At 38.3% G+C, this 72,089-nt stretch overlaps 1 pseudogene; it reads left to right on the top strand.

Annotated features, from left to right (window-relative positions):
• The first annotated feature begins 28,226 nt into the window (after positions 1–28,226).
• LOC129550242 (tumor susceptibility gene 101 protein pseudogene) lies at positions 28,227–60,710 on the top strand (annotated as a pseudogene).
• Positions 60,711–72,089: the final 11,379 nt, after the last annotated feature.

Genomic DNA, 72,089 nt, shown 5'->3' with positions numbered 1-72,089 from the left:
TGGATATTCAGGGTTGATTTCCTTTAGGATTGATTGGTTTGATCTCTTTGCCATCCAAAGGACTCTCAAGAGTCTTCTCCAGTACCACAGTTTGAAAGTATCAATTCTTTGGTCTCAGTCCTCCTTATGGTCCAACTCTCACATCCATACATGATTACTGGAAAAACCATAACTTTGACTATATGGACCTTCATCAGCAAACTAATGTCTCCCCTTTTTAATATGCTGTCTAGGTTTGTCATAGGTTTTCTTCCAAGAAGCAAGCATCTTTTTATTTTATGGCTGCAGTCACCATTCACAGTGATTTTGGAACCTAAGAAAATAAAGTCTGTCATTGTACATTTTTTCTTCATTTATTTACCATGAAATGATTGGACCAGTTGCCATGATCTTAGCTTTCCGAATGTTGAATTTTAACCCAGCTTTTTCATTCTTCTCTTTCACCTTCATCAAGAGGCTCTTTAGTTCCTCTTTGCTTTCTGCCATTAGGTTTGTGCTATCTGTATATCTGAGACTGTAGCTTTAAAAACAACTACAATTTAACCTTTAATTGTATTACCTTCAAATAAAGGGCTATTTATTTTAATTATTTAATATATCAATTACAAAAGACTGAATTAGCTGATTTTTTTTCAATTTTAATTGATATTAATGTCCCAAGATCAATATCTAAATCTTTTGCTGATTGTTTCAGCCACTTTAGAGGACAAATCTATCATCAATAAAACTCATATATATACAAAAATATTATTTTAAAAATTGAAACACATTATAAGCAATAAACACTTATAGTAGGATACTTTTCTATATTATAAGCCATTTCAGTTTACAATGTCAAGGAAAAATCATAATCATATCGTGGGAAAATTTAAGTTGTATGAATTCAGCATATGCTTATCATTATTTAATGGTAATTAATTCTATAAGCAATATTTATATTAGAATGTAGGCTATAGTTTTAACATTTAGTTAGACAAAGATCTATAATTACTAGGTCAATTGAGTAAGTAGAGTATTTGATCATGTAGACTGTTGACTGAAAGAATTTGTGCTACATCAAAAACTAATCAATTTTGTGGAAAAAAGATTGGCTATTTTTTCAAGAAATTTTAAAGTAATAGTAGAGATAACAAAATCACATTCTGACCTTGTTTTTCTGAAAACCATGAAATATATGGCATTGTTGGTTTCAGTTTCTTATTTGAGCCGTATGCAGTTTATTAATTTATTTTTATAATCTCTTTGTTTTAATTTCTCTGTTTCACAGTTTTCAAGATAGTGATCTATCTGCAGGGCAGCAGTGGAGTTGCAGACATGGAGAGTGGACTTGTGGACACAGCAGGGGAGGAGAGGATGGGAAGAACTGAGAGAAGCACTGAGACATATGCAACACCATGTGTAAAATTATTAGGGTGGTGCAAACGTAATTTCAGTTTTGCATTGAATTTTGCCATTTGATAATGGAACGCAGTCTTAAATGTGGTTATTTGTTTTAAATTAAAGCAAACTGAACATGTGTTATACATAAATATTGTTTAATATAACTATTCCATATAAGTTTACAGTTTATAATATAAATGGTCTTATAAATAAATTCTTTTCCACTGTCACATAATAGAGAAATGTTTAGAACATTTTTCACTAAAGTCAAAGATAATGTTTTGCGAGATCTACTGTTACTCAGTACTGAATTCATATTTCATACACTTGCCCTAGAGTGAGTGAACAGTTAATCTTGAAGCACATAGTTAATGAAGCTTCTTCCAGAGTAAACACAGTATGACTGAATGCACACAACACTAATTAATGATTCCCTAAAGCAGGGCGAACATGGGCCAAATCATGCCTGCCACCTGTTTTTATAACTAACATTTTACTGGAACACAATCACACCCATTTGTTTACCAATTGTCTAAGATGTCTTTCTTTCTAGAGTGAGAGAGTTGACTCCAGATTGCCTGAAAGCCCTGAAGAGAGAAAAATTGCCAACACCTCCTTTCAGAACAATAAAAAATTAAAAATTATAAAAGAACAACACTGAACAAAAAAAGCAAAACATTAGAGAGAACATGAAAAACAAATGAAACTTGTAAAATATATATTTTATACAAAGGAATTTTGTGAATTAAGTTGTGTAAATTTCAATTGTAGAGTTTCAAGCTGTGTGTGTGCTGAGTCACTCAGTCATGTCTGACTTTTTGCAAACCCATGCACTATACCCCCCAGGCTTCTCTGTCTATGGGATAATCCTGGCAAGAATACCTGAGCAGATTGCCATTGCCTACTCCAGGGGATCTTCCTGATCTAGGGATTGCATCCACATCTCCTGCATTACAGGTGGATTCTTTACAGCTGAGCCACCAGGGGAGTCTCTGTGTCTGACCTGGTATCTCTGAAATCAGTAAGTTGTTTGAGTGAGTGAAAGTTACTCGGTCATGTCACTCTTTGTGACCCCATGGACTGTAGCCCACCAGGCTCCTCTGTCCATGGAATTCTCCAGGCAAGAATACTGGAGTGGGTAGCCGTTCCCTTCTCCATGGGATCTTCCCAACATTGTTTAATAGGCCATAATTGCCAAGGACTATATAACTATAAATGTCAAGAGAAGTTCATATTGACAGTCATTGGTTCTGGAGGACTTCTCACCACTTTACATAAAGTAGCCCAAACTCAAAAAGTAAGGCCTTTGTTAAACAGTGCTTTGTGTTTTAATAACCGTTTAATTGAGGGGTTGTACAAGGTCATATACATGAGGACCTGGCATCTGCACTACAGTCTTTATTTTGTAATTAAGTGTAAGAAATTTGAAGCTGATGCAAGCCAATGAAATTTGCTGTGAATCCATTCTTTGGTCCGTTGGTTCTATTTTAATGCCATCTTTGCTTCTATGTCAAAACCTTAATAATGAATGATATCCAAATATGCATACCATAAGATCATGTTGGTTTAGTTTTATAAAACTTTTAAATGTGACTAATACACCAATTTTATTTGTAAAGTTTGCAGCTATAATCAAAGAAGTGAAAATCCAATTATGTAAAAGAGAACGGGTTTTATTTCCTTCCAATATCTATCTATCCTACAGATATTGCGACCTAGTGGACACTTTTTGTTAAAAATTTAGTGATTCTACTACATGTGACAACATTGTTTATATCATGACTTTCAAAATATTCTAGAGCCTTTACCATCTGTGCTATCCAAAGAGAGAGAAAATCATAAGGAAAGGAAAAAGGTTAAGGGGTGGAGATGGAAAACTATTTGCTTTTCAGTGAAATTGACATATTATTTTTATGCAAATGTGTCTTCCCTCTTCCTATTCTGTGAGTTATTTCTTGCACAAAAAGATTTTTAGACTAATTGTATCTGCCATTGCTAAATCTGTTTTCTAAATTACAAATTCAGCCTTCACTGCAGGTGTACTGCCAGCCACTTCTTTCACAAAAGATCTTTGTACTAATTGTTTTATCTGCTGCTTGCTAAATCTGTTTGCTAAATTATACCTTTCATTGAAATAATACCACAACCTAGTCAGGAAGCAATTAGTAGGTATTGACATTTTTTTTTTAAGCAGAGTATATATGCTTTAGATAACAGGAGATGACCCGAAGGATAGATTTATAAATAGCGTATCCATCAAGGGAATATAGGGCTTTTAGGAGGTCTTAATTTAATTCACAAATGCATTTTCTAAGATATCTGTCAAAAGAAAGTTTCTTGATGCTCAATATGCCTAAAAACATGTAAGTATCACATGAGAATTTATGTACTGTTATGAAAAGAAATATTATAGGTATCTGATCTGAACTTAAAATAGTGAAGCTGTTACCCAGATTTTAAGTTTCCTTATATTTGCTTCTCTAAATCTCAATTAAGATTTTCTAAATATATTATGGGGCTTCCCTGGTGGCTCAGAAGTTAAAGCGTCTGCCTCCAATGCAGGACACCTGGGTTCCATCCCTGGGTCGGGAAGATCCCCTGGAGAAGGAAATTGTAACCCACTCCAGTATTCTAGCCTGGAGAATCCCATGGATGGAGAAGCCTGGTAGGTTACAGTCCACGGGGTCGCAAAGAGTCGGACACGACTGAGCGACAGAATGGAATGGAATGGAAATATATTATAGGGCTTCCCTCATAGCTCAGTTCATCCAGAATCTGCCTGAAATGCAGGAGACCCCGGTTCCATTGCTGGGTAGGGAAGATCCCCTGGAGAGGGGATAGGCTACCCACTCCAGTATTCTGGCCTGGAGAATTCCATGGACTAAATAGTCCACGGGGTTGCAAAGAGTAGGACACAACTGAGCCACTTTCACTTTCAAATATATTATAGTTTTGCTACAGGAACAGAAAATCTAAGTATTAGTCTTATAGTGGTTAAAAAAGCATAACAAAATGAACAGTACAAATAAAAAAGTAAACATATTACTGTTATAAATCATTGCCATGCTAAATTTTATCCTTCATGAATTAATATCCATCTGTTACTGTTTAACAATAATACTTATGAAATTATTTTATATGAAACATATTTAAATGTATATGTTTTAAAATCTCAAGAAATGATACCAACAAAGAAAAAAAAGTTAAGGAAATTGGTGAATAGATGCCAAATGAGTTCTAACACAGAGTGAAAATGAAGTATTTATTGGTGCCATAGCACAAAGTTGAGAGTCTGTATTAATTTTATGACTTATTCCACTTTGATACTTCTCCAGTGTTTTCTATGATAAAGTATATGAATTATGTGAATTTTCTCAGTCCAATTGCACTTTATTAATAGCAGAAAAATTTTGGGAGGAGAGGGTGAGATGTATGGAAAGAGTAACATGGAAACTTACATTACCATATGTAAAATAGATGGCCAACAGGAATTTGTTGTATGGCTCAGGAAACTCAAACAGGTGCTTTGTATCAACCTAGAGGGGTGGGATGGGGAGGAACATGGGGGGAGCTTCAAAAGGGAGGGGATATATGTATACCTATGGCTGATTCATGTTGAAGTTTGAAAGAAAACAGCAAAATTCTGTAAAGCAATTATCCTTCAATTAAAAAGAAATTAATTAAAAAATCAATATTTATGCTTTAAATTTCCTTTCCAATGGAAATTTGTTTAAAATTAATGTTACAATGGATCCAACATCTGTTGGATCATAGAAAAAGCAAGGGAATTCCAGAAAAGGATCTACTTCTGCTTCATTGAGTACATTAAAGCTTTCAAATGTATGGATCACAGCAAACTGTGGAAAATTCTTCAAGAGATGTGAATACCAGACCACCTTATCTGTCTCCTGAGAAATCTGCACATAGGTCAAGAAGCTACAGTTAGAACTGGACATAGGATAATGAGATTGTTCCAAACTGGGAAATGAGTACAAGACTGTATATTGTCACCCTGATTATTTAACTTGTATACAGATTATATCATATGAAATGCTGGACTGGATGAAGCTCAACTAAACAGCCTCTTGATGAAAAGTGAAAGAAGAGAGCAAAAAGTTAGGTTAAAACTCAGCATTCAAAAAACTAAGATCATGGCATTCAGTCCATCACTTCATGGGAAATTGATGGGAACACAACAGAAACAGTGACAGACTTGATTTTCGTGGGCTCCAAAATCACCTAGGATGCCGACTGTAACCATGAAATTAAAGGTCCCTGCTCCTTGGAAGAAAATCTATGACCAACCTAGGCAGCATATTAAAAAAAGAGAGAGAGAGAGAGAGACATCAATTTCCTATAAAGGTCCATATAGTCAAAGCTACAGTTTTTCAAGTAGTCATGAACAGATGTGAGAGCTGGATCATAAAGAAGGCTGAGTACTGAAGAACTGATGCTTTCAAACTGTGGTGCTGGAGAAGACTCTTGAGGATCCCTTGGACAGCAAGGAGATCAAGCCAGTCAATCCTAAAGGAAACCAACACATTGATTGGACTGATACTGAAGCCGAAGCTCCAATACTTTTTCCACCTGAACTGACTCACTGGAAAAGACCCTATGTTGACAAAGATAGAAGGCAGGAGGAGCAGGGAAAGACAGAGTATAAGATGGTTGGATGGCATCGCTGACACAAGGGACATGAGTCTGAGCAAACTTCAGGAGATAGTGAAGGAAAGGGAAGCCTGGCTGAGTGACTGAATGACAACAACAAATGTTACATAGTTCCAACTCACATATGCAATGATCTTAAACTTGTAATTTTAAGCAATATAATTCTGTCATAGATTCCCAACATAAGTTAAAAGTGTTTTAGGCACAAAATATTATATATCTAAATGTGCTCTGCTTGTGCTTAGTCACTCAGTCTTGTCAAGTTCTTTGTGACCACATAGACTGTATAGCCTGCCAGGCTCCTCTGTCCATGGGAATTCTTCAGACAAGAATACAGGAGTGAGTCACCATGCCCTTCTCCAGGGCACCTTCCCAACCCAGGGATGAAACCCAGGTCTCCTTCACTACACATGGATTCTTTACTGACTGAGCGACCAGGGAAGCCAAAGAACACTGGAGTCGGAGGCCTGTCTCTTTTCCAGGGAATCTTTCTGACCCAAGAATCAAAATGGGGTCGCCTGCATTGCAGGTGGATTTTTTTTTACCAGCTGAGCTAATGGAAACCAACAAAAACAAAACAAAAATTTCCCTATTAGAGTATGTCTACTTGGAGAATGTTTAACAGCATAAATGAGATATTTATCAATTAATCAGTGAACATTAATTTGGAAGTATTTCTTATGAATCACTTTCTGTCAGTTTTATAAGAAGGAAGAAATAAATGTGCTATTTAGAAAAATGTGCATTGTTATTGGCAGGCCACTCCAGTACTCTTGCCTAGAAAATCCCATGGATGGAGGAGCCTGGTGGGCTGCAGTCCGTGGGGTCGCTAAGGGTCGGACCCGACTGAGCGACTTCACTTTCACTTTTCACTTTCACACATTGGAGAAGGAAATGGCAACCCACTCCAGTGTTCTTGCCTGGAGAATCCCAGGGATGCGGGAGCCTGGTGGGCTTCCGTCTATGGGGTCACAGAGAGTCGGTTACGACTGAAGTGACTTAGCAGCAGCAGCAGCAGCATTGTTATTACTAGTGGACAGATGAACTATCAATCTGGTCTTGAATGATACTGGAAATGTGCACAATTTATTGATGCTCAAAAACAAACCAAAAAAATAGTAAATTAACAGTTTTTTAATGTTACTTCTGATAAAAATCTCTGGAAATAATAATAATTGAGAGAAATCAGGAAAAAAGTAGTGTTTTTAATTTTTATTGTGATTAAAGACTCTGATGCTGGGAGGGATTGGGGGCAGGAGGAGAAGGGGATGTCAGAGAATGAGATGGCTTAATGGCATCACGATGGACAAGAGTTTGAGTGAACTTCGGGAGTTGGTGATGGACAGGGAGGCCTGGTGTGCTGTGATTCATGGGGTCGCAAAGAGTCAGACACGACTGAGCGACTGAAATGAACTGAACTGAACTGAGAAACAGAGTAACCATACATTTATATACTGATATGTATGTAATTCCCCACTTATTTTGCCACTGTTTTTAATAAAATGTAAACAACAATTTTAAAGATGAGGTTTGCAACAAAAATTCTGATTAAACATGGAATTCAGGGGTCACACTGAATTATAACAAACATGCAAATCAAAATTTAAACAGCTAAATATTATTAGTAAAGTGTTATATTTCCTATTTTTTACTTAGCTTTATATTATTACTTTGATATTTTATTTACATATCTTATTTTTATTCATATAGCTTAGAAAGACACTTCTTTTTTCCATAATTTGATAATACAGGAGTTTCAGAATTTAATTTGTTAGTTTTTTTTTTCTACAGTTCATAACTTTTATAAATAAAATAAATTAAATGTACAGTGAATAAGTTCTCTGAAATATTTCAATATTTCTGCAGGTTTAGTAACATCATAAAATACATTTCAACTAAAATTCACAAATCTAAAAACCTGTTAGGCATTTTTAGGCATTTTAACTTGGAAATGAAGACCAATGTTACATCGTAATTTGCCAATTACAAATAGTACTTCAAATAGCAAATACTACAGTTTGTCCCAAACTTTAAAAACTATTCATGAACTCAACACTGAACTATTGATGGCTATGAGAATTGTTTCCTAGACTTTTTGAAAATTTCAACCCATTTACTTTTAAGGTAATTATTGATAAGTACGATCCCGTAGCCATTTTCTTTATTGCTTTGAGTTCAAGTTTATACACTCTTTCTGTGTTTCCTGTCTATAGAAGATCCTTTAGCATTTGTTGGAGAGCTGGTTTGGTGATGCTGAATTCCCTCAGCTTTTGCTTGTCTGTAAAGCTTTTGATTTCTCCTTCGTATTTGAATGAGATCCTTGCTGGGTATAGTAATCTGGGCTGTAGGGTATTTGCTTTCATCACTTTAAGTATGTCTTGCCACTCCCTTCTGGCCTGAAGAGTTTCTGTTGAAAGATCAGCTGTTATCCTTATGGGAATCCCCTTATGTGTTATTTGCTGCTTTTCCCTTGCTGCTTTTAATATTTGTTCTTTGTGTTTGATCTTTGTTAATTTGATTAATATGTGTCTTAGAGTATTTCGCCTTGGGTTTATCCTGTTGGGGACTCTCTGGGTTTCTTGGACTTGGGTGATTATTTCTTTCCCTATTTTAGGGAAGTTTTCAACTATTATCTCCTCAAGTATTCTCTCATGGTCTTTCTTTTTGTCTTCTTCTTCTGGGACTCCTATGATTCGAATGTTGGAGCGTTTAACATTGTCCCAGAGGTCTCTAATATTGTCCTCATTTCTTTTAATTCATTTTTCTTTTTTCCTCTCTGTTTCATTTATTTCTACAATTCTATCTTCTAGTTCGCTTATCCTGTCTTCTGCCTCCATTATTCTACTGTTTGTTCCCTCCAGAGCGTTTCTGATCTCATCTATTGCATTATTCATTGTATATTGACTCTTTTTTATTTCTTCTAAGTCCTTATTAAATCTTTCTTCCATCTTCTCAATCCTTTACTCCAGGTTATTCATCTGTAACTCCATTTTGCTTTCAAGATTTTGAATCATTTTCACCATCAAAATTCGAAATTCTTTATCAGGTAAATTCCCTATATCTTCTTCTTTTGTTTGCGTTGGTGGGCAATTATCTTGTTCCTTTACTTGCTGGGAATTTCTCTGCCTCTTCATCTTGCTTATATTGCTTTGCTTGGGGTGGCCTTTCCCTCTTCTTGCAGTTTGTGGAGTTCTCTTTATTATGTAGTTTCCTCTCTGTGTGTGGGGTTGGACGGGTGACTTGTCCGGGTTCCCTGGTTAGGGAAGCATGTGTCGGTGTTCTGGTGGGTGGAGCTGGATTTCTTCTCTCTCCTTTAGAAGACAATGGGCTGCTTTTCTGGGAGCCTGATGTCCTCTGCCAGTATTCAGAAGTTGTTTTGTGGACTTTACTCCGCGTTCAAGTGTTCTTTTGATGAATTTGTGGGGGAGAAAGTGGTCTTGCCGTCTTATCCCTCCGCCATCTTGTTCCTTCCTCCCCAGAACACTGGATTCTTATATTCCACTTGGTCGTGGAGTATCTCTTCCCAGCTGCTCCAGCAAGGTGCAGCTGCTGTACCTTACCTTGGACGAGGGGTATCTCCTCAAGGCCGCCCCTCCTGCTCCGAATGTGGATCAGCTCCTCTCGGCCCTCCGGTGCCCAAGCAGCCACCGCCTCCTGGACGTGGCACAGCTCCTCTCGGCCACCGCCCTAACCCTGGGCGCGGGGCAGCTCCTCTCAGCCACGACTCTGCACGTGGTCGGTTGCGCCGGAGCCGGGCATCTCTCGCGTCTGCACCGCCGGAGCCGGGCGTCTCTCGCATCTGCGCCGCCGGAGCCGGGCGTCTCTCGCGTCTGCGCCGCCGGAATTTGTTAGTTTTTTATACATTGTAAAAGTTTATCCCAGATATGTGCTCCTTACGTTTATTGATACAAAATTTTATATTTATGTCATGAAATTGAAGCAAATTCAACTATAAAAGTTATATAATTATGCAAATACTTCAGTAAATTTCTTAGATTTTTATAACCTATTAAACTATTCAAAAATAACATCTTTTAAGAATCCATTTATCTCAACGTTTTACTATGAAACCTGTTTTACTTTTGACTTTGTCAAAGTCGTTTTACTAAAACTACTATCTAGAATGCAGAGTTCCAAAGAAGAGCAAGGAGAGAGAAGAAAGCCTTCCTCAGTGGTCATTGCAAAGAATTAGAGGAAAACAACAGAGTGGGAAAAACTAGAGATCTCTTCAAGAAAATTAAAGCTACCAAGGGAACATTGCATGCAAAGATGGGCTCAATAAAGGACAGAAGTGGTATGGACCTAACAAGACCAGGAGATATTAAGAGGTGGCAAGAATACACAGAACTATACAACAAAAGATCTTAATGAGCCAGATAACTACAATGGTGTGATCACTCACCTGAGCCAGACATCCTGGACTGTGAAGTCAAGTGGACCTTAGGAAGCATATCTACAAACAAAACTGGTGGAGGTGGTGGAATTCCCGCTAATCTATTTCAAGTCCTAAGAGATGATGTTATTAAAATGCTGCACTCAATAAGCCAGCAAATTTGCACTATCAGCAATCAGCAGTGTCCATAGGACTAGAAAAGGTAAGTTTTCATCCTAATACCAAAGAAAGACAATGCCAAAAATATTTCCAAATATCGCACAATTGCACTCTCATCTCACACACTAGCAAAGTAATGTTCAAAATTCTCCAAGTGACGTTTCAACAGTACCTGAACTGAGAGATTCCAGATGTTCAAGTTGGATTGAGAAAAAGCAGAGGAACCAGAGATCAAATTGCTAACATTTGTTGGATCATCGAAAAAGCAAGAGAGTTCCAGAAAAGCATCTACTTCTGCTTTACTAGGTCAAAGCATTTGACTGTGTGGATCACAACAAAATGTGTCCTCTTTATGCTGAAAATTGTGGAAAATTCTTCAAGAGATGGGAATACTAGATCACCTGACTTGCCTCTTGAGAAACCTGTACACAGGTCAAGAAACAACATTTAGAACCAGACATGGAACAACGGACTGCTTCCAAATTGGGAAAGGAGTATGTCAAAACTGTATACTGTCACTCTGCTTATTTAACTTATATGCAGAGTACATCAAATGTGAAATGCCAAGCTGGATGAAGCACAAGCTGGAATCAAGATTGCCAGGAGAAATATTAATATCTTCAGTTACACAGATGACACTACCTTTATGGCAGAAAGCAAAGAACTAAAGAGCCTCTTAATGAACATGAAAGAGGAGAGTGGAAAAGTTGGCTTAAAAATTAATATTCAGAAAACTAAGATCATGGCATCAGGTTCCATCACTTCACGGCAAATAGATGGGGAAACAATGGAAACAGTGACAGACTTTATTTTCTCGGTCCCCAAAATCACTATAGATGGTGATTGCAGCTTTTAGTATGGAACTAAAAGATGTTTGCTCCTTGGAAGAAAAGCTATGCCTAATCTAGACAGCATATTAAAAAGAAGAGACGTTGCTTTGCCTACAAAAACCCATCTAGCCAAAGCCATGTTTTGTCATTTATTGATGTGAGATGTATGGATGGATACATCCATAGTCATGTTTGGTTGAATATGAGAATTGGACCATAAAGAAGGCTGAACACTGAAGAATTGATGCTTTTGAACTGTGGTGTTGGAGAACTTGAGAGTACTTTGGACTGCAAGGAGATCAAACCAGTCAATCCTAAAGGAAATCAGTCCTGAATATTCACTGAAAGGACTGATGCTGAAGCTGAAGCTCCTTTGGCCACCTGAGGCAAAGAACTGACTCACTGGAAAAGACGCTGATGCTGGTAATGGTTGAATGCAGGAGGACAGGTGATGACAGAGGATGGGATGGTTGGATGGCATCACCGACTTAATGGACATGAGTTTGAGTAAGCTCTGGGAGATGGTGATGGACCAGGAAGACTGGTATGGTGCAGTCCATGAGGTTGCAAAGAGTTAGACACAATTGAGCAACTAAACTTAACTGAATTAAACAGATTTACATATCATTATTTCTCTGATTCTGATGATTTAAAAATTTCATTCCATTATTTTCTTTAATATTATAATTTTTATAGTTATAACTAGCCTTTTATATATTTTTTTTATTTTATTTATTTTTTATTGGAGGCAAATTACCTTACATTAATATATTGGTTGGTTTTGCCATACATTGACACAAATCCACCCCGGGTGTACATGTGTTCACTTTCTTGAACCCCCCTACAACTTCCCTCTTCCCCATATCCTCCTTCTAGGTCATCCCCATGCAAGAGCCCCAAACATCCTGTATCATGCGTTGAACCTGGACTGGTGATTCATTTCACATATGATAATATACATGCTACAATGCCATTCTCCCAAATCATCCCACCTTCACCCTCTCCCACAGAGTTCCAAAGACTGTTCTATATACCTATGTCTCTTTTGCAGTCTCGTATACAGGGTTATGCTCAAAATTCTCCAAGCTAGGATTCAGCAATATGTGAACCGTGAACTTCCAGATGTTCAAGCAGGTTAGAGAAAAGGCAGAGGCACCAGAGATCAAATTGCCAACATCCGCTGGATCATGGAGAAAGCAAGAGAGTTCCAGAAAAACATCGATTTCTGATTCATTGACTATGCCACAGCCTTTGACTGTGTGGATCACAATAAACTGTGGAACATTCTGAAAGAGATGGGAATACCAGACCACCTGACCTGCCTCTTGAGAAACCTGTATGCAGCTCAGGAAGCAACAGTTAGAACTGGACATGGAACAACAGACTGGTTCCAAATAGAAAAAGGAATACATCAAGGTTGTATATTGTCACCCTGCTTATTTAACTTCTATGCAGAGTACATCATGAGGAATGCTGGGCTGGAAGAAGCACAAGCTGGAATCAAGATTGCCAGGAGAAATCTCAATAACCTCAGATATGCAGATGACACCACCCTTGTGGCAGAAAGTGAAGAGGAACTCAAAGGCCTTTTGATGAAAGTGAAAGAGGAGAGTGAAAAAGTTGGCTTGAAGCTCAACATTCAGAAAATGAAGATCATGGCATCTGGTCCCATCACTTCATGGGAAATAGATGGGGAAACAGTGGAAACAGTGTCAGACTTTATGCTTTTTGACTCCAAAATCACTGCGGATGCTGATTGCAGCCAGGAAATTAAAAGACGCTTACTCCTTGGAAGGAAAGTTATGACCAGCCTAGATAGCATATTAAAAAGCAGAGACACTACTTTGCCAACCAAGGTCCATCTAGTCAAAGCTATGGTTTTTCCCGTGGTAATGTATGGATGTGAGAGTTGAACTGTGAAGAAGGCTGATCGCCAAAGAATTGATGCTTTTGAACTGTGGTGCTGGAGAAGACTCTTGAGAGTCCCTTGGACTGCAAGGAAATCCAACCAGTCCATTCTAAAGGAGATCAATCCTGGGTGTTCATTGGAAGGACTGATGCTAAAACTGGAACTGCAATACTTTGGCCACCTCATGCAAAGAGTTGACTCACTGGAAAAAAGTCTGATGCTAGGAGGGATTGGGGATAGGAAGAGACTGGGACGACAGAGAATGAGATGGCTGGATGGCATCAGCAACTCGATGGACATGAATTTGAGTGAATTCCAGGAGTTGGTGATGGACAGGGAGGCCTGGCATGCTGTGGTTCATGGGGTCACAAAGAGTGGGACACGACTAAGCGACTGAACTGAACTGAAATTATACAGGGTTAAGGTTAACGTATTACTGCTGATTCCAAATTTTTGAGAAATGCATTTAATTTTAATAAGCATATGTCAAATTTATTGTCGGTTGCACATTAGGTGCTATGGTATTAATGTTTATTTTAGTTCATTGTTTATGACGGTATTATAAAATTCTGGGAATATAGCTGGAGTCTGGTAGTAATGTACATATATCTGTTAATTTGTTGCCCCCAGAATAAAATAGAAAAAAAATCACTCTGAGCTCCATAAAGTTTGTTCAGTTCAGTTCAGTCTCTCAGTCTTATCCAACTGTTTGCGTCCCCATGAACCCCACGCAGCACGCCAGGCCTCCCTGTCCATCACCAACTCCCGGTGTCCAACACCAAACCCATGACCATTGAGTCGGCAATGCCATCCAACTGTCTCATCCTCTATTGTCCCTTTCTCCTCCTGCCCTTAATCATCCCAGCATCAGGGGCTTTTCAAATGAGTCAGCTCTTCCCATCAGGTGGCCAAAGTATTGAAGTTTCAACTTCAACATCAGTCCTTCCAATGATCACCCAGGACTCATCTCCTTTAGAGAGATCAGTTGGATCTCTGAAAATGGACTGGTTGGATCTCCTTGTAGTCCAAGGGACTCTCAAGAGTCTTCTCCAACACCACAGTTCAAAAGCATCAATTCCTTGGCACTCAGCTTTCTTTATAGTCCAACTCTCACATCCATACATGACCACTGGAAAAACAATAGCCTTGACTAGACAGACCTTTGTTGACAAAGTAATGTCTCTGGTTTTTAATTTGCTGTCTAGGTTGGTCATAACTTTCCTTCTAAGTAGCAGAATCTTTTAATTTCATAGCTGCAATCACCATCTATAGTGATTTTGGAGACCAAGAAAATAAAGTCTGACACTGTTTCCACTGTTTCCCCATCTATTTGCCATGAAGTGATGGAACCAGATGCCATGATCTTAGTTTTCTGAATGCTAAGTTTTAAGCCAACATTTTCATTCTCCTCTTTCATGTTCATCAAGAGGCTTTTTAGTTTTTCTTCATTTTCTGTCATAAGTCATCTGTCATCTGCATATCTGAGGTTATTGATATTTCTCCTGGCAATCTTGATTCCAGCTTCTGCTTCTTCCAGCCCAGCATTCCTCATGATGTACTCTGCATATAAGTTAAATAAGCAGGGTGACAATATAAAGCCTTGCCGTACTCCTTTTTCTATTTGGAACCAGTCTGCTGTTCCATGTCCTGTTCTAACTGTTGCTTCCTGACCTGCATACAGGTTTCTCAAGAGGCAGGTCAGGTGGTCTGGTATTCATTGCTTTCAGAATTTTCCACAGTTTGTAGTTCCAATTTAATCAACTCATTGTCTACTGCAATGAATAACTATGACTGGAAATGTGCAACTGGAATAATGTAGTTGGAAGAGAGGATTCTTTCTGCTGATCTTATCATAGCTTCTTTTTTTATATAACTGAAATATACTTGATTTACAATGCTGTGTCAATTTCTGATGTACAGCAAAGTGACTCAGTTATACATATATTATCTTTACAACAATCTATATTACCTTGACTGATCTCCAGGTATGATCTTTTTAAGATCAATGTAGCATAATACAGGATTTTCAGGAAGTAAGGTCATTTGTGTGATTATAAACTAATAAATTAGGAGTTATTACAGAGGATAATAGTAGATACAGTTTCAAAATCAGGAGATCAAGTGTCAGAGAGAGGTAAAGTATAATAATCCCAGAAAAGAACTACTGCAATTGTCAACACAAAGTAAAAACAAAAACAGTTTCTATGCAGTTTTTTTGGGGTGCAGGGGTTGTAGAAACATAACTAAAAGACTTCAGGAGAGAATCTGAGAAAAGTGATGAAGTAGATGCAGGTGATTTTTTTTTAAACCTGATAATGCTGAAGACAGAAATTGAGTGGTAGCTTGTTGGGGTGTTGGGGTGTTTTGGTGTTGTTTTTTGGATATTTCGTTTGGGAAATCTAGAGCATGTTCATACTCTAATAGGAAATTTCCAGTGAAACCATACTGTGTTGCAAATAAATGAAAGGTATAGATGCTTTAGTTAAGTTCTTGCAAAGACTATAGGGTAATGTGGACTACAGAAATGTCTGATGAGGTGGTTGTCTTTACATAGGAACAGGAAGACCATAATGGGCTTTCCAGGTGGTGCTAGTGGTAAAGAACCCACCTGCCAGTGCAGGAGACAGAAGAGAATTGGGCTGGATCTTTGGTTTGGGAAGATCCTCTGGAGGAGGGTAAGGCAACCCACTCCAGTATTCTTGCTTGGAGAATCCACATGGACAGAGGAACCTGGCATGTTACAGTCACCGGATCATGAAGAGTCAGGCACAACTGAAGTGACTGAGCACAGCATAGGAAGACCACAATAGTTGAGGTACAGTTTCTATTTTCTCCATGAATTCAGTGGCACTGGGAGTAAAGATGTGTAGGAGTATTAGCATATTCAAAATATTTTTAAAGTAAAACATTATATTTTATGTACTAGTTCTATATATATAATCATAGCTTTAAAGAAGGTAAATATTTAGCTAAATAATATTAATTTCAACCCTCTGAAATAATTTCCTATAAACTCTAAAACATATAATTATGTCCTAATACAAAAGTCTTTGATCTCATAAAAATATGAACAAGATGATTTCTAGGGCTTTCATGTATTCCTTATTTTTCCTTAATATTATAAAGATATATATAACAAATTTCCCGAGTCTTTCTACTATAGAATGGTTGCACACCCTCCACTGTAAAAGTAGAAAATTTACACTTGTAGCATACACTTGAACACAGATTCATTGCTTCTAGGCATGAACTATCCAGAATATATGCATAAAATCTAAAACAGTAAACATGTTATATCGGAAGTAAAGAAACTGAGAAAACAACAGGCAAAAAAACTGTCAGTTAAAATATCATGTAACATGATGGTTTTGAGTAATTATCAGAGACTGACACTAGGAAGTATTTTAATCAAAGAATTTTGATTAATCTAATCACCCCTTCACACTGCCTATGCAAATAGTGTCCCCATCAGAGTTTTAATTTGAAACAACAGGTTTCTTTTGTTAATGAATAATAGGAAGGTTGCAGTGCTAATTATAGCATTATGGCTAATGCTGAAATAAAAAAAAATATGATGGAAGTAAAATAGTTTATTCTTTAATAAGAAAAATAGAATTTCACTGAAAATATTTACTCTGGTAAAATTATAGTCATTACTAGCCAGGGTCATATAGGTAATGAAGAAAGACATTCTCCATAAATACACTGTTCTGGTTTTAAATCTTTTGGGTGTTAATTATTTTCATCACTTTTGTAAAAAAGTCACATGTTAGTACATAAACAAGTTAAAGAATTTAAAATCATTATTAAAAATACACCAGTATTATTGAATATATTGTCAACTTTGTAGCCCTCTGAACCATAGCTGGAATTTATCTTATTCCCATGTATACTATTAAATATAAAGCTGATCAGAAATTTTTTTAAAAGAGAATGACAGCTGTATTATTCCCATTTTAAATCTAGAGTATGTACATATATATATACATGTGTGTGTGTGTGTATATATATATATGCACTCTAGTCAGCTGCATAGTTTATATACACTAAGAATTTCAAGTGGGATCTTGAAAAGTACAGGAAAATTCAAAGAGCAACAAATTTAAAGTACTGAGATGTTCTATGCCATTTAAGAGTTTCAGGTGTTCCAACTCTTGGCCACTAGTGAGTACTGGTGTGGAAAATTAATAAATACATCAAAGGAAAGATGTAGAAATCATTCATTTTAATTAGGAGAGACGAACAGGAACCAGGAGGCAATAAAGGAGAATTTACCTCTCAGAATCACTAGATTGGCATCATCCTCACCACAACATTTAGAACCAGACATGAAACAAATGACTGTTTCAAAATTGGGAAAGAAGTAACACAAGACTTTATAGTATCATCATGCTTATTTAACTTATATGCAGAGTACATAATGCAAAATGCCAGGCTGGATGAATGACAAGATGGAATCAAGATTGCCAGGAGAGATGACAACAACCACAGATATGCAGATGATAGCACACTAAAGTGAAGAGGAACTAAAGAGCCTCTTGTTGAAGGAGAAAGAGGAGAGTGAAAAAGCTGCTTTAAAACTCAACATTCAAAAAGTTAAATCATGGCATCCAGTCCCATTAAGTTCAGTTGTTCAGTCGTGTCCGACTCTCCGCGACCCCATGAATCACAGCACGCCAGGCCTCCCTATCCATCACCAACTCCCGGAGTTCACACAAACTTATGTCCATCGAGTCAGTGATGCCATCCAGACAGCTCATTCTCTGTCGTCCCCTTCTCTTTCTGCCCCCAATCCCTCCCAGCATTAGATTTTTTCCAGTGAGTCAACTCTTCACAAGAGGTGGCCAAAGTATTGGATTTTCAGCTTCAGCATCAGTCCTTCCAATGAACACCCAGGATTAATCTCCTTTAGAATGGACTGGTTAGATTTCCTTGCAGTCCAAGGGACTCTCAAGAGTTTTCTCCAGCAACACAGTTCGAAAGTATCAATTATTTGGTGATCAGCTTTCTTCACAGTCCAACTCTCACATCCAAACATGACCACGGGAAAAACCAGCGCCTTGACAATACGGACCTTGGTTGGCAAAATAATGTCTCTGCTTTTTAATATGCTGTCTCAGTTCAGTTCAGTTCAGTCGCTCAGCCGTGTCCGACTCTTTGTGACCCCATGAACCACAGCGTGCCAGGCCTCCCTGTCCATAACCAACTCCCGGAGTTCACTCAAATTCATGTCCATCGAGTTGGTGATGCCATCCAGACATCTCATTCTCTGTCGTCTCAGTCTCCTCCCACCCCCAATACCTCCCAGCATCAGACACTTTTCCAGTGGGTCAACTCATCGCATGAGGTGGCCAAAGTGTTGGAGTTTCAGCTTTAGCATAAGTCCTTCCAATGAACACCCAGGATTGATCTCCTTTAGAATGGACTGGTTGGATCTCCTTGCAGTCCAAGGGACTCTCAAGAGTCTTCTCCAGCACCACAGTTCAAAAGCATCAATTCTTTGGCGATCAGCTTTCTTCACAGTCCAACTCTCACATCCATACATGACCACAGGAAAAACCATAGCCTTGACTAGACGGACCTTTGTTGGCAAAGTAATGTCTCTGCTTTTTAATATGCTATCTAGGTTGGTCATAACTTTCCCTCAAAGGAGTAAGCGTCTTTTAATTTCCTGGATGTAATCAGCATCTGCAGTGATTTTGGAGCCCCCAAAATTAAAGTCTGACACTGTTTCCACTGTTTCCCCATCTATTTCCCATGAAGTGATGGGACCAGATGACATGATCTTCGTTTTCTGAATGTTGAGCTTCAAGCCAACCTTTTCACTCTCCTCTTTCACTTTCATCAAGAGACCTTTGAGTTCCTCTTCCCTTTCTGCCATAAGGGTGGTGTCATCTGCATAAATGAGGTTATTGACATTTCTCCAGGCAATCTTGATTCCAGCCTGTGCTTCTTCCAGCCTAGCGTTCCTCATGATGTACTCTGCATACAAGTTAAATAAGCTTGATAACAATATACAACCTTGACGTACTCCTTTTCCTATTTGGAACCAGTCTATTGTTCCATGTCCAGTTCTAACTGTTGCTTCCTGACCTGCATACAGGTTTCTCAAGAGGCAGGTCAGGTGGTCTGGTATTCCCATCTCTTTCAGAATGTTCCACAGTTTATTGTGATCCACACAGTCAAAGGCTTTGGCACAGGCAATGAAGCAGAAATAGATGTTTTTCTGGAACTCTCTTGCTTTCTTCTTGATCCAGCAGATGTTGGCAATTTGATCTCTGGTGCCTCTGCCTTTTCTAAAACCTGCTTCAACATCTGGAAGTTCATGATTCACATATTGCTGAGGCCTAGCTTGGAGAATTTTGAGCATGAATTTACTAGCATGCAAGATGAGTTCAATTGTGCGGTAGTTTGAGCATTCTTTGGCATTGCCTTTCTTTGGGATTGGAATGAAGACTGACCTTTTCCAGTCCCGTGGTCATTGCTGAGTTTTCCAAATTTGCTGGCATATTGAGTGCAGCACTTTCACAGCATCATCTTTCAGGATTTGAAATAGCTCAATTGGAATTCCATCACCTCCACTAGCTTTGTTCGTTGTGATGCTTTCTAAGGCCCAATTGACTTCACATTCCAAGATGTCTGGCTCCAGGTGAGTGATCACGCCATCGTGATTATCTTCGTTGTGAAGATCTTTTTTGTACAGTTCTTCTGTGTATTCTTGCCACCTCTTCTTAATATCTTCTGCTTCTGTTAGGTCCATACCATTTCTGTCCTTTATCGAGCCTATCTTTGCATGAAATGTTCCCTTGATATCTCTAACGTTCTTGAATGAGAGACGCTGGCTCTGGCAGCACAGACGCGAGAGATGCGGCTCCGGGGCAACTGAGCACACGCAGAATCATGGCCGAGAGGAGCTACCACACGCCCAAGGTCAGGGCGGTGGCCGAGAGGAGCTGTCTCACGTCCAAGAGGCAGTGGCTGCGCGGGCACAAGAGGGCTGAGAGGAACTACTCCACATTCAAGGCCTTGAGGAGATACCCCTCATCCAAGGTAAGGTACAGCGGCTGCACTTTCCTGGAGCAACTGTGAAGAGATACTCCACGACCAAAGTAAGAGAAACCAAAATAAGACGGTAGGTATTGGGAGGGGCATTAGAGGGCAGACACACTGAAATCATAATCACAAAAAACTAGTTGATCTGATCATATGGACCACAGCCCTGTCTAACTCAATGAAGCTAAGCCATGCCGTGTGGGGCCACCCAAGATGGACGGGTCATGGTGGAGAGGTCTGACAGAATGTGGTCAACTGGAGTAGGGAATAGCAAACCACTTTAGTATACTTGCCTTGAGAACCCAATGAACAGTATCAAAAGGCAAAATGATAGAATACTGAATGAGGAATTCCCCAGGTTGGTAGGTGCCCAGTATGCTACTGGAGATCAGTGGAGAAATAACTCCAGAAAGAAAGAAGGGATGGAGCCAAAGTGAAACAAATACCCAGTTGTGGATGTGACTGATGCTAGAAGCAAGGTCCGATGCTGTAAAGAGCAATATTGCATAGGAACCTGGAATATTAGGTCCATGAATCAAGGCAAATTGGAAGTGGTCAAACAGGAGATGGCAAGAGTGAACATCGACATTCTAGGAATCAGTGAACTAAAATGGACTGTAATGGGTGAATTTAACTCAGATGACCATTATATCTACTACTGTGGGCAGGAATCCCTTAGAAGAAATGGAGTAGCCATCATATTCAAAAAAAGAGTCCAAAATGCAGTACTTGGATGCAATCTTAAAAATGACAGAATGATTTCTGTTCGTTTCCAAGGCAAACCATTCAATATTACAGTAATCCAAGTCTATACCCCAACCAGTAATGCTGAAGAAGCCGAAGTTGAACAGTTCTATGAAGACCTACCAGACCTTTTAGAACTAACACCCAAAAAAGATGTCTTTTTCATTATAGGGGACTGGAAAGCAAAAGTAGGAAGTCAAGAAACACCTGGAGTAACAGGCATATTTGGCCTTGGAGCACAAAATGAAGCAGGGCAAAGGCTAATAGAGTTTTGCCAAGAGAACGCACTGGTCATAGCAAACACCCTCTTCCAACAACACAAGAGAAGACTCTACACATGGACATCACCAGATGGTCAACACCGAAATCAGATTGATTATATTCTTTGCAGCCAAAGATGGAGAAGCTGTATACAGTTAGCAAAAACAAGACCAGGAGCTGACTGTGGCTCAGATCATGAACTCCTCATTGCCAAATTCAGACTTAAATTGAAGAAAGTAGGGAAAACCACTAGACCATTCAGATATGACCTAAATAAAATCCCTTATGATTATACAGTGGAAGTAAAAATAGATTTAAGGGACTAGATCTGATAGATAGAGTGCCTGATGAACTCTGGACGGAGGTTCATGACATTGTAGAGGAGACAGGGACCAAGACCATCCCCATGGAAAAGAAATGCAACAAAGCAAAATGGCTGTCTGAAGAGGCCTTACAAATAGCTGTGAAAAGAAGAGAAGTGAAAAGCAAAGGAGGAAAGGAAAGATATAAGCATCTGAATGTAGAGTTCCAAAGAATAGCAAGGAGAGATAAGAAAGCCTTCCTCAGCGATCAATGCAAAGAAATAAAGGAAAACAACAGAATAGGAAAAACAAGAGATCTTTTCAAGAAAATTAGAGATATCAAGGGAACATTTCATGCAAAGATGGACTCAATAATATGCTGTCTAGATTGGTCATAACTTTCCTTCCAAGGAGTAAGCGTTTTTTAATTTCATGACTGCAATCAGCATCTGGAGTGGTTTTGGAGCCCAAAAAATAAAGTCTGACACTGTTTCCACTCTTCCCCCATCATTTCCCATGAAGTGATGGGACCAGATGCCATGATCTTAGTTTTCTGAATGTTGAGCCTCAAGCCAACTTTTTCACTCTCCTCTTTCACTTTCATCAAGAGGCTTTTGAGTTCCTCTTCACTTTCTGCCATAAGGGTGGTGTTATCTGAATATTTGAGGTTATTGATATTTCTCCGGACAATCTTGATTTCCAGCTTGTGCTTCTTCCAGCCCAGCGTTCCTCATGATGTACTCTGTACATAAGTTAGATAAGGAGGGTGACAATATACAAACTTGATATACACCTTTTCCTATTTGGAACCAGTCTGTTGTTCGATGTTCAGTTCTAACTGTTGCTTCCAGACCTGTATACAGGTTTCTCAAGAGGCAGTGACATAAATTCTTATTTTGCTTGTTTCCACTCGTTAAGACGATTCCATGCAGAACATTCTGTAATAGGTTAAACAGAAACTCAACATCCTCCTGGCATCTGTTAGTTGAGCTCAGATTCAAGTATTCAAGGCACTCAACCTCAGATATTGGTATCCATTTTTTTATCACTGTTCCTGAAAGACATGTTACCACTTCTTCTGATGATCTAATTGCAAATCTACACCTAGACATGTCCAGAGATCAATATATAATAGAATACACAAAAATCATTTTTCCTTCACAATAACTATATGGCTAAACAAAAATCATATGAAAAATTTCTTTAGTTCTTATGTTTCTTTTAATGTAATTCCCATGTTTGTTTCACTGATTACTACTGTCGCTTCTACCGAAGGGTAAGTTTTCTTGAAGCACCTACAAATGTATGTAATGAAATGTTTAAAAATGAAAACAGAGTTATTACAAATAAGAGTATCCAATAATGTTTATGTATACTTAAGCAAATATTAATAACAGATCATATATTCTTCTTTTGAGATATAGTCACTATACTGTATTTATTAGATATACATTTATCTATGTTATTACACTTTATATAGGTTTTTCTCCTTTATATTATTTTATAGTCTATAAAAACAATTTTGCTGTACATATCATTTTACAACTTGCTATTTTTTGCCTGTGGTAATTTTTTATGAATCACCTATTTTCATTCATTTAAAATTACTTCTGCCCTCTTTCTCAATTCAGCATAATACCATGAGGGTGGTATATTCATAAAATATTAACATGGCATGAATATACTACAATCTATCCATTCCTTTTCCAGCATACCTTTAGAGTGGATGTTTTCTTTCTTGGTTTTTTTGCAGTTTCTAAACTTCTATTTGGGCATGTGGTAGGAAATGAGAATTGAAAGTTATAAAGTATGCCAAGCTCTTTTCCAAAGTTGCTGTAATAATTCATAATCTCACAGTTCATGAGAATTCACACTTGCAACATGTATACTATAAAAAAGAACTATCAGATCAGTGTGAAATTGTATTTTTGTTGCATTTTGCATTTTCCTCATTTGCAATTAAGCACAAATTTTTTATAATTGGCCAAACTTTTCTTTCATTGAGTTCTTTTACTTTATATTTCATAGGCTTAATTCCGGGAGTTGGTGATGGACAGGGAGGCCTGGCGTGCTGTGATTCATGGGGTCGCAAAGAGTTGGACACAACTGAGCAACTGAACTGAACTGAACTGACTGAACATATTTATAAAATTAATAGTTTGTGAAACATTTTGTGGAAATTGATTTTTGAAGTCTTCAGTATGCCTACAAAACTGATTTGCAATTATGCTCCAACATTTATTTAAATATTTTAACATATCAGGAACTTTTATTACGTGATCTTTTTCGCTTTAATAATAAATCAATATTCTGATGCTAAAAAGACATTAGATTTTCTTATCCCAATACTTTTCTTTTTCTCATTTTAGTCTTTAATCTACTTTGAACTCATGTGACTTTTGTAGCAATTTATTACTACATAAATTTTGCAGTTGTCCTAGCAGTAGGTATTCTATTCTTTTTATGGTAGTATGTAAAGTGAAAGTGAAGTCGCTCAATCGTGTCCAACTCTTCAGCAACCCCCTGGACTGTAGCCTACCAGGCCCATCTTTTCATGGGATTTTCCAGGTAAGAGTACTGGAGTGTGTTGCCACTCCCTTCTCCAGGGTATTTTCCCAACAAAGGGAGTATAACCTCAGGCATATGTGAAGGTAATGCACTTATGTGTTTGTATCAACTTTTTCTGTTGTCTAGGTCCATTTAGTCAAGGCTATGGTTTTCCAGTGGTCATGTATGGATGTGAGAGTTAGATTGTGAAGAAGGCTGATTGCCGAAGAATGGATGCTTTTGAACTGTGGTGCTGGAGAAGACTCTTGAGAGTCCCTTGGACTGCACGGAGGTCCAACCAGTCCATTCTATAGGAGATTAATCCTGAGTGTTCATTGGAAGGACTGATGCTAAAGCTGAAACTCCAATGCTTTGGCTATCTCATGCGATGAGTTGACTCACTGGAAAAGACTCAGATGTTGGGAAGGATTGGGGGCAGGAGGAGAAGGGTACGACAGAGAATGAGATGGCTGGATGGCATCACCAACTCGATGGACATGAGTTTGAGTGAACTATGGGAGTTGGTGATGGACAGGGAGGCCTGGCGTGCTGTGATTCATGGGGTCGCAAAGAGCTGGACACAATTGAGCGACTGAACTGAACTGAATTGAGCTGAAGTGAGCTTTTTGTCTATGAAATTTTCATCACTATATCTGTATGCTGTGGGATAAGTAGTTACTACTTATAAAATTGTTTAATACTAGAGACTGTTTTAGAGAAATACATATTATTATGTATGCATATTTTTATAATATGTGCATTATTATATATGCATATTTATATAGTATAAATATACATGTATCTAAAATATATTCATGTATAAGCTTTATGTATTAATAAACACATAAAGGAATGCAAATTCTTATATACATGAATATATTTTTATTTATATTCATAATTTTATACATGCAGAATATACATATGTATATTTCCATAAGCTTAACTATGGTCTATCTATGGTTTTCTTATTTTGTTTCTTTTTCCATGTTTTTCAAGTAATTTTAAATATAATTTTATTTCAATTTTAACATTATTCTTCCTAAGTTTTCCACATTAGTCACTGATTACTTTTTTAACATTTATACTTTAAATTTCTATTATATTTTTTAATCTTTGTGGGTTTTGTCCTTTTTTCTTGGGTAAATATATCAAGATTTAGGTATTTTGTGACTCAAGACAAGGAACAAACTTTTGATATTGTGGGCCTTCTGTGTTTTCTTTGATTTCTAGTTTATTCATTTCTGCTGTTTAGTATTTTCTTAGTCTTTACTTGGTTTTGTCAACTTAACTGAGTATTTCCAGACATTTTCTTTTTTGGTACAAAATTTGTTTTATTTACTCCCCTGCTTCACCCCTGAAGAACTACTGTGTTTATACTTTTTCAGTTACAAATTGTTTATGATTTTCATTTTACTTTCATCTTTGTTCTGTTATTTAATTATGAGTATATTTTAATATTTTACAGCTTATCAGGCAATCTGAAATTGTAACAACATTTTCATCAATGTGAAAATATGAAGATTGCAATCCAGTTTCTCTGGATTACCATTAAGCTTTCATTTGCAGCTTAGTGTGTGGGCAACAATAGAAGACAATATATGATTAACAACGTGTATATTTCTGTTACTAAAGGATTTATTTTTATGTGTCCATTGTTAATATTTTACAGTGCAAGAGAAAAGGGTTCAACAACTGAATTGGCAAGATTCCCTAGAGAAGCGAATGGCTACACATTCCAGTATTTTTACTTGGATAATTGCACAGACAGAGAAGCCTGGCAATGGATTACAATCCACGGGGTTGCAAAGAATCAGACACACCTGAGTGACTAACACACACACACACACACACACACACACACACAAACTTGAAATAAATTAAAACACAGCATACCAACATTTGGGGTTACAGCTAAAATAGTGTTTAGAGAAAAATATATAGGCTTATCTTTTTCAAGTATGGTTAAAATTTATGATGATCTAAACTTAAGAACATAAAAATTGAAAATATTAACTTAAATATAAAATATGAGAGAAGAAACCAATAATATAGAGAACAGATGGGTAATATGGAAAATTAAAGAAACGAATTCCTGATTATTTAAGTAGAAGGATAAACTACCTTGAAGCTCTCCTGGAGAAGTGAATGGCTACCCACTCCAATATTTTTGCCTTAGAATGTCAAGGACAGAGGAGCTTGGCAAGCTACAGTACATGGGGTCACAAAGAGACACACAATTGAATATGGATGCACACATTCAGTTCAATTCAGTCCCACAGTCGTGTCCGAGTCTTTGTGACCCCAGGGACTGCAGCACGACAGGCCTCCCTGTCCATCACCAACTCCCGGAGTTTACTCTAATTCGTTGGTCCACTGAGTAAGTGATGCCATCAAGCCATCTCATCCTCTGTCATCCCCTTCTCCTCCTGCCTTCAAACTTTCGCAGCATCAGGATCTTTTCAACTGAGTTACCTATTTGCATCAGGTGGCCAAAGTATGGGAGTTTCAGCTTCAGCATCAGTCCTTCCAATGAAGGACTGATCTCCTTTAGAATGGACTGGTTGGATCTCCTTGCAGTCCAAGGGACTCTCAAGAGTCTTCTCTAGCACCACATTTCAAAAGCATTAGCTCTTCGGTGCTCAGCTTTCTTTATAGTCCATCTCTCACATCCATACATGACTATTAGTAAAACCATAACCTTGACTAGATGGATCTTGTTGACAAAGTAATATCTCTGCTTTTTAATACGCTAAGTTGGTCATAACTTTCCTTCCAGGGAGTAAGCGTCTTTTAATTTCATGGCTGAAATCGCCATCTCCAGTGATTTTGGAGCCCCCCAAAATAAAGTCTGTCACTGTTTCCACTGTTTCTCCATCTATTTCCCATGAAGTGATGGGACCAGATGCCATGATCTTAGGTTTCTGAATGTTGAGCTTTAAGCCAACTTTTTCACTCTCCTCTTTCACTTTAGTGAGGCTCTTTAGTTCTTCACTTTCTGCCATAAGGGTGGTGTCATCTGCATATCTGAGGTTATTGATATTTCTCCTGGCAATCTTGATTCCAGCTTGTGCTTCATCCAGCCCAGCATTTCTCATGATGTACTCTGCATATAAGTTAAATAAGCACGGTGACAATATATAGTCTTGAATTACTCTTTTTCCTATTTGCAACCAGTTTATTGTTCCATGTCCAGTTATAACTGTTGCTTCCTGACCTGAATACAGGTTTCTCAAGAGGCAGGTCAGGTGGTCTGGTATTCCCATCTCTTTCAGAATTTTCCGCAGTTTATTGTGATCCATGCAGTCAAAGTCTTTGGCATAGTCAATAAAACAGAAATAGATGTTTTTCTGGAACTCTCTTGCTTTCTCCATGATTCAGTGGATGTTGACAATTTGATCTCTGGTTCCTCTGCCTTTTCTAAAATCAGCTTGAACATCTAGAAGTTTACAGTTCACATATTGCTGAAGCCTGTCTTGGAGAATTTTGAGCATGACTTTACTAGCGTGTGAGATGAGTGCAATTGTGCAGTCGTTTGAGCAGTCTTTGGCATTGCCTTTCTTTGGGATTGGAATGAAAACTGACCTTTTTCAGTCCTGTGGCCACTGCTGAGTTTTCCAAATTAGCTGACATATTGAGTTCAGCCCTTTCACAGCATTATCTCTCAGGATTTGAAATAGCTCCACTGGAATTCCACCTGATGCCAAACTATGGTGGAGATAATGAAGATAATGGTGACCTCCCTCAAAAGATCCCAGGCATGTACTGCTACAAGTCTGTGCCCCCAACCCTGTAACGTGTTTTAGAAAATGAAAGGAAGCCATTGGGCATTAATGTGGTGAGACCAGGGAAAAGGGAAACAATTGTATTTGGAAAGGTATGGAGAGCCCAGATCAAACACAGCTACTAGCATATAGAAATGAGTTTAGATTTTATTTGAAGTTAATGAAAGCTTTCACAGAATTCTATTGAGAAGAATGACAATGGCTCAGGTAAGTTTTTAAGGATATCTGTAGATGGCAGAAAAGTTCTGAGGGTCCCAGGAATGAAATCAAGAATATTTGTGAAGATGCTTTTTGATATAGTAATAGGAAGAACAGATAAGTCTGAGTGACTAACACTTTCACTTTGTAACCCATGGATTGAACCAGGTCTCCTGCATTAACTATTAGAAAGTTTTGGCACTGTTGCAATGAAAACAATTAAATACTTAGGATTATATCTACCTAAGGAAACAAAAGACTTGTACATAGAAAACTATAAAACACTAGTGAAAGTAATCAAAGAGGACATGAATAGATGGAGAAATATACCGTGTTCGTGGATTGGAAGAATAAATATTGTAAAAATGAGTATACTACCCAAAGTAATTTATACATTCAATGCAATCCCTATCAAGCTACCAACAATATTTTTCACAGAACTAGAACAAATAATCTCACAATTTGTATGGAAATACAAAAAACCTCGAATAGCCAAAGCAATCTTGAGGAAGAAGAATGGAACTGGGGGAATTAACCTGCCGGATTTCAGGCTCTATTACAAAGCCACAGTCATCAAGACAGTATGGTACTGGCATAAAGACAGAAATATAGATCAATGGAACAAAATAGAAAGCCCAGAGATAAACCCACGCTCCTATGGACACCTTATCTTCGACAAAGGAGGCAAGAATATAAAATGGAGAAAAGACAGTCTCTTTAACAAGTGGTGCTGGGAAAACTGGTCAGCCACTTGTAAAAGAATGAAACTAGAACACTTCCTAACACCATACACCAAAATAAACTCAAAAAGGATTAAAGATCTAAATGTAAGACCAGAAACTATAAAACTCCTAGAGGAGAACGTAGGCAAAACACTCTCCGACATAAATCACAGCAGGATCCTCCAAGACCCACCTCCCAGAATATTGGAAATAAAAGCAAAAATAAACAAATGGGACCTAATTAAAATCAAAAGCTTCTGCACAGCAAAGGAAACTCTAAGCAAGGTGAGAAGACAGCCTTCAGAATGGGAGAAAATAATAGCAAATGAAGCAACTGATAAAGGATTAATCTCCAAATTATACAAGCAGCTCCTGCAGCTTAATTCCAGAAAACTAAGTGACCCAATCAAAAAATGGGCCAAAGAACTAAACAGACATTTCTCCAAAAAGACATAAAGATGGCTAACAAACACATGAAAAAATGCTCAACATCCCTCATCATCAGAGAAATGCAAATCAAAACCACAATGAGATACCATTTCACACCTGTCAGAATGGCTACTATCCAAAAGTCTACATGCAATAAGTGCTGGAGAGGGTGTGGAGAGAAGGGAACCCTCTTACACTGTTGGTGGGAATGCAAACTGGTACAGCCACTATGGAGAACAGTGTGGAGATTCCTCAGAAAACTGGAAATAGAACTGCCATATGATCCAGCGATCGCACTCCTGGGCATACACACCGAGGAAACCAGAATTGAAAGAGACACATGTACTCCAATGTTCATTGCAGCACTGTTTATAATAGCCAGGACATGGAAGCAACCTAGATGTCTATCTGCAGATGAATGGATAAGAAAGCTTTGGTACATATACACAATGGAGTATTTCTCAGCCATCAAAAAGAATGCATTTGAATCAGTTTTAATGAGGTGGATGAAATTGGAGCCAATTATACAGAGTGAAGTAAGCCAGAAAGAAGAACATCAATACTGTATATTAACGCATATATATGGAATTTAGAAAAATGGTAACCTGAACCCTGTATAAGAGACTGCAAAAGAGACATAGGCATTTAGAACAGTCTTTGGGACTCTGTGGGAGAGGGTGAAGGTGGAATGATTGGGGAGAATGGAATTGTAGCATGTATATTATCATAAGTGACCAGTCCAGGTTCGACGCATAAATTTTCCTCTGTTCATTTCTTTGCATTTGTGCTTTTTTAATAAAATTCTTTTTCAGAAATAAAAAAAAAATAGAAAGTTTTGGTAATTTTATATACTTTGTCTATTTCCTAAATGTTGTCTATTGTTCATTTTTCACATAGATGCTTAGATGTTTAAGTTAGCTTGATTTGTGCATTCCCCTTTCTCTCTTTGCTTAGTTGCTAATTCATGCCCGACCCTTTGTGACCCCTTGAACTGTAGCCCATCAGTATCCTCTGTCCATGGGATTCTCTAAGAAAGAGTACTGGAGTGGATTGCCATTTCCTTCTCAAAGGGGCCTTCCAACCCAGGTATTGAACCTGAATCTCCTGCATTGACAGGAGAATTATTTACCACTGAGACACATGGGAAGCCCACTTTTCACATAGGATCATATTTAATATATCTAGTAAAAAGACTGAATCCATAAACAAATATTTTTCCATAGATAACTCCAGACTTTAGATGATTGCACTGCTGAAAATTACCAAACAGTTAAGAAATAAATAATATAAATATTACATGAGACCTATCAGAAATGGAATAGCTTCCTTAATTTCTCTTTCTATTTTCTCGTTATTAGTGTATAGGAATGCAAGTGATTTCTGTGTGTTGATTTTATACCTGCAAGTTTACTGTATTCATTGATTAGCTCTCGTAGTTTTCTGGTAGAGTCTTTAGGGTTTTCTGTGTAGAGGATCATGTCATCAGCGAACAGTGAAAATTTTACTTCTTCTTTTCCAATTTGTATTCCTTTTATGTCTTTTTCTGCTCTGATTGCTGTGGCCAAAACTTCCAGAACTATGTTGAATAGTAGTGGTGAGAGTGGGCACCTTTGTCTTGTTCCTGACTTTAGGGGAAATGCTCAAAAAACTGGAAATAGAACTGCCATATGATCCAGCAATCGCACTCCTGGGCATCCACACCGAGGAAACCAGAATTGAGAGAGACACATGTACTCCAATGTTCATTGCAGCACTGTTTATAATAGCCAGGACATGGAAGCAACCTAGATGTCCATCTGCAGACGAATGGATGAGAAAGCTTTGGTACATATACACAATTGAGTATTACTCAGCCATTAAAAAGAATGCATTTGAACCAGTTCTAATGAGGTGGATGAAACTAGGGCCTATTATACAGAGTGAAGTAAGCCAGAAAGAAAAACACCAATACAATATATTAACACATATATATGGAATTTAGAAAGATGCAAATGATAACCCTGTATACGAGACAGCAAAAGAGACACAGAGGTATAGAACAGTCTTTGGGACTCTGTGGGAGAGGGTGAGGGTGGTATGGCTTGGGAGAATGGCATTGAAACATGTATATTATCATATGTGAAATGAATCTCCAGTTCAGGGTCAATGCATGTTACAGGATGCTCGGGGCTGGTATGCGGGGATGACCCAGAGAGGGGATAAGGGGAGGAGGGAGGTGGGAGGGGGGTTCGGGAGGGGGAACTCATGTACACCTGGGGCGGATTCATGTGAATATATGCAAAACCAACCAATATAATATTGTAAAATAATTAGCCTCCAATAAAAATAAAAATAAAAGGTCTATCAGAAAGTGAGAGAAAGAATATGACCTAGAACTTTATAAAACATTTTTATTTTGAAATATTTTGTTGTACAAAACTTGTCACAGTACCACATAGATGTCCCATAAATTCTTCATACAGTTCCCTTTTAAGTAATCAAATCTTCCTGGAAAAGGAAATTGCAAACCACACCAGTATTCTTGCCAAGGATATCCCATGGATAGAGGAGCTTGGTGGGCTAAAGTCCATGGGTTTGCAAGAGTCAAACACGACAGGGACTAAACAACCAACCACCACTCAAATCTTACATAATCATAGTACACTGTCAAAAAAAAAAGGGGGTAGGGTGAGTGTTGACATTGGTACACAGTTTAAACCAGAAAGCAATGTTTAAATTCTTGTATTTCACCAGTTTTTACAAGCACTTCTTTTTTATTTGAGAATATTTTTTTAAAGTTTTATCCAATCCCTAAGAAAGGCAATGCCAAAGAATGCTCTAACTACCGTACATTTGCACTCATCTCAGACGCTAGTAAAGTCATGCTCAAAATTCTCCAAGCCCAGCTTCAGCAATACGTGAACTGTGAACTTTCAGATGTTTAAGCTAGTTTTAGAAAAGGCAGAGGAACCAAAGATCAAATTGCCAACATCCACTGGATCATCGAAAAACCAAGAGAGTTCCAGAAAGACATCTATTTTTGCTTTATTAACTATGCCAAAGACTTTGACTGTGTGGATCACAATAAACTATGGAAAATTCTTCAAGAGATGTGAATAGCAGACCACCTGACCTGCCTCTTGAGAAACCTGTATGCAGATCAAGAAGCAACAGTTAGAACTGGACATGGAAAAACAGACTGGTTCCAAATAGGAAAAGGAGTATATCAAGGTTGTATATTATCACCCTGCTTATTTAACTTATATGCAGAGTACATCATGAGAAATGCTGGGCTGGATGAAGCACAAGCTGGAATCAAGATTGCTGGGAGAAATATCAATAACCTCAGATATGCAGATGACACCACCCTTATGGCAGAAAGTGAAGAAGAACTAAAGAGCCTCTTGATGAAAGTGAAAGAGGAGAGTGAAAATGTTTGCTTAAAGGTCAACATTCAGAAAATAAAGATCATGACATCTGGTTCCATCACTTCAAGGCAAATAGGTGGAGAAACAGTGAAAACAGAGACTTTATTTTTGGGGGACTCCAAAATCACTAGAGTTGGTGATTGCAGCCATGAAATTAAAAGATGCTTACTCCTTGGAAGGAAAGTTATGACCAAGCTAGACAGCATATTAAATAGCAGATACATTACTTTATCAACACAGTTCTGTCTAGTTGAGGCTATAGTTTTTCCAGTAGTCATGTATGGATGTGAGAGTTGGACTATGAAAAAAGCTGAGTGCCCAAGAATTGATGCTTTTGAACTGTGTTTGGAGAAGACCCTTGAGAGTCCCTTGGACTGCAAGGAGATCCAACCAGTCCTTCCTATGGGAGCTCAGTCTTGAGTGTCCACTGGAAGGACTGATGTTGAAGCTGAAACTCCAGTACTTTGACCACCTGATGCGATTAACTGACTCATTTGAAAAGACCCTGATGCTGGGAGGGATTGGGAGCAGGAGGAGAAGGGGACGACAGAGGATGAGATAGTTGGATGGCATCACCGACTTAATGGACATGAACTAGAGTAAAATTCAGGAGTTGGTGATAGATAGGGAAGCCTGGCGTGCTGTATTACCTGGAGTCACAAAGAGTCAGACACAACTGAGCAACTGAACTGAACTGACTGATTGCAAATATAACTCTGTGTAACTATCAGCATAATCACAGTACAAAACTGTTCCATCAGAATTATTCCACTAGAAATAATATATAATCCAGCAATTCCACTCCTTTCTATTTATAAGTATAACATAGACACACTAATTCAAACAGATATATGAACCTATATTCACTGCAGCACTATTTACAAGAGCCAAGATATTGAAGCAACCTAAGTAAGGGTCCAATGACAGGGGAATAGATAAAGAAGATGTGGCATATGTACAAAAGTAAATTCATTCTGTTGTGTCCCACACTTTGCGACCCCATGGACTGCCAGGCTCCTCTGTCCTTGGGATTTTCCAGGCAAGAATACTGCAGTGGGTTGCCATTTCCTTCTCCAGGGGATCTTCCCAACCCAGCGATCGAACCCTGGTCTCCTGTATTGCAGGCATCCTCCTTACCATCTGAGCCACCAGGAAAGTCATATGTATATATGTAACATAAAAGCCATAAAATAAAATCTTGCCACTTGGGGCAGTATGGTTGGACCTGAAAGGTATTATGCTAGGTGACAAAGTCTGACAGGGAAAAATAAATACACTCTGATTTCACTAATATATGGAATCTAAAATTACCAAACAAATGAAGACACAAAAGTAAACAGAAATAGACTCTTAGATACTGGTGACTGACCAAGTGGAAGTAGGTTGTGGGATGGATAAAATAGATGAAGGTGATGAAGAGGTAAAAACTTTCAACTATAAAATAAATAAGTCACAGAGATATAATAAACGCATAGGTAATAGTGTAAATAATATTTTATCAATTGTACAGTGAGTGATAATAAAACTGGTCTTAACATTGTGATAGTTTTATAATATACAAAACATTGAATCACTGTGTTGTACACTATAATGTAATACTGTATGCTGCTGCTAAGTCACTTCAGTCATGTCCAACTCTGTGTGACCCCATAGATGGAAGCCCACCAGGCTCCCCCATCCCTGGGATTCTCCAGGCAAGAACACTGGAGTGGGTTGCCGTTTCCCTCTCCAATCGCTCAATCAGAAATAAATTAAATATTTAAATCCTCCAAAGAGAAGATAGTGATTTATGTTAAAATTATTGTGGAAATTGCTACAATTTAGCATGTCTATTTAGTGGCCATAGGTATCCAATGGGTGCTTCAATGTTAGTGATTAATTCATTGAGCAGCAATTTATTGAAGTGTTCTTTTTTTCTATGCTAGGAACTATTTAAATATTACCGTAAACAGAAATAAGTGTGGCTTGGTCTTATAGAGCTTTAAGTCATTTGGAAAAATGTGAACTACATGAAAAATATATAAATAATTATGTTTATGAATAATAGGGGACTAATTTTAAGGCAGTATTTCCCAAATTTAGGCTAGATACTAGGTCAGAAGTCCTGATTTCTGGTTCATTTTTTAATTTAATCATAGAAATCTTATTTAATTTTGAGAGTTTAAATAGCAAATATAACAAAATTAAACACTAGAAACCTTTTGCAGGTAGATAACATCATCTTTATCTTTGTCATCATTATGACAATGATACTTGAAATCCTTTGTGGTAAAGTACAAATGGCAACCCGCTCCAGTGTTCTGGTCTGGAGAATCCCAGGGACGGGGGAGCCTGGTGGGCTTCTGTCTATGGGGTTGCACAGAGTCGGACACGACTGAAGCGACTTAGCAGCAGTAGCAACAGCACACTACATTTTAGGGCAAAATGAGCAAAAGTCTTGTAAGTCTAACCTTATATTGGAAAAAATTACCTGATTAAAAATGCTTTCAGAAGAAAAATAAATAAAATATATGAATTTTCTTAAGATCCTTTCATCACTGTCTGAATGTCATCTGTCTAATCTAAAAAATAAAACATATGCATTTCCCCTTTTGAAAAAAAACTAAGATCCGAGAGCCAGTTTCCTTTGACAAGGAAAAACAAGGCAGTACTTAACTGCTGCATTTTTTAAGCACACAAACATAAGACAGCTAGAGACAACTTATAACTTTGCTGGAAATTTTAATTTTTAAGAAAAGTTTTGGCTTGTCTTCTAAAGAGAAAATTGAAACTCCTATGTCAATCCAAACAATAAAAAATAAACAGCATAAAAAGAACCCAGATGTGAGAAGCAATGCAAATCACCATAATAAGAAGCTGAGAAAATTACTCAGCAGGATCCAAAAATAATTAGGAACTGAGCGAGCATATTGGTGAAATATTAAAAGTAGTTTGAAAACTTTCAAGTGACAATACAGTTAGTAGATTTTTTTTTTCTTGGACAGTATTATGAACCTTTTTTTTGAAAATAGACTATCTGCCAGTGAGTGTTGACAGTTGTTGCTATACATTTTTTTTTTTTTAAGTAAAACACTGCAGATTGTGATTGCAGACATGAAATTAAAAGACGCTTACTCCTTGGAAGGAACGTTATGACCAACCTAGACAGCATATTCGGAGAAGGCAATGGCAAGCCACTCCAGTACTCTTGCCTGGAAAATCCCATGGATGGAGGAGCCTGGTAGGCTGCCGTCTGTGGGGTCGCTAAGGGTCGGACACAACTGAGCGACTTCACTTTCACTTTTCACTTTCACACATTGGAGAAGGAAATGGCAACCCACTCCAGTGTTCTTGCCTGGAGAATCCCAGGGACGGGGGAGCCTGGTGGGCTGCCATCTTTGGGGTCACACAGAGTCGGACACGACTGAAGTGACTTGGCAGCAGCAGACAGCATATTAAAAATCAGAGACATTCCTTTGCCAAAAAATGTCCATCTAGTCAAGGCTATGGTTTTTCCAGTGGTCTTGTATGGATGTGAGAGTTGGACTATAGAGAAAACTGAGCACCGAAGAATTGATGCTTTTGAACTGTGGTGTTGGAGAAGACTCTTGAGAGTCTCTTGTACTGCAAGGAGATCCAACCAGGCCATCCTAAAAGGGATCAGTCCTGGGTGTTCATTGGAAGGACTGATGTTGAAACTGAAATTCCGATACTTTGGCCACCTGATGCGAAGAGCTGACTCATCTGAAACGACCCTGATGCTGGGAAAGATTGAGGGCCGGAGGAGAAGGGGACAACAGAGGATGAGATAGTTGGATGGCATCACCGAATGAATGGACATGGGTTTGGGTAGACTTCGGGAGTTGGTGGTGGACAGGGAGGCCTGGGGTGCTCTGGTTCATGGGGTCACAAAGAGTCAGACATGACTGAGCAACTGAACTGAAGTAAAACAGAGCCGAAAGAAAGTGAAGTCGCTCAGTCGTGTCCAACTCTTTGCGACCCCATGGACTGTAAGCTACCACACTACTCCATCCACGGGATTTTACAGTCACGAGTACTCGAGTGGGCAGCCATTTCCTTCTCCAAAGGATCTTCCCAACCCAGGAATCAAACCCAGGTCTCCTGCATTTTAGGCAGACGCTTTACCATCTGAGCCACCAGGGAAGTGTTATTTATGTGAGATACAGTCCTAATAAATAGAAATGTTTCAGTACGTTTGAGTACCACCTACACTAGAATTAGTGTACAAGGAATACATGAAATTTTATATACAAATGTGCTTGGTTTATCTAGATTTCCAAATTGAAAAACACTCACATGTGCACACAGACACACAAAACAAACAAAAAACAAGAAAGGGAAAAGCAAAACAAAACCCCTCAAAATATGAGTTCTTCTTAGTAGAGTTCTAAAAATGTGCTGCTGTCTTCATTTTAATAGAATCGTGACTCTTTTAAAAGCTCTTTTATTTGATGGATTGTAGACTCTGATGCTGGGAAAGGTTGGGGGCAGGAGAAGGGGATGACAGAGAATGAGTCGGCTGGATGGCATCACCGACTCCTATGGACATGAGTTTGAGTGAACTCCGGGAGTTGGTGTTGGACAGGGAGGCTTGGCGTGCTGTGATTCATGGGGTTGCAGAGAGTCGGACACGACTGAGCGACTGAACTGAACTGAACAACTGAACTGAAAAACAAACAACATATCTTATCCGGGTATATTAATGGCACAAAGATGTCAGCTATAATAAAGCTTTCCAGTTATAATGGAAGACTAAATTTTCAATTTTGTTGGTGGGTTAAAGTTTGAAATGATATTAGAACTCGAGTTAATATTATAAAACATGTGTCAATATGTATTTTTCATTAATGAAGATTTCAAGCCACAAGTTAATTATTTTTTCTCAATTTTGAACAGATAGAGCAAGGGGAAAACTTGTGTAATCAGAGAATAAAAAATGAATTGTATAGGGTAGAACTATGTGTTTTAAGTAATGATAACTAATAAATCATATGCAGGTAAAAATAGTTTACAGATGGTTGCTGAAGAGCCTGAGATTATCCATGGATGAACCCAGCAGACAACACAGAAGAAACAGCAACTGCAGCAAATGGAATGAATTTGCTAAATAGAAACTTTATTGCTTTTTGAATGCTGAAGTTGAGTTATTTAAATATACTATATATATATTATGTTTCTCTACCCTCCCTCCCACATTCTATCATGGTTTCCCTGCTGCTGCTGCTGCTGCTAATTCGCTTCAGTTATGTCCGACTCTGTGCCACCCCATAGACGGCAGCCCACCGGGTTCCGCCGTTCCTGGGATTCTCCAGGCAAATTACTAAATTGCACAGTCACTTGAGATAATATATTGTGTCTATTTTTCACTATTTCTTCCCCAAATATCTTTGTTGATCTTGTCAGGAAAGCCATAGATATGGTCCTTATAAATATTGTGACTTCTTGCATACTACTGACTTCTTCCCAAATAACATTTTGTCAGTGATATTTCAAATTAAATCACATTGCTAAGGTGTGGAGAATCTTTTTCCAGTATATTCATTCAAAAATGTATATGTGTTCTGTGTCTGTCTAGTTAAATAAATAAGTGATGGCCTGAAATTTCAAATATCTCTGAGTGGCTTTTTTTTTTTTTTCTATTTCTGTTTGTGCTTATTATCTAAGATGGATAGGTAGCATGCTGGGTGGTTAGTAGACCAATTCCTCAAACTCCCTCTGGTCACAAAATTGCTTTCACCTGCTGTGAGGACAGTTTGGCAGGTGGATTCCTTCCTGTCAATAAATCTCTTCTTAGCTGTCCTCATCCATCCATATACTGTGGTGTCTGGTAATTAATTTACTGACACAAAACTAGTGTTGTGTTTTGAACTTTGATTACATTGGGTTGGTCATCACTGACACTGTCTAATAGTCATTTGTATATAAAATCTAAGCTAAACAGAATTTTAAAACATCTCTTCCTTTTTTTGTTGTTACACATGTAAAACTGATAATAATGCCAGAGCTGCAATCATTAGGCCAAACAATTCAACTTCATTCAATGACTTGAAAAACCTAAAAAGTAATAATCAATTTTTTGACTTATGTGATCCCAAATCTGCAAGAAAGTAAAATAGCATTTCAGCACAAGTCAGTATGAATATTTTGAATCTTTTATACATTAAAAAAATCTGAATTAACTGTTCACTTTTTTGTAAGTACGAGTGTTTATGTATTTTTTGCTAATTCTTATATGCAATATTCTTTAGGGCAGTCATAATATAATCAATTTTCTGATTGTAGAGTCCAGGAAAACATGTCATAAGATTTCATTTTATTTGTTATTTATTTATCTTTACTGGAGGCTAACTATTTTACAATATTAATATGTCTTTTTCTGCTCTGATTGCTGTAGCCAAAACTTCCAAAACTATGTGGAATAGTAGTGGTGAGAGTGGGAACCCTTGTCTTGTTCCTGAATTTAGGGGAAACACTTTCAATTTTTCACCATTGAGGATAATGTTTGCTGTGGGTTTGTCATATATAGCTTTTATTATGTTGACGAAGGTTCCTTCTATTCCCGCCTTCTGGAGGGTTTTTATCATAAATGGATGTTGAATATTGTCAAAGGCTTTCTCTGCATCTATTGAGATAATCGTATGATTTTTATTTTTCAGTTTGTTAATGTGGTGTATTACATTGATTGATTTGCGGATATTGAAGAATCCTTGCATTCCTGGGATAAAGCCCACTTGGTCATGATGTATGATCTTCTTAATGTGTTGTTGGATTCTGATTGCTAAAATTTTGTTAAGGATTTTTGCGTCTATGTTTATCAGTGATATTGGCCTGTAGTTTTCTTTTTTTTGTGGGATCTTTACCAGGTTTTGGGATTAGGGTGATGGTGGCCTCATAGAATGAGTTTGGAAGTTTCCCTTCCTCAGCAATTTTCTGGAAGAGTTTGAGTAAATAGGTGTTAGCTCTTCTCTAAATTTTTGGTAGAATTCAGCTGTGAAGCAGTCAGGACCTGGGCTTTTGTTTGCTGAAAGATTTTTGATTACAGCTTCTATTTCCTTGCTTGTGATGGGTCTGTTCAGATTTTCTATTTCTTCCTGGTTCAATTTTGGATAGTTGTACTTTTCTAAGAATTTGTACATTTCCTCCAAGTTATCCATTTTATTGCCATATAATTGCTGATAGTATTCTCTAATGGTCTTTCTATTTCTGTGTTGTCGGTTGTGATCTCTCCATTTTCATTTCTAATTTTATTGATTTGGTTCTTCTCCCTTTGTTTCTTGATGAGTCTGGCTAGTGGTTTGTCAATTTTATTTACCCTCTCAAAGAACAAGCTTTTAGCTTTGTTGATTTTTGCTATGGTCTCTTTTGTTTCTTTTGCATTTATTTCTGCCCTAATTTTTAAGATTTCTTTCATTCTACTAACCCTGGGGTTCTTCATTTCTTCCTTTTCTAGTTTCTTTAGGTGTAGAGTTAGGTTATTTAGTTGACTTTTTTCTTGTTTCTTGAGGTGTGCCTGTATTGCTATGAACCTTCCCCTTAACACTGTCTTTACAATGTCCCAGAGGTTTTGGGTTGTTCTGTTTTCATTTTCGTTCATTTCTATGCATATTTTAATTTCTCTTTTGATTTCTTCTATGATTTGTTGGTTATTCAGCAGTGTGTTGATCAGCCTCCATATGTTGGCGTTTTTAATAGTTTTTCTCCTGTAATTGAGATCTAATCATACTGCATTGTGGTCAGAAAAGATGCTTGGAATGATTTCAATTTTTTTGAATTTACTAAGGCTAGATTTATGGCCCAAGATGTGCTCTATCCTGGAAAATGTTCCATGTGCACTTAAGAAAAAGGTGAAATTCATTGTTTTGGGGTGAAATATCCTATAGAGATCTATTAGGTCTAACTGGTCTATAGTATCATTTAAAATTTCTGTTTCCTTGTTAATTTTCTGTTTAGTTGATCTATCCATAGGTGTGAGTGGTGTATTAAAATCTCCCACTATTATTGTTTTGTTGTTAATTTCCCCTTTCATACTTGTTAGTAATTGTCTTACATATTGCGGTGCTCCTATGTTGGGTGCATAAATATTTATAAATGTTATATCTTCTTCTTGGATTGATCCTTTGATCCTTATGTAGTTTCCTTCTTTGTCTCTTTTCACAGCCTTTGTTTTAAAGTCTATTTTATCTGATATGAGTATTGCTACTCCTGCTTTCTTTTGGTCTCTGTTTGCACGGAATATCTTTTTCCAGACCTTCACTTTCAGTCTGTATGTGTCCCTCGTGTTGAGGTGGGTCTCTTGTAGAAAACATATATACGGGTCTTGTTTTTGTATCCAGTCAGCCAGCCTTTGTCTTTTGGTTGGGGCATTCATCCCATTTACGTTTAAGGTAATTATTGATAAGTACGATCCCGTTGCCACTTTCTTTATTGCTTGGGGTTCGAGTTTATACACCTTTCTGTGTTTCCTGTCTAGAGAAGATCCTTTAGCATTTGTTGGAGAGATGGTTTGGTGATGCTGAATTCTCTCAGCTTTTGCTTGTCTGTAAAGCTTTTGATTTCTCCTTCATATTTGAATGAGATCCTTGCTGGGTACAGTAATCTGGGCTGTAGGTTATTTTTTTTCATCACTTTAAGTTTGTCTTGCCATTCCCTCCTGGCCTGAAGAGTTTCTATTTAAAGATCAGCTGTTATCCTTATGAGAATCCCCTTGTGTGTTCTTTGTTGATTTTCCTTTGCTGCTTTTAATATTTGTTCTTTGTGTTTGATCTTTGTTAATTTGATTAATATGTGTTTTGGAGTATTTCGCCTTGGATTTATCCTGTTAGGGACTCTCTGGGTTTCTTGGACTTGGGTGATTATTTCTTTCCCCATTTTAGGAAAGTTTTCAACTATTATCTCCTCAAGTATTCTCTCATGGTCTTTCTGTTTGTCTTCTTCTTCTGGGACTCCTATGATTCGAATGTTGGGACGTTTAACTTTGTCCCAGAGGTTTCTAATACTGTCTTCATTTCTTTTAATTAGTTTTTCTTTTTTCCTCTCTGTTTCATTTATTTCTACAATTCTATCTTCTAGCTCACTTATCCTGTCTTCTACCTCCGTTATTCTACTGTTTGTTCCCTCCAGAGTGTTTTTGATCTCATCTATTGCATTATTCATTGCATATTGACTCTTTTTTATTTCCTCTACATTCTTATTAAACCTTTTTTGCATCTTCTCAATCCTTTTCTCCAGGTTATTTATCTGTAACTCCATTTTCTTTCAAGATTTTGAATCATTTTCACCATCAAAATTCGAAATTCTTTATCAGGTAGATTCCCTATATCTTCCTCTTTTGTTTGTGTTGGTGGGCATTTATCCTGTTCCTTTACTTGCTGGGTATTTCTCTGCCTCTTCATCTTGCTTATATTGCTGTGCTTGGGTTGGCCTTTTCGTCTTCTGGCATTTTGTGGAGTTCTCTTTATTATGTAGTTTCCTCTCTGTGTGTGGGGTTGTACGGGTGACTTGTCAGGGTTCCCTGGTTAGGGAAGCTTGTGTCGGTGTTCTGGTGGGTGGAGCTGGATTTCTTGTTTCTGGAGTTCAATGAAGTGTCCAGTAAGGAGTTATGAGATGTCAGTGGGTTTGGAGTGACTTTGGGCAGCCTGTATATTGAAGCTCAGGGCTATGTTTGTGTTGCTGGAGAATTTGCGTGGTATGTCTTGCTCTGGAACTTGTTGACCCTTGGGTGGTGCTTGGTTTCAGTGTAGGTATGGAGGAGTTTGATAAGCTCCTATTGATTAATGTCCCCTGGTGTCAGGAGTTCTCTGGTGTCCTCAGGATTCGGGCTTAAACCTCTTGCCTCTGTTTTTCGGTCTTATTCTTGGAGTAGCCTCTAGACTTCTCTGTCATTTCCAAGGTGGTTCCCTCTGTTTTAGCTTCTGTTTGCTGTTCTCTTCAGTGTCTAATTTCTGACCTGACACTAGGGGGCGGTTGCTGCTGCTACTGCTAAGTCACTTCAGTGGTGTCCGACTCTGTGTGACCCCATAGACGGAAGCCCACCAGGCTCCCCCGACCCTGGGATTCTCCAGGCAAGAACACTGGAGTGGGTTGCCATTTCCTTCTCCAATGTGTGAAAGTGAAAAGTGAAAGTGAAGTCGCTCAGTTGTGTCCGACCCTTAGCGACCCAACGGACTGCAGCCTACCAGGCTCCTCCATCCATGAGATTTTCTAGGCAAGAGTACTGGAGTGGCTTGCCATTGCCTTCTCCGAGGGGGCGGTGGTGGACACTTTTTAAGGCTCACTTGTTCAGTCCTGTTCTGGGAAGAGAGGAATGCTGCAGACAAATATCTGGCGTCTGTGGGGAGTGCTCGAAGTGTTTTGGCCACACTGGGTTTGCCCCCACTCACGGTGCTTGTGCTGTCCCAGTCTACACTGCACAGGCTCTAGGTTGCTCTGCCGGGAACTGTCCAAGGCCGGCCCTGGGTTGCATGCACTTCCCAGGTCTGAGAAGCTCAGGTTCAAGCACTCAGGTACTCCACAAAGGTGCAGACTTGGTTGGGCCTGCGTTTTGTGCCTTCCCCAGTCCTAGCAGCTCAGGTGACCAGGCGTTTGGTGAGCACGGAGTTGCAACTTATCGCCTCCCCAGTCCCACCCACTCGGTTTTCTGGGTGTATAGCCAGCGCACCTTCTCAGGCAGATGTTGACCAGTCAGAAACCCATGAAGTCTTGGTTAGCAACGAAGCGTGCCTGCAGTTTGGTATTGGATGCCTCTCTGGGGCCGTGATTGCCCGCTTCCAGCTCTGGCTGCCCTCTCCTGCCTGTGTTGTTGGGGGAATGGCCTGACCACAGCCAGCTAGCTCTGCTCAGTCCTTTGTTCTGTGAGCAGGGCTGGCAGAGTCTTAGATTAGGGCTTTTCACCTTTTCGCAGGGTAGACACCCAACAGTCTGCTTTGCTATCTCCAGTCAGCTTCCCCAGACTGCCCTTGCGGCATTCAGGCCTGGCCCTCCCTCTAAGTAGTTCAGCTGGCTCCTACCTGCCCAGTCCCTGCTTGCTAATGGCAGATGCTGGCATCTGCGCTGCTTCTCCACTGGGAGTTACCCTTTGGCAGGTAATTTGTGGGTTTTAATTATTTCTTTCTTTTTCCTCCCGGATATGTGGCTCTCTGAGGTTACAAGGCTTGCCACAGACTCTCCAGGGAGAGTGTTTCCTGGTGTTTGGAAATTTCTATCTTTTTCAAGCCTCCCTCCCCAAGACAGAGCTCTGTCCCTACCTCTTTTGTCTCTCTTTTTATCTTTTATGTTTTTTCCTACCTCCTTTCAAAGACAATGGGCTGCTTTTCTGGGTGCCTGATGTCCTCTGCCACCATTCAGAGGTTGTTTTGTGGAATTTACTCAGCGTTCAAATGTTCCTTTGATGAATTTGTGGGGGAGAAAGTGGTCTCACCATCCTATTCCTCCGCCATCTTTCTCCCTCTCCCTGTCACAAGATTTTAGACATAATATTTTAAAAACCTGAATTACTATTAGTATTGGTTTTAATAAACTCTACCAGTGAGTAGACATTAGTTTGCTGCAAATTTAAGCAAACTATGACTTGTGGACCAAATCCAGAAAATCATAGGCTGTAGATTTATTTCTCCAACATGCACAGGACTAGAAGGAATAGAATTACACAAGACTAGAAAAACATCTATTTCTGCTTCATTGACTATGCCAAAGCCTTTGACTGTGTGGATCACAATAAACTGTGGAAAATTCTGAAAGAGATGGGAATACCAGACCACCTGAACTGCCTCTTGAGAAACCTGTATGCAGGTCAGGAAGCAACAGTTAGACCTGGTCATGGAAAAACAGACTGGTTCCAAATATAAAAAGGAGTACATCAAGGTTGTATATTGTCACCCTGTTTATTTAACTTATAAGCTGAGTACATCATGAGGAATGCTGGGCTGGAAGAAGCACAAGCTGGAATCAAGACTGCAGGGAGAAATATCAATAACCTCAGATATGCAGATGACACCACCCTTATGGCAGAAAGTGAAGAGGAACTCAAAGGCCTCTTGATGAAAGTGAAAGAGGAGAGTGAAAAGGTTGGCTTGAAGCTCAACATTCAGAAAACAAAGAACATGGCATCTGGTCCCATCACTTCATGGGAAATAGATGGGGAATCAGTGGAAACAGTGTCAGACTTTATTTTGGGGGGCTCCAAAATCACTGCAAATGTTGATTGAAGCCAGGAAATTAAAAGACGCTTACTCCTTGGAAGGAAAGTTATGTTTAAGTTGCTATCTACCAACCTAGATAGCATATTAAAAAGCAGAGACATTACTTTGCCAACCAAGGTCCGTCTAGTCAAGGCTATGGTTTTTCCCGTGGTCATGTATGGATGTGAGAGTTGGACTGTGAAGAAAGCTGATTGCCGAAGAATTGATGCTTTTGAACTGTGGTGCTGGAGAAGACTCTTGAGAGTCCCTTGGACTGCAAGTAGATCCAATCAGTCCATTCTAAAGGAGATCGATCCTGGGTGTTCATTGGAAGGACTGATGCTAAAGCTGAAACTGCAATACTTTGGCCACCTCATGCGACGAGTTGACTCACTGGAAAAGACTCTGATGCTGGGAGGGATTGGGAGCAGGTGGAGACAGGGACGACAGCGAATGAGGTGGCTGGATGGCATCACCGACTCGATGGACATGAATTTGAGTGAGCTCCGGGAGTTGGTGATGGACAGGGTGGCCTGGTGTGCTGTGATTCATGGGGTTGCAAAGAGTCAGACACGACTGAGCGACTGAACTGCACTGGACTGAACTGAACTGAACTGTACTGAGCATGCATGCTAAGTCGTTTCAGTTGTGCCCAACTCTTTTTGACCCTGTGGACTGTAGCCTGCCAGTCTCCTCCATCCATCGGATTCTCCAGGCAAGAATATTGGAGTGGGTTGCCATGCCCTCCTCCAGGGGATCTTCCTGACACTGGGTCTAAACCCTTGTCTCTTTTGTCTCTTTCATTGGCCAGCGGGTTCTTTACCGCTAGCACCATTGGGGAGCCCCTTGTAACACCATGATGCTCCCCATATTTTTAATCCCCACAGTTCTGTAATATTGCATTACACCTAGAGGCTAGATGACAAGTCCATTTCACTGGGAGAAATAAACCTGTAGACAATTCTTAAACTCCTTGTTGCATCATTTGGGAGACATACACTCTCTGGTCATTACGGTTTTATTGCTGTTAATGTAAATCAGTGAGTTTCAGGGTTGTCAGCTTTACTTACTGACAATTTCCCTGTTAATCTTTCACTAGCTAACAGTGATTAATGATAGCTGCTTAGATCCATCATTTCATTAACGTTTGCAAAAAGATAACTCTCAATTCTATCATTCTCCCTGAATTTATTACTTGGAATCCTTCAATAAAGAATTTTCTGTTTATCAGCTATTTGGGTTACCTTAAAATTAGACTGTATAAAGAAGGAGAAATAAATGCTAGATTATTTATTATGATTTATAATTTTATCTTTTCTTATTATTAATTACTGATGATTTATAAATATCCCAAATAATTCACTGAAGCCATAAAAATCTCCAAAGATGATAAATTAGTTTGTTAGAGTATAATTAAGCTTTCTTTTGTTTTTATATGCCTATTTGATATATGTTAACCTATTATAGCCATTCATTTTTGCTCTTTAAATTCTGGCAGGCAGATATTTTTAAATAGCTCAGAGATTCTTACACCTTAGTACACAAGCCCTGTATAAACTCTTCTTTAGTGTGTTTAAGACATGTAAACATAATGAGATATCAAACACTATATGACAAATGGGATTCTGCCATTTTAATTAGATCTATAATTAGTAAGGGCTTGCCAGGTGGCACTAGTGGTAAAGAATACTCTGGCCAATGCAGGAAACATAAGAGATGCTGACTTGATCACTGGATCAGGAAGCTCTCCTGGAGAAGGGCATGACAATGTACTGTAGTCTTCTGGCTTGAAGAATCTCAAGAACAGTGGTGCCTGGTGGTTTACAGTCCACTGGATTGCAAATAGCTGGACACGACTGAAGAGACTCAGCATGCATGCATGCATAATTGGCAGACTGAGTTAAGAGAAAATGGAAGTCACCTCTAGTGGACAACTCTTAAAAGAGACAGGAAGCAGCAGCAGACACCACGCTGCGGGGCTAGAGGGAAGCAAGCAACCTCGTTAGGATTTGTTTGTGAAGAGGACATACACCAAGGAGCTACTGGAAGCTTTTAAAACGTGAGAGCATTTCCTCAGAAGCAACAAGCAATACAATAGAAACAGGGAGATCCATGCTATAAGAACAGCCAGTGAACTGGGGAGAAACTGCAGCCATACTGAAATTTCAGATCCAATCAGCACCTAAATTTCCACCTGTGAGAACTCTGATTACGAGAAGTGGGTCCCCTAGAAACCGAATTGTGTTTTTTTTTAACATTGCTTTGATCACTAAATTTATGTCTTTTCACAAAATTGTATACCTTTGCATGGTAAAAATACCCAACAGACTAGTAATACAAGGAAACTACCTCAGCATAATGTGACTTCCCAGGTGGCACAGTGATAAAGAATCTGAATGTCAATGCAAGAGATGCAATAGACCAAGGTTCCATCCCTGGGTTTGGTCCAGATCTCCTGGAGAAGGAAATAGCAATTCACTCTGGTATTCTTGCCTGGAGAATTCCATGGACAGGGGAGCCTATCTTAGCCCTATAATGGGCTATAGCCTATGGGGTCACAAAGAGTCAGACACAGCTGTGAGGCAGACTCACACACACACACAACTCAGCATAATAGAAGTCACAGAGGAAAAAAACACAGAAAGCAGCATATTCAGTTGTGTGTTTTTCCCTCAAGATGAGAAACAGGGTAAAAAGGCCTTCCTATAGCACTTCAACACAGATCTGGAAGGAAAATTCTGTCATAAAGAAACAGCCCAGATGAAACTGGGCAACATTTTGCTAAGTGAAATAACACAGTCACAAAAAGGCAAATTCTGTATGATTCCACCAATATGAGCTACTTCAGTTCAGTTCAGCTCAGTTCAGTTCAGTTGCTCAGTCGTGTCCGACTCTCTGTGACCCCATGAATCACAGCATGCCAGGCCTCCCTGTCCATCACCAACTCCCGGAGTTCACTCAAACTCATGTCCACAGAGACGGTGATGCAATCCAGCCATCTCATTCTCCATCGTCCCCTTCTCCTTCCACCCCCAATCCTTCCCAGAATCAGACTCTTTTCCAGTGAGTCAACTCGTCGCATGAGGTGGCCAAAGTATTGCAGTTTCAGCTTTAGCATCAGTCCTTCCAATGAACACCCAGGATTGTTTCCTTTAGAATGGACTGGTTGGATCTCCTTGCAGTCCAAGGGACTCTCAAGAGTTCTCTCCAACACCACAGTTCAAAAGCATCAATTCTTCGGCGATCAGCTTTCTTCACAGTCCAACTCTCACATCCATACATGACCACGGGAAAAACCACAGCCTTGACTAGATGGACTTGGTTGGCAGTTAGAATAGTTAAAATCATATTAATAATAGAAAGTAGAATAGTGGTCGTCAGGGACTTGGAGGGGACTGCAGAAATGGAGGAGTATTTGCTTGATAGAGTTTCAGTTCTGGAAGACAAAAATTGTTCTGGAAATCGATGATAGTGATGGTTGCACAACAACATGAATGTACCTTATATAAGTAAATTGTATATTTAAAAATGGTTATGAAGATAAATTTTACATTGTGTGTATTTTACCATGACAAGATAACTGAAAAAACAATTAAAAGAAAGGTTTTATCTACCAGTATTTTCCATTATCATGTTAGTACCAAATCAACCTAATTTATTTTGTTAATATATTTTCAAAACATGGTAAATAATACAGATGGACAATGATTCAAAAATTAACAAAAGAGCAACAAAAGATTCATGGAGAATAGTACCATGAAGAAGTCAAAGGGAGACCTGTCTTTTTCTTTTTATTAGGATTTGGATTCTTAAAGAAATAAAAGCATTGTTAACACAATGCTTCCTGTTAAAACTTGTCAAATAGTTTCAGGCATTCATTTAAAATAATGCCACTAGATAATGAAAAAAAAAAAAGGAGAGAGAGAGGGAAAGCATCTCAGTGCTCACTGAAGAGATTTTAATTTTCTTTTGGCTTTAAAATTACTATAAATCTAAGTGAGAAGAACAGTTTTTGAAAATGCCATCTGAGCATGTTTTAGAGACCATGATATTTATGAAGCATGAAAACATTTATTTGTAAGCAAATGCATGCAAGAATTATATGTGTGACATTTAAGTACTTCCATGCATGATAATCAAGAACAATTATTTCATCATAACATTCAATAACTGCAGTAAAAGAATAAAGGTAATATATGGTTCACTAGCCACTAAATTAGCAGCAGCAGCAGCAGCCACTAAATTTAGTAATATCCTTTTTCAAAAATTACAAACATTGCTAAACTAACAAAATGTAAACAACAAAGAGTTTACTTCCAGTTTTCCCAGTGAAACTATGTTATCTGGATTTTTACAACTGAACCTAAATCTAGATGTGGCTTCAAGTTTTGCATTGTGAGATTTTTGCTATATTATTCCTGAAATCGTGCAATCATCATGGTAGTGATTTGTTCTTTTAAAGCCTTATTTATGATTCTTACTTTTGTGTTTTATTGTCTGTATATGATTGTTAAATATTTTCCCTAAACAGTGAGCTTTGTGATCAAGAGAAGTTGAATTACAATATAAATATAAAGCATGGTAGAGATGTGGCTTAACTCAATATTTTAGCTTTACTTGGCATTTGTCCTTAAAAAGTCCAACATTAACAGAGATAGCATGATACAGATATGAGCAGGAAAAGATAAGAGATATGAACTACTAAAGTGAAGTGAAGTGAAAGTCACTCAGTCGTGTCCAACTCTTTGTGACCCCTTGGAATTCTCCAGGCCAGAATACTGGAGTGGGGAGCCCGTCCCTTCTCCAAGGTATCTTCCCAACCCAGGGATCGAACCCAGGTCTCCTGCATTACAGGCGGATTCTTTACCAGCTGATCCACAAGGGAAGCCCCATGAACTACTAAAGATGTAGCCTATTCCAATGTCCTATATTAAGTAGTATATTATTTTTTCACTATCAAATTTGATGGCTGTTTCTCAATAGCATTTGAAAAACTTGATCATTCCATTCTCTTTCACTTTCTTCATTTAACTTTCAAAGATCATAGTCTATTTCTTATCTGTAACCTTCAATGCTTACTCCTTTCTTACCTCTTTTTCTTCTGTGGGATCCTCCTCATCTCTGTGAACTCTAATATTAAAGTCTCTCATTAGTAATTCCACATGCAGTGACTTCATAATTAGCATCATGTTGTCTTATAACCTTATCAACCATATATATGCTGATTTTTAAAAGACAATTCTTCGTGAATATTTTCACCGTTTTTCAGGCTTAACTTTCTGTGTAAAAAGTACTGGCAAACTTGGTTTCAAGATAAGTGGATAACAAACCTGCCATGTGTGGTAGGCAGAATAATGGCTTCGAGAGATATTCATTTTCTAATCCCCATAATTTGTGAATATGTAATCCTACATGGCAAATGGGAATTCAAGATGTAACTGAGGTTATTAATCAGATGATCTCTAAATACAGAAACTATCCCATATTATTTAGCTGGGTTTAATTTAATCCTGAAAGTGAAAGTGAAAATCGCTCAGTTGTGTCTGACTCTTTCGACCCTATGGCCTATAACAGTCCATGGAATTCTCTAGGCCAGAATACTGGAGTGGGTAGCCTTTCGCTTCTCCAGGGGATCTTCCCAACCCAGAGACCCAACCCAGGTCTCCCGTATTGCAGGCAGATTCTTTATCAGCTGAGCCACAAGGAAAGCCCAAGAATACTGGAGTGGTTAGCCTATCCCTTCCCCAGTAGATCTTCCTGACCCAGAAATTGAACCAGGGTCTCCTGCGTTGAAGGCAAATTCTTTACCAACTGAGTTATCAGGGAAACCCAATTTAATCCTGAGCATTCTTAAATATATAAAAAGAAGAGAGAAAGAGATCAAGGCCAGAATAATGCAATAAACAAAAGACTGGATCAGCCATTGTTATTACTTTGAAGATAAAAGGGAGCTATGAGCCAAGAGATATAGGGAGACTATAAAAGCTAGAAAAGGAAATGGATTCTTCTTCAGAATGTTCATAAAGGAAAGTAATTCTGCTTACACCTTATTTTAGCCCAATGAAATCTGCATTAGAATTTGACCTATAGAACTATAAGATATTTGTATTATTCTAAGCAGCTAAATGAATGGCAATTTTTTACAGGAGAAAGGGAGAACTAATACACCTTCGAATCTATAGAGATAATGAATGGTTCCAGACAGATTTAGGGAATATTGTCCTCTAGATCTATTGCATTACATTCTCTGTTGAAGAAGCTAAAGATTTTCCCCTCCTCTCCTGGGAAATATCTGTTTACAGAGCAAAATATTCAAATCTGGTTCTCCCTCTTTAGGGAAGGAGGGTTATATAAATTCAAAGTTCTATAATTTTGGAGCTCCTCTTGTTGTGTGGCCTTGCTACATGCAGAAGGTGATACTGTGCCTTTATTACATCACTGTGTGGAGATTGAGTCTCAAGGAATCCACATTGAAATGCTCTGTGAATGGTAAATGGTTCATTTTGTGATCCAGAGGTCTCATCTTTACAGCCAGAAGGAGAAAGCCAGGTAGGGAAGAAGATAAAGTCATGACCTTTATCCGCTGAGGAACCCAGTGTTATAATTATTTAAAGTGTTTTCCTACTTTCTTTGTTATTGTAGTATGCTGCTGCTGCTAAGTCACTTCAGTCGTGTCCGACTCTGTGCGACCCCATAAATGGCAGCCCACCAGCCCCGTCCCCCTCCAGGCAAGAATACTGGAGTAGGTTGTCATTAATTTGCAAAGTTGTGTTAGTTTCAGGTGTACAGTCAAGTGATTCATTTATATGTATGTGTATATACATTTTTTCAGTTTTATATATGCATATGTTCAGTTATATGATGCTTTTCTATTATAGATTATTACAAGATATTTAATATAGTTTCCTATGCTATACAGTAAGACCCTATTGTTTATATATATTATATATAGTAGTTTTTAACTGTTAATCTCATATTCTTAATATATCCCTCTCCCCTGCTTTCATTCCCGTTTGGTATCTATAAGCTTGTTTTCTATATCGGAGAGTCTGTTCAGTTCAGTTCAGTTCAGTTCAGTCGCTTAGTCTGTCCGACTCTCCGCGACCCCAGGAATCACAGCACGCCAGGCCTCCCTGTTCATCACCAACTCCCGGAGTTCACTCAAACGCATGTCCATTGAGTCGGTGATGCCATCCAGCCACCTCATTCTCGGTTGTCCCCTTCTCCTCCCGCCCCCAACCTTTCCCAGCATCAGAGTCTTTTCCAGTGAGTCAATTCGTCACATGAGGTGGCCAAAGTATTGCAGTTTCAGCTTTAGCATCAGTCCTTCCAATGAACATCCAGGATTGATCTCCTTTAGAATGGACTGGTTGGATCTCCTGTTACTGCTTTGAAAATAAGTTTAACTGTACTTTTTTAGATTCCAAATATAAGTGATATTATATAATATTTGGCTTTTTCTGTTTGACTTACTTCCCTTAGTATGGTAATCTCTAGTTCCATTCTTGTTGCTGCAAATGTACATATTTTACTTTTTATGGCCAGTGGAATAATTTTTATCACATAACCAGAAAGTTGGCTGCTGATGACTCATACTTGTACAGTAACATTTTGATGATCTCAAGCTCCTAGGTTTCACCTATTTTCTACTCATAACCCTTACCGTGTGGATTTTTTCCCAGTGTTCATAAGCTGGGTGCCCAAATTCCATTATAAGAAACTAAGAGAGAAGTATGAAAAGCAATATTTTAGATGATTTTTGGCTTTTTAATCAAGAATACAATAGTTTTGGGTTTTTTTTTTCCCTGAAATCTCCATCTAGGACACATCTCATTATCCTGGGCTACCATTATGTTACACAGTTATTGCCACTTGGAGGAACCCAGGGAATCAGTTCTTATCTTTTTTTGTTTTTTCGGTTTGGAAAATGAATGCTCAAAACAAACTCTTGATTATTTTAGAAAGAAAATGGAAAGGAGGTAGAATAAAAGGAGTATATTCAATATTAATATGTTAGTTTAAATCTTTTTTTTTTTCTTTATCCACCCTCATTAATCAAATACTCCCTTTTCTGATTCTCTTTAAAATACCAAGCAAGCCAGTGACTCACTGGAACATCATTTTGTGGTATAGACTCAATTTCTTGTTGATGTAAAAACCAATGAGCTTTGCTTATTGATATAAAACATTTGAGCAAGTACTTCAAACTCAAAGGGGAGTTCACAGCATTCCCGTTCTTCTTGCTATTCTCTTGCAACTTTATGTGGCAACCTCATTTCAAATGTTTATGTGACTCGCATCTCATCTCACCATTGTCTCCTCAAATATTGAAACAAGAAACTTTAACTTATTTTTTTTAAAACTTCTACTTAGCAATCAGAGAACAAATTTATCAGCTTGACAAATGAATCATCTGCTGATTACAGGCATATCTCAGAGACATTGAGTGTTCATTTCCAGACTGCTACAAGAAAGCAAAGAAGTGAAGTGAAGGCGCTCAGTCGTGTCCAACTCTTTGTGACCCCATGGACTGTAGCCCACCAGGCTTCTCCGTCCATGGGATTCTCCAGGCAAGAATACTGGAGTGGATTGCCATTTTCTTCTTCAGGAGATCTTCCCGACCCAGGGATCAAACCCAGGTCTCCTGCATTGTAGGCAGACCCTTTAACCTCTGAGTCACCAGGGAAACATCACAGTAAATAAAGTCACATGAATTTTGTTTCCCAGAGCATATACAAATTATGTTTACACTATTCCATACTCTACTGAGTGTCTAAAAAAATAATATATAAGCTTCAATTTCAAATATTTTATTGCTAAGAAATGCTATCATCTGAAACTTTGGCAAGTTGTAATCCTTTTACTGATAAATGGTTTAAAACATCAGAGAATTACCAAAACGTGCCAAAAAGTCACAAAGTGAGCAAACACCCTTGGAAAAGTGGTACTGATAAACTTGTGTGATGCCAGGTTGCCCCAAACTTTCAATGTGTAAAATACATGTCTGCAAAGAGCATTAAAACATTATATAGGTTTTCCTATAATTATTTCTATTCCAGTCTGTTAATGGTCTTATGATCTCACAGTGGGATGAAAGCAACCATTATCTTTCTCATTCACTGCCCTGATTTTATATTGCATTGACCAATAAAATATCTTTTGGGTTTCCCCCTAGACTATAAAGGAAAAACATGAACAAACATTTTATCAAACCCATTTTATGTATGTGTCTAATTCTTTATCAATTTTCTTTGAAAGTTAATTTTTCTAGCCAATTTCATGTCCCTCATGTCAAGTATAAGAGGGCCTCTCATGGTCGGCGTTTATAATGTCACAAATCTTTAGTATAAAGAATAAGACTGAACAGAATTTTTGCTGCAGCTTGTTTTCAGTCTAATCTATTTCCATCCTCTCCCAGTGACAACCATATTGCACACAATTTACTTTGCACTCCAACTTTACACTTGTTGCTCTTCCTAGCACATGTTCTGGGGTTCTGGGCCTCCATTTCCCTACCCATGTGCTTTTCTTTAGCTGGTATTTCTTTCATAAACGTCATCTTTTTTTAGGCCATCTGTGAATCCCCCTTCAGATGTAATAGCCTTCTTTTTCAGCACTCTTAACAGCACTTTCTAATCAGTCCTATCCATTTTTCTATAGCTGTCTGTCTCTCTCATAAAGCTAGTCATTTCTTAATCAAAGCAAATCAAATTCACATTTCCTTTATCTTTATACCAAAGGGTCCAAGTACATGGCCTGGTAAAAATAACGGATGCTCTATAATATATGGATTCTTAAAAGGTGATAACAGAAGTACAGAGTTATCAGAGTTCAGAGGACATGCTTTTCCAGTCAAGTGACCAAGAATGTGGCATTAGTTTTTTTTTGTTGTTGTCGCCTCTCTGATATTAGATGTATTTCAATAGATAAAAACACAATCCAATTGATTAAACAAGTTAATTAAAAGCAAAGGAATTTGAAACTATGGTATGTCTAGAGGATAAAAAAAATAACACAACTGGACAAAAGCTAAAATGAATGAAAAGTGTTCATGTAAACTGGGCTTCCCCAGTGGCTCAGTAGTAACGAATACAGCTGCAGTGCAGGAAACATAGGTTAGAACCCTGGGTTGAGAAGATCCCCTGGAAAGGAAATAGCAACCCACTCCAGTTTGCCTAGAGCACACACTGACACACACATACATACACACCCACACACAGACACATGTTATCAATTATTTAATTTAGATATAGCAGCTATTTAAGATTTTCATACAGAGAATAATGTGATCAGGAATGTTTTAAGAAGGCTAAAATCTTGAAAGAAAAAAATAAACATTATGTGAAATTTTGAATTGAAAAGTATATTATTTGATTTTTATTTCTTTTATATTAAAAATATTTCTTTGGCTGGAAATATTGATATATATATATATATATGATTAAGGAGACAGCATAATTTTTATTTTGTAAATTACTTTATTACATTACTTGAATTATTTGCCATAAACTACTTTTCTTAAAATATACCCCTTATTTTATCAGGAATATTATGTATTTTAAAGGTCACGTCTGAGAAAATGTGCAGATTAAAAAGAATGTTGGGTAGAGGCAACCAAGGTCATGTGTGTGACCTCACCCTTTTTACTTTAGTTTTCTGTGCCACAGTGATTAATAGCTATAAAAATGAATAGTATTAGTACTTTTGATAATGAAATCAGACAGTTTGATAAGAATATGGAAATGCATGACATTTTGTGACAGACATTTGATCTAGGAGCCTTTATTCTTTCCTCTTTCAATGAGTGTATTACATTATTTGCATATTTAGTATAAGATAATAGGTTTCCTCTGTGGCCAAACTCTTTGGGTAATTTATTCATAATTGAATTGGGCTCTTAGTTGGTATCTTGTGTGTGTGAGTTTATGTAGTTTAGCATCCTTGTATTATATTGCATGGGTTACTGCTTTAAAAAATTATGCACCAAGGAGATAAATGTCAGGCTCAAGAAGTTCAGATTCATAATTAAACCACCTGCCTTTCTTTTCATACATGACACATAACAAATAGCCCTTTCATTTGTAACTAACACAGGATTATTCTATTAAATTTGACTAGCTTTTTCTTAGTGCTGACATTACTTACCTCATTAGTAGTCCTTAGCCTCATTTTGGAGGATATGATAATTTTCAGGTTACTGGGTGTATTGTATATTAACAGTGATTGGACCCTTCAATCTGATGCTACATTTTCCTTTAGGAAAGATTTGGAAAGGGGGAAATAATTACAAGTTGACATAAAACCAACAATTTAGGCAAGTTACCAGAAGCTACTTCATGTGTTCTACGTAAATATTAAGGTACTTCTCCAGTTTTAAAACAAACTAATTGAATGAATGAAATAGTGTTACTCATATATTTTAATTGCATTAGATATCTCAGAATTATTTCCAGTGAACTAGTAAGTTAAATCTTTTAGAGAATGCATAATGAGTTATTTTTTAAAAAGCAGCACAGCCTCATGAAACCTAGGAGTTACCTGACCCTATAGTCATTGAGTGAATTAACATTAATCTGTCAATTTATCAATGTTATCCAAGATAAGAAATTGGGGAATAAGCAAATGAAGTATATGTTGTCCATGTTTAGTGTCTCTGTATCCTTTGTGGAACTGCTGTTCCATTTCTTGATTAGGATAAAGCTATCAATCTTATGAACCTACCTTTCATGGCATAAAGATGCATGTGAGACCCAAGCTGGCCTGTGTACATCCCATCTCCTTGGATACAGTGATTGTACCAGAGGTGGCTAAATAACTCAAGCAGAGCCAGAACTCTATTTCTGATGCCAAAGATGCCATATGTCTGCAATGAGAAAGGATACTTTCACAAAAAATGTGGAAAAAATACAGAAAAATAGCAGTGATGATAGAGAGAAAGGTTTGAGGGTGTGGCTTTGTGAGAATATGCATGTATATGTGTATATAAACATATAAAAGTTGTGCTGAAAGGCAAACATTTGATGATGCTGTTTGATTTGCCTCTCATTTTGAATAGTCCCTTTGACTTTCCTTCATAACCTGTTTGTTTTATTTTATTTAAAAATTGTTTAGAAGTTGGTTTGAGTTAATATCTATTACTAGCAACTGAAACTAATTGGGAATCACAGTGTTGATTCAATAGAATGTTTTAAAGAGTATCTGGAAATTAAAAGGCTATACTAAGAGTATTTTTATATAAAAAGTGAAGCTGTACCACAAAAATACTCATTTAGTTTGTCTCCTAAATGTCATTGGAAGAAAAAATATTTTCACTCCAGAATATTCACACATATTTTCCTTTTAGTGTCACTTTAGAATTACCAACTTTATGACAGTTTTATTATATATGCATATATAATACAAACATATATACACATATATGTATAATATAAAATAAATGTAAAAGTATATATAATATATATAATATGTGTGATTTAAATATAAGTATAATATAAATATAAAATATGCAAAATAGAAATACAAACATAAATATATACACATATGTATAATATAAAACAAATAAACAATTTGTTGCACATTATTTGTGAACGTGTCCTTTCTCATTGCAGACATATGGCATCTTTATCATCAGAAATAGAGCCTTGACTCTGCTTGAGTTACTTAGCCACCTCTGGTACAATCATTTTTCTCTACACATCAATTAAATACATCTAATACATCTTGTTGGAGAAGACTCTTGAGAGTCCCTTGTACTGCAAGGAGTACAGGACTGCAACCAGTCCATTCTAAAGGAGATCAATCCTGGGTGTTCATTGGAAGGACTGATGCTAAAGCTGAAACTGCAATACTTTGGCCACCTCATGCGACGAGTTGACTCACTGGAAAAGACTCTGATGCTGGGAAAGGTTGGGGGCGGGAGGAGAAGGGGACGATGGAGAATGAGATGGCTGGATGGCATCAGCGACTCTGTGGACATGAGTTTGAGTGAACTCCAGGAGTTGGTGATGGACAGGGAGGCCTGGCGTGCTGTGATTCATGGGGTCGCGGAGAGTCGGACACGACTGAGCGACTGAACTGAACGGAACTGAACTGAATACATCTATATGATTGTATTTTGCCTTCTGTATATATCTTCAGTTTCTCCAACCATGGATTGAACTAACAATGAATTTTTTTTGTTGTTGTATCTCTGTGATCTATTATCTTTTATTTAGTTTTGTTGTTCAAATATTTTTAGACAACAAAGAATTTTTGCAAATAATGAACCATATTTTATATTTAAAAACCAAACGACCAAATCAAATAAAAATAAATGGGGTGCAGGGATGCCAGAAGATAACATTAGAATATAGCACAGCAATTTTTGAATCTACAATAGCACAATTACATGTTTTCTTCTACGTGATTATTTTTAACCTAAAACACTGAGGGTACAGAAATAAAAGATAAAAAAATCCTTGAAAAACAAGCTATTTTGAAATGTAAAGCTTTTAATTGTATTCTCAACTTTGAGATTAAAAAAATAAAATGACCAAGGTATTTCACTCATTCACAAATGAATACCATACTATACATGAGGAAAGTCTAGGTGTTTGCGTGCTTCTTCAAGGACTTTTTTTCCCCCAAACAAGTACTGCATTGTAGACCAACTACCAATACATATTGCAGAACCTTAAATAAAGAATAATGTCTGAGTTAATAACCATGGGTTGAAAACATTCAAAAAGAAAAAATTCAAAAAGTTTAAAAAAACAAAACTTGAGTTTGCTGCATGCTGGTAACTAGTTACAAAGCATTTATATTGTAGCAGGCAGTACAGGGACATTAGAGATGATTTACGGAGAAAGCAATGGCACCCCACTCCAGTACTCTTGCCTGGAAAATCCCGTGCACAGAGGAGCCTGGTAGGCTGCGGTCCATGGGGTTACGGAAGAGTCGGACACGACTGAGAGACTTCACTTTCACTTTTCACTTTCACGCATTGGAGAAGGAAATGGCAACCCACTCCAGTGTTCTTGCCTGGAGAATCCCAGGGACGTGGGAGCCTGGTGGGCTGCCGTCTATGGGGTCACACAGAGTCAGACACGACTGAAGCGACTTAGCAGCAGCAGCAGAGATGATTTAAAGTATATAGGAAGCTTCATATTACATTCACAAAGGCAAAGTGCAGAGGTCTCATTTCACAGGAAGCCAGGCAGTAATTTCTTTACAAGAGACCATTCACTTGGGTCAGAATTCCACTGTGCCCAACATGAGTGATAATACAAGCTTCTTCCTTGGACTTAGTGTGTGTGTAATATGAAGCTTAAAAAATGAAAACCTGATAACCAGAGAGACCCTGGGCATCGGCTAACGCAAGCCTTTCTTCTTGGAGTTGGGAAAAAGAAGCCCGAGCAAGCCGTGCACTTGCCTGCAATTATCAGAAGGTACAAACACAGAAACCTAACTGTACATGAAACTGTTAATGTTATTACTTTATACAAAGATCTCAAACCTGTATTGGATTCATAGGTTTTTAATGATGGCAGTTCCAGGGAATTAATGAACCTTACTGGAACAATTCCTGTGCCTTACAGAGGTAATACATACAATATTCCAATTTGCCTGTGGCTGCTGGACACATATCCGTATAATCCCCTTATCTATTTCGTTAAGCCTACTAGCTCAATGACTATTAAAACAGGAAAGCATATGGATGCTAATGGGAAGATATATCTTCCTTATCTACATGAATGGAAGCATCCACAGTCAGACTTGTTGGGGCTTATTTAAGTCATGATTATGGTGTTTGGAGATGAACCTCCAGTCTTCTCTCATCCTACTGTTTCAGCATCCTATCCATCATACCAGCAACAGGGCCACCAAATACTTCTTACATGCCAGGCATGCCAAGTGGGATTTCTGCATACCCATCCGGGTACCCTCCCAATCCCAGTGGTTTTACAGGCTGTCCTTACCCACCTGGTGGTCAGTATCCTGCCACAACAAGTTCCCAGTACCCTTCCCAGCCTCCTGTGACCACTGTTGGTCCCAGTAGGGATGGCACAATCAGTGAGGACACTATACGAGCCTCTCTCATCTCAGCAGTCAGCGACAAACTGAGATGGCGGATGAAGGAGGAAATGGATCGTGCCCAGGCAGAACTCAACGCCTTGAAAGAACAGAGGAAGACCTGAAAAAAGGGCACCAGAAACTCGAAGAGATGGTTAACCATTTAGATCAAGAAGTAGCTGAGGTTGATAAAAACATAGCATAGAACTCTTGAGAAAGAAGGATGAAGAACTCAGTTCTGCTCTGGAGAAAATGGAAAATCAATCGGAAAACAATGATATTGATGAAGTTATCATTTCCACAGCCCCACTATACAAACAGATCCTAAATCTGTATGCAGAGGAAAATGCTATTGAAGACACTATTTTTTTTTTTTACCTGGGAGAAGCTTTGAGGCGGGGAGTAATAGACCTAGATGTCTTCCTAAAGCATGTACGTCTTCTGTCCTGTAAACAGTTCCAGCTGAGGGCACTAATGCAGAAAGCAAGAAAGACTGCCGGTCTCAGTGACCTCTACTGACTCCTCTGATACCAGATGGAGACTGAACTCTTCTAAAGTATTCTTTTCTTCTCTACCTTTCTCTTATATCAGTAGGTGCCCAAAATAAGTTATTGCAGTTTATCATTCAAGTGTAAAATATTTTGAATCAATAATATATTTTCTGTTTTCTTTTGGTAAAGACTGGCTTTTATTAATGCACTTTCTATCCTCTGTAAACTCTTTGTGCTGAATGTTGGGACTGACTATGCTAAATAAAATTTGTTACATAAAATAAAAGTATATAGGAAGACATGCATAGGTTATATGTAAATACTATGCCACTTTATTCAAGGGAATTGAGCATTTGAAGGTTTTGGTATCCTTGGAGATTCCTGGAACAAACCCCAGATTATTAGTGAGGGGTAACTGATTGAAGGCAAGAGGAGAAGGGGACGACATCGGATGAGAAGTTTGGATGGCATCACCAACTTGATGGACATGAGGTTGAGCAAGCTCTGGGAGTTGGTGATTGACAGGGAAGCCTGGCATGCTGTAGTGCACGGGGTCGAAAAGAGTCAGATGCGACTGTGTGACTGAACTGAACTGTGTCTGTATATGTAATATGTACTGAGGCACATTATCTATACGTGTATATATATACACGTGTATATGAATGAGTGATAATCATTCAGTTGTGTCTGATTCTTTGCAACACCACGGACTGTAGCCCACCTGGCTCCTTTTTCCATTGAATTCTCCAGACAGGAATACCAGAGTGGGTTGCCATTTCCTTCTCTAATATATCTGCATATATATATATACACACACATATACATCACTGGAAAAGAGTCTGATGCTAGGAAGGATTGGGGGTGGGAGGAGACGGGGACGACAGAGAATGAGATGGCTGGATGGCATCACCGACTCAATGGACATGAGTTTGAGTGAACTCCGGGAGTTGGTGATGGACAGGGAGGCCTGGCATGCTGTGATTCATGGGGTCGCAAAGAGTTGGACACGACTGAGCGACTGAACTGAACTGATATATCAATGTATATATAGACATAGGTATAAATGGGTTTCCCTGGTAGATCAGCTGGTAAAGAATCCACCTGCAATTCAGGAGACCCAGGCTCAATTCCAGGGTTGGGAATATCTCCTGGAGAAGTGATAACCTACCCACTCCAGTATTCATGGGCTTCCCTGGTGGTTCAGATGGCAAAGAACCCACCTGCAATGTGGGAGACTGGGGTTCCTTGGATTGGGAAGATCTCCTGGAGGAGACCATGGCAACCCACTCCAGTATTCTTGCTTGGAGTATCCCATGGACAGAGGAGCCTGGCAGGCTACAATCCATGGGGTTGCAAAGAGTCAGACATGGCTGAGTGACTAAGCACAGTACAGAACATAGGTATAGATACAGATATAGATAAAGATGGAGCTATACGAAGATTCTCTACTTGACCAAAACCTGGTCTGGGTCTTCTAAATTCTCTTCCCAACTAGGTAAGCCTCAGCTTTTGGGTTTCCATGTTCATTTTCATATTGTCCGATTTTATCATGAATCCTGCTATGTCATTTTATCCAGAATTTTCCATTCTCAGTATCTGATCACCCTTCATACCTTATCATGTTCTTATCTCTATCATCCTCCAGGTCATGTCTGGTCACTCTGACCTGACTTCAGCAAGAATCCCGCTAGTTCAGCTAGACTGGAATCCTCCTTTAGTATTTCCTCTGAATAAATTTTTATACACTGATCTCACTGTACCCCATCTTGCTCCTTGGCTATAGAAGTTCCATTTTCTCTTGTCTTTGGAGTGGAACAGAATCTCTTTCTCTTGCTTACTGCCAAACTCCATTGTAGCTGTCCCTATTTGCTGTTGTTTAGTCACTGAATCTTGTCTGACTCTGTGTGACCCCATGGACTATAGCCCACCAGGCTCCTCAGTCCTTAAATATTCCTAGGCAGGAATACTAGAGCATTTTGCCATTTCCTTTCCAAGGTTTTTTCCTGACTCAGGAATCCAACATGTGCCTACTGGTTGGTGAGTAGATTGTTTATCACTTAGCCACTTGGGAAGCCCCAGTGGTCGCTATTTCTTTTGCAAAGAGCCCCCATGAATATAGTCTTCCTCACTATTTCTTAACAAACATTAGAATTAGTATTTTATTTTCTTTAATAATACACTCACACATGCATAAAATCAATAACCATGCTATTAAGAATATATTATGTGACTATGTATTGGAAACAAAAAATTAAGGATGAGGTCCAAGTAAATTCACAAGCAAGAAAGACAAATAAATATATACACTTTAAAGTACAATACTCTATGTGGTATCAGATTATTTCAGAAGGAAAAAGGATACCACAGGATGTGCCATATGTACTTCATTGCTCAGTTGTGCCTGTCTCTTTTGACCCTATGGACTGTACCCCCCCAGGCTCCTCTGTCCATGGAATTTTTTGGCAAGAATATTGAAATGGGTTGCCATTTCTTCCTCCAGGGTTTCTTCTTGAGCCATGGATTTAAACCTGATTCAGGGTTCATCTTCCGTGCTTCCTGCATTGTAGGCAGATTCTTTACCCACTGAGTCATCAGGAAAGCCTTTATCCTCCCAAGTATAGCAATTGATCTGAAGGCAAAAGCATAACTACAGGTTCATGTGGGCCATGTGATTGCAGAGAGTCTTCCAAGTATGAAAGGCAACAATTGCAAATATAAAGGTGTATGGCATAAAACAAGGACTTGGGAAAACAGAATTTAGAAATGGATCACAATTTGTATGGAAAAACAAAAAATCTCAAATAGCCAAAGCAATCTTGAGGAAGAAGAATGGAACTGGGGGAATCAACCTACCAGACTTCAGGCCCTACTACAAAGCCACAGTCATCAAGACAGTATGGTACTGGCATAAAGACAGAAATATAGATCAATAGAACAAAATAGAAAGCCCAGAGATAAATCCACGCACTTATGGACACCTTATCTTTGAGAAAGGAGGCAAGAATATAAAATGGAGAAAAGACAGTCTCTTTAACAAGTGGTGCTGGGAAAACTGGTCAGCCACCTGTAAAAGAATGAAACTAGAACACTTCCTAACAACGTACACAAAAATAAACTCAAAATGGATTAAAGATCTAAATGTAAGACCAGAAACTATAAAACTCCTAGAGGAGAACGTAGGCAAAACACTCTCCGACATAAATCACAGCAGGATCCTTCATGACCCACCTCCCAGAATATTGGAAATGAAAGAAAAATAAACAAATGGGACCTAATTAAAATCAAAAGCTTCTACACAGCAAAGGAAACCATAAGCAAGGTGAAGAGACAGCCTTCAGAATGGGAGAAAATAATAGCAAATGAAGCAACCGACAAAGGATTAATCTCAAAAATATACAAATAGCTCCTGAAGCTCAATTCCAGAAAAATAAATGACCCAATCAAAAAATGGGCCAAAGAACTAAACAGACATTTCAAAGGATACATACAGATGGCTAACAAACACATGCTCAACATCCCTCATAATCAGAGAAATGCAAATTAAAACCACAATGAGATACCATTTCACACCAGTCAGAGTGGCTGCTATCCAAAAGTCTACATGCAATAAATGCTGGAGAGGGTGTGGAGAGAAGGGAACCCTCTTACACTGCTGGTGGAATGCAAACTAGTACAGCCACTATGGAGAACAGTGTGGAGATTCCTTAAAAAAATGGAAATAGAACTGCCATATGATCCAGCAATCGCACTCCTGGGCGTACACACCGAGGAAACCAGAATTGAAAGAGACACACGTACTCCAATGTTCATTGCAGCACTGTTTATAATAGCCAGGACATGGAAGCAACCTAGATGTCCATCTGCAGACCAATGGATAAAAAAGCTTTGATACATATACACAATGGAGTATTACTCAGCCATTAAAAAGAATGCATTTGAATCAGTTCTAATGAGGTGGATGAAACTAGAGCCGATTATACAGTGAAGTAAGCCAGAAAGAAAAACACCAATACAATATACTAACGCTATATATGGAATTTAGAAAGATGGAAATGATAACCCTGTATAGGAAACAGCAGAAGAGACGCAGATGTATAGAACAGTCTTTGGGACTCTGTGGGAGAGGGTGAGGGTGGGATGATTTGGGAGAATGGCATTGAAACATGTATATTATCATATGTGAAACGAATCGCCAGTTCAGGGTAGATGCATGTTGCAGGATGCTCGGGGCTGGTGTGCGGGGATGACCCAGAGGGAGGATAAGGTGGGGAGGGAGGTGGAAGAGGGGGTTCAGGAAGGGGAACTCGTGTGCACCCGGGGCGGATTCATGTCAATGTATGGCAAAACCAACCAATATAATATTGTGAAATAATTAGCCTCCAATTAAAAAAAAGAAATGGATCAAAAGATGAGATTTATAAAATGAAAAGTCTGAATTATGTAGTGTTTTGTATGCTACATTGAAAAATTTTGATGTCCCTGGGGAATACAGAAATATTTTTAACAAATATGCTGTGATTAAGTTGATGATGTAGGAGCAGCATATTGGTGATAATATTGAGAATTATGAACCTTGTTTAAGACAAGATGTCAGTTAATCAGTTGTAAATTGGTAGTGATGATACAGATGTGAAAATTGCTTTCTAAGATATTTCAGAAGATAAATTGATAGAACATGGCAGTCACTTTAGGAAAATAATCAGTCACTATAAAATCTAAATTCAGCCATTATTCAGATGGCAGCAACTTTCATTAAAACAAAAAATACTGAATAACAAGGTTTGTGAGGCAGGAGGCAAAGAGTTAGATTTCAATATGTTAATCAGAGATATTACCTAACCAACAAAGGTACATCTTGTCAAGGCTATGGTTTTCCAGTAGTCATGTATGGATGTGAGAGTTAGAATAAAAAAAGCTGAGTGCTGAAGAATTGATACTTTTGAACTGTGGTGTTGGAGAAAACTCTTAAGAGTCCCTTGGACTGAAAGGAGATTCAACCAGTCCATCCTAAAGGAGATCAGTCCTGAATGTTTATTGGAAGGACTGATGTTGAAGCTGAAACTCCAATATTTTGGCCACCTGATGTGAAGAGCTGACTCATTTGAAAAGACCCTGATGCTGGGAAAGATTGAAGGTGAGAGAAGAAGGGGATGACAGAAGATAAGATGATTGGATGGCATCACCAACTCAATGGACATGAGTTTGAGTCAGCTCCGGGAGTTGATGATGGACAAGGAGGCCTGGCATGCTGCAGTACATGGGGTCGCAAAGAGCTGGACAGGACTGAGCGACTGAACTGAACTGATGTTAATCAGGGCATTTAAAAGTCAGCAGGACACTCATGATGGCTGGAACAATAGGAATGGAGGTTTTTAATAGAAAGTGTGTAATCTACAGACTGATTTTTCAAGGAATTGCAAAGAGAATATCAAAGAGAAAGTATCAGTCAATGTGGAGAACAGGAAATAGCAGAGGACTGCAATCTCAGGGAGTTATAAAAAGAAAGCAATTATCAAAAGGGGTTCATGACATGCTACCCCCCATCCCCGGCATACTGAATATTTTCAGTTGAAGGAGTTTGGAAAAAAAAAAAAAAAACTAGAGAAGCAGGAAGGTCACTTTGACACAGTTTTCTGTATTTCCTAAAACAGGTCATCAAATCTTCATGCAAGAGAGGTCATCCTTAAACTTGAAGGGAAGGAGTGCTCTTATTTCTGAAGGCAAAGGAACGCTGAAAATAACCTTAATAAACAGGACTTGCTAAACCTCCCCCAGTGCGCTGCATTCATCTCCTACTCTTTACCTGGCCACATTCTTCTACAGTTGTCCAATCTTCCTCAAACCTAGCATCAGAATACTCTGGTTTTACTGTTTTTTGGAGTCTTCATTTCCCTATGAAGGTTCCTGTGTCACTTGAAACTTACATCAAGCATAACTGTATGCTTTCTCCTGTTAATCTATCTTTGTCAACTTATTTTTCAAACCCAGCCAAGCACCTTAAGAGGGTGGAGTAAAACATTTTTCTCCACTACAATCAGGATTGTTAAATACTGAGAATAAGCCATAAATTGTTTTGTCCATGAGTACAGAACACCAATGAGGTAATGAGTCATCTTAGTAACAGTGTGTTTTGAAAACTTGTAAAGAAGCAGCCATTTTATAGTGACATGACAGGAAAAGTGGGAATAGTTCCATATAGTAAGTTTTCAACTTAAAGATATATCAACACATTTGCCAATGAGGATAATATGTACCTGTCTGTGTAGGCTGAAGAGAGAAGGAATACGTCCTTCCTGTGCATCTGTGAAGTGAGGAGAAAGGTACCAAAAAAAAAAAGGAAGAAGGATTTAACCAGATTAAAATTTTCAGTGAGAATGCAAAACTGGATTTCGCTTAAAGATGCTCTAAAAATACTCTGATAAGCACATGTATGAACGCATTAAGGAAGAAGTATTTTCTATGAAAGAGTTGTGACAACTTTTGTTCTGACAATATTTACATATAAGCATATGATATAAAGCTATTAAATAAAAAAATAGTGAAGTCACTCAGTCATGTCCGACTCTTTGTGACCCCATGGACTGTAGCCCATCAGGCTCCTCCATCCATGAAATTTTCTATGCAAGAGTACTGGAGTGGGTTGCCATTTCCTTCTCCAGTGGATCTTCCTTCCTGTCCTGTGGATTGAACCCCAGTCTCCCGCATTGCGGGTAGATGCTTCACCGTCTGAGCCACCAGGGAATCCCAAACATAAAAAAGATTTTGCTCAAAAACTAGCTTCACTTATTTCTAGAAAAATCTATTTTGGCAGACATCATCACTGAATTTCATACTGATTTGGGAAAAATGGATAATTGTTAGCAGTCTTATTTTTTCCATCTTACAGTAGAATCATTGTGAACAGAGACAAACCAAAGTTCCAAGATATAAGTGAGTAGTCAATGTCATTTGAATTTGGGTTAGGGCTTCAAGAAAGGCAGATCGATGACATTTTTTTTTTTTTTTTCTGTAAGGTTCAAACAGATAAATAAAAATTTTGCAAAATATCTTTTAAATGTCAAGATATATTTTCCCCTAGAAAGAAGTGAAGCAGTATCTTCTTACATGTCAAACTACATTTATTAAATATAAAGATACAGTAGTAAAGAATCAGTAAGAAATACCATAAGGATCTTCTTGTCACAAAGTTTGTTTTCCTCCCTACCTCCACTAAGCAGGAAAAGATGATATTGTTTTTAAATTAAAAAAAAATTAAAAATTAATATTAGGAGGAAGGAAGTTACTGTATTATTAGAGCCCCAAATCTATTTGTGGATCATAGAGGTGTTTTAACACCTAATTTATACCCATGTGTTCTTTAATATGGAAATTGATGTTTGTGTGTCTAACAAAGATTTTCTTTTCTTCTTTTCTAGGCACTAGAGCCCTCAGTTTTGCATACACACACATATATGTATATATATACATACACAGATGTAGATCTATGCCAAATCCCTGTCCTCATTGAAGGTATTCTTTCATAATAATACAATTAGCAATGTTGTAATATTAGAATACATATAATAGAAATATTGTAATAATGATATTTCTTATTCATCTTTTTTAATTTTAGTAAATACTTTTTCTAGGTTCTATTAACAAGCATTATATATTGTTTTTAAAGAGTAGTTCTGTAGCCTGGGTTAAGGCTGAAGATTTACATGGTAAATATGTACACATTTATAAAATTTAATCTTTAGACAAATATATTGTTAACTGCTATTTAGATTTCTTTTTTAAAAAACTCAACTGAAACTTGCATAAAACTTGCATAAAACTTTCTTATTCAACTTAATTGAGTGCATTTTAAGATCAGGTGTAAGACCAGGTGTTTGCTTGGCCTCCCATTTAATTGTCTACTTGTTTTTTCCACCTGAAAGATTTTTCTTCAAATGCTTTGCCAAGACACAAAGTATTTTCTTCATTTATAGTCAGCTCTTGATTATCTCCTGGGATTACTACATGATAGATTACCTGTAGCGAATCTTGCTTTTCAGAACTTATTGACATTGCCATATTCTCTGTGTTCAATTAAGCCATTTTCTGACATGCAGGTTGTTTTTCTAGCTAGTAAGGTATGTTTTAAAAGTCATACCATTATCTGACTGCACTTAACATTTTAAATAACAGCCGGACATCATATTTTAATAAGTTTTTTCAACATAAAATATATTGGGTGACATATTCATCTACCCAAGAAGAAAGATAACACATTGGAATGTTTAATTGCCATATTCAATTCTATGTCATTACAAACCAGAATAATGACAATCACTGAAAGATACAAGATCACAAAAGAAAAATATGCAAATAGTCTTCTTCACCTTAGTCTGTGAAAAGGACATGAGGGGCTGACAAAGGTATATGTATAGCCATTTTGATCGTTTCTTCAGAACATCTTTTCCACAAACTACCTAACTTTTTAAATTAATTTTAAAAGAAATAAAACATTTCATTTCATACTTACATATAGCAATTTAAAACAAATTATAAAGGAGATCAATCCTGGATGTTCATTGGAGGGACTGATGCTAAAGCTGAAACTGCAATACTTTGGCCACCTCATGCGACGAGTTGACTCACTGGAAAAGACTCTGATGCTGGGAAAGGTTGGGGGCGGGAGGAGAAGGGGATGACAGAGAATGAGATGGCTGGATGGCATCACCGACTCTGTGGACATGAGTTTGAGTGTACTCCGGGAGTTGGTGATGGACAGGGAGGCCTGGCGTGCTGTGATTCATGGGGTCGCGGAGAGTCGGACACGACTGAGCGACTGAACTGAACTGAACTGAACCGATATTAAGGAATGTCCATCTCCAATATCAGGCAAAATTCCAAGCCCCTTAAGATAGCATTCTTGTGAGGAAAATAAGACACACATCTTACTCTACCGTTTACCCCACTTTCCCTGGTTTCAGTAAGTCTGTGGATACAAATGAGGTCATACTTTTGTAGCCATCGCTACTAGCTTAAGATTAATCTTGTCTTTGTCACGGTGAACACGATATTCTTGTAACACCACCCAGAGCCTTTAGTCATATTTCTAGGCATTTCTAGAGCAGACCACATTTGGTATTGGCTTATGAATAAATTGGACTTCCCTGGTGGCTCAGAACTCTCTTGCTTTCTCCATGATCCAGCCGATGTTGGCACTTTGATCTCTGGTTCCTCTGCCTTTTCTAAAACCTGCTTGAACATCTGGGAGTTCACGGTTCACATATTGCTGAAGCCTGGCTTGGAGAATTTTGAGCATGACTTTACTAGCATGTGAGATGAGTGCAATTGTGTGGTAGTTTGAGCATTCTTTGGCATTGCCTTTCTTTGGGATTGGAATGAAGACTGACCTTTTCCAGTCCTGCGGCCACTGCTGAGCTTTCCAAATTTGCTGGCATATTGAGTGCAGCACTTTCACAGCATCATCTTTCAGGATTTGAAATAGCTCCACTGGAATTCCTTCACCTCCACTAGCTTTGTTCGTAGTGGTGCTCTCTAAGGCCCACTTGACTTCACATTCCAGGATATCTGGTTCTAGGTGAGTGATCATACCATCATGATTATCTGGATCATGAAGATCTTTTTTGTACAGTTCTTCTGTGTATTCTTGCCACCTCTTCTTAATATCTGCTGCTTCTGTTAGGTCCATACCATTTCTGTCCTTTATCGAGCCCATCTTTGTATGAAATGTTCCCTTGGAATCTCTAATTTTCTTGAAGAGCTCTCTGGTTTTTCCTATTCTATTGTTTTCCACTATTTCTTTGCATTGATCGCTGAGGAAGGCTTTCTTATCTCTCCTTGCTATTCTTTGGAACTCTGCATTCAGATGCTTATATCTTTCCTTTTCTCCTTTGCTTTTTGCTTCTCTTCTTTTCACAGCTGTTTGTAAGGCCTCCTCAGACAGTCATTTTGCTTTTTTGCATTTCTTTTCCATGGGGATGGTCTTGATCCCTGTCTCCTGTACAATGTCACGAACCTCCGTCCATAGTTCATCAGGTACTCTATTTATCAGATCTAATCCCTTAAATCTATTTCTCACTTCCACTGTATAATCATAAGGGATTTTATTTAGGTCATATCTGAATGGTCTAGTGGTTTTCCCTACTTTCTTCAATTTAAGTGTGAATTTGGCAATAAAGAGTTCATGATCTGAGCCACAGTCAGCTCCTGGTCTTGTGTTTGCTAACTATATACAGCTTCTCCATCTTTGGCTGTAAAGAATATAATCAATCTGATTTCGGTGTTGACCATCTGGAGATGTCCATGTGTAATATCTTCTCTTGTGTTGTCAAAAGAAGGTCTTTGCTATGATCAGTGCGTTCTCTTGGCAAAACTCTATTAGCCTTTGCCCTGCTTCATTCCGTGCTCCAAGGCCAAATTGGCCTGTTACTCAAGGTGTTCCTTGACTTCCTACTTTTGCATTCCAGTCCCCTATAATGAAAAGGACATCTTTTTTGGGTGTTAGTTCTCAAAGGTCTTGTAGGTGTTCATTGAACCATTCAACTTTGGCTTCTTCAGCATTACTGGTTGGGGCATAGGCTTGGATTACTGTAATATTGAATGGTTTGCCTTGGAAATGAACAGAATATTGCCAATATCCGCTGGATTATGGAGAAAACAAGAGAGTTCCAGAAAAATATCTATTTCTGCTTCATTGACTATGCCAAAGACTTTGACTGTGTGGATCATGATAAACTGTGGAAAATTCTGAAAAAAGATGGGAATACCAGACCACCTGACCTGCCTCTGGAGAAACCTGTATGCAGGTCAGGAAGCAACAGTTAGGACTGGGTGTGGAACAACAGACTGGTTCCAAATAGGAAAAGGAGTACGTCAAGGTTGTATGAAACCTTGCTTATTTAAATTATATACTGTGTACATCATGAGGAACGCTGGGCTGGAGGAAGCACAAGCTAGAATCAAGATTGCCGGGAGAAATATCAATAACCTCAGATATGCAGATGACACCACCCTTATGGCAGAAAGTGAAGAGAAACTCAAAGGCCTCTTGATGAATGTGAAAGAGGTGAGTGGAAAGGTTGGCTTGAAGCTCAACATTCACAAAACAAAGATCATGGCATCTGGTCCCATCACTTCATGGGAAAAAGATGGGAAAACAGTGGAAACAGTGTCAGACTTTACTTTGTTGGGCTCTGAAATCACTGCGGATGCTGATTGCAGCCAGGAAATTAAAAGACGCTTACTCCTTGGAAGGAAAGTTATGACCAACCTTGATAGTATATTAAAAAGCAGAGACATTACTTTGCCAACCAAGGTCCATCTAGTCAAGGCTATGGTTTTTCCCGTGGTCATGTATGGACGTGAGAGTTGGACTGTGAAGAAAGCTGATCGCCGAAGAATTGATGCTTTTGAACTGTGGTGCTGGAGAAGACGCTTGAGAGTCCCTTGGACTGCAAGAAGATCCAACCAGTCCATTCTAAAGGGGATCAATCCTGGGTGTTCATTGGAAGGGCTGATGCTAAAGCTGAAACTCCAATACTTTGGCCACCTCATGCGAAAAGTGACTCACTGGAAAAGACTCTGATGCTGTGAG

Source organism: Moschus berezovskii, chromosome 1, assembly GCF_049115385.1.
Source record: "Moschus berezovskii isolate FMDL1 chromosome 1, NW_MosBer_1.0, whole genome shotgun sequence".
Lineage (NCBI taxonomy): Eukaryota > Metazoa > Chordata > Mammalia > Artiodactyla > Moschidae > Moschus > Moschus berezovskii.
Note: the sequence above shows the minus strand (reverse complement) of the source record. Positions and strands in the feature narration are given on the sequence as shown.